Source organism: Carex rostrata, chromosome 21, assembly GCF_964058835.1.
Source record: "Carex rostrata chromosome 21, lpCarRost1.2, whole genome shotgun sequence".
NCBI classification, from domain to species: Eukaryota; Viridiplantae; Streptophyta; class Magnoliopsida; order Poales; family Cyperaceae; genus Carex; species Carex rostrata.
In genome coordinates this window covers 6,755,059-6,824,929 of record NC_135938.1, presented here as the reverse complement: position 1 = coordinate 6,824,929, position 69,871 = coordinate 6,755,059, and the positions used below count along the sequence as shown (strand labels likewise).

Here is a 69,871-nt window from a genome sequence, read left to right as displayed (position 1 = left end):
ATCTTTTTATATAGGCTAGCAAAAAATATGGTAACCGGCTAAATCATAATTTTTTTTTTTAAAAAATAAAAAATTAGTGTCGGGTCTTTTGTTATAGTCCGATACTAAAAAGTATTACAAGTTGGCCGACACTAATACATGAAGCTGTCAATTAATAAAAGTCAGTCGGTATATTGATTTAGTGTCGGTTCATTATTAATAAACCGACACTAATTAGTATTAGTGTCGGCTTTTTATTAATAGTCCAACACTAATACTAATTAGTGTCGGTTTATTAATAACGAGCCGACACAAATGCTTAATCTTTAGTGTCGGTCGTTTGTAAGTATTAGTATCAGCCCGATTAGTGTCGCCTGTAGTCCGACACTAATCCTCAAAAAACAGCTAAAACTAATTCTATATTCTCCACTAGTGCCTTGGCGAAGACCTCTTTTGTGAGTAAAGGCCTAAAGGGTCTCGTCAGCACTCCATTAACTTTAACCGCGAAAATTCATTGGAAATTCAATGCAAATTGTTTTAGTAGCCATTGATAAAATTTTGATACAAAGTTTTTGTTTTTGAAAAAAAAAATTTAATATATTAGCAATCAAACTTCAGTTATCATACAATTTGTGTTAGCTCTATTAGGATAGTTTAAAACGAGAACGTAAATGCTAATGCATGCAGTGAGATTAACATGTACATGAAGGAGATGGGCTATGGTGCATTACAATGCATAAGCATTTTTATGCATTGGACTATAAATCACCGATTCAAAGTCTAAATGACCGATCTAAACTATTCATCTTGTTCTCCATATTAATATGTGTTTGGAGACCAAATTTTATATTTTTTGAAAAAAATTTACTATTTATTAAGCCACTTTGAAAATCATTGATCCAACGGTGCCTTTTGATTTTACTGTTATCATTGGATCAGCGATTTTCAAAGTGGCTTAATAAATAGTAAAAAATTCCAAAAAATATAAAATTTGGTCTCCAAACAAATATTAATATGGAGAACAAGATGAACGGTTTGGATTGGTCATTTGAACTTTGAATCCGGTGATTTATAGTCCAATGCACAAAAATGTCTATGCATTGCAATGCAACATAGCCCATCTCGTACATGAAGCATGCAACTCTAATTCAATAGCAAATTGTAGATTCTTAAGATTTTCATCTTGTTATACACATGCAACTTATGATATGATTTTTTAATAAATTTAAGATTATACTAATATGTTATTGAAATTTGTTATTTTTAATTAAAATCATTTTTTTTTAAAAGTAAAATCTATTTAATCTGTAAGATCTTTTTTTCCAAAATATATATCAGCATTTATTTGAGTAAAACTAGGCTACTGATCTTAAACTCACGACGCCCTTTGGTGAGCTTATCTCCAAAATCAATGAGAATGACTTCAAACAACGAATTCGAACCGTTGAAATCAATATACTTCACAAGTAATTTGTTTAAATGTCAAATTTATAAATTTTCAACTTAATTAGTATAAAATTAAGTAGTCAAATAAAAAAAAAGATTTATAATTAATTTAATATATTTATTTTTCATTATTTTTTTAACAACTTGACTTTGCAGTAAAATTAATTCAAAAATTTATAAAATTAATATGTAAATGCATCATCACTTGTGAAATAGATCAATTTCAACTGTTTGAGTTTGTTATTTCAATTCAATCCAGCCCTCTCAATTTTAGATCAGTTTCAACATTTTTTATATACTATTAATTTTACATATTTTGCTTGGACTTAAAAATCAAGCGTTGACACTTGACAATGACTAGATATGTACTCCCGCCCTCTCAATTTTTGCTGGGACATAAAAATTAAGCGTTGACAATGACAAGATATGTCCTCCCGCCCTCTCAATTTTAAAACGTTAACAATTTCCTGATTGGGCAGTCTATTGATATTATACAATATTTTACTGAGACGTGGCTGTATTAATTCTCCTCTATTCGGCAAGGCTACGTGCACGTGGTATTCACCGACTGGCACGAGTTTCGCTCGTGTGTCAGAAGACTCGGAACTCTTTGCTCAGGATCAAATCCTCAATGCCGTGCAGGGGCAGCCTCACTTCCTCTCCAACGCCGTTGTGGCCTAAAACTAAGGAGGTCTAAATTGGTTATTTTAACTTAAGTCGGTTTAAATTATTTATGTTTGATTGAGGTCTAAAGTTAAATCATAACTTAAAATATTTCTTATTTGATTAGAGTGGGTGGAGAACTAAAGTTTTGAAAGCCTAAATTGATTAATTACTTATAATAAGATACTAATTATATAATATTAATATATTAATAATAACGGTAATATATTATATATTATTATAAATTTATTTAATATATTAATAATATAAAATATTAATTATATATTAATAATTATTAATAAAAAGATACTAATTATATAATCTTATTAAAATAATTATTTAATATATTAACAATATAAAATATTAATTATATAATTATATATTAATACTAATTATTAATAATAAGATACTAATTATATAATATTAATATATTAATAACAACTATAATATATTATAATATTATTATAATAATTTACTATATTAACAAAATTAATTATTAATAATAAGAAACTAATTATATAAGAGTAAGGCTTGGGTGCTATGGATATCATAAGTCCATCCCATGCTACGGCCTCAAAAACTTATCGTATAACCTTCAAACTTCGATTTAAATAGCTCAATAAATTGGTTATGTAATAAACTTGTAGAATACTAATTTTTTACTATTTTTGAAATTTTTTTACTATTTATTATGATTTATGAAAGATGGCCAAAAATGAATAGGAAAATAAAAGAAAATTTAGGTCATTTTTGGCCATCTTTCATAAATCATAATAAATAGTAAAAATTAGTATTCTACGAGTTTATTATATAACCAATTTATTGAGCTATTTAAATTGAAATTTGAAGGTTATACGATAGGTTTTTGAGGCCGTAGCACGGAATGGCCTTATACTATCCATAGCTCCCAAGCCTTACTCATTATATAATATTAATATATTAATAAAAACTATAATATTATTATAATAATTATTTAATATATTAACAATATAACATATTAATTATATAATTACATATTAATAATAATTATGAATAAGAAAATACTAATTATATAATATTAATTTATTATAATATTATTATAATAATTATTTAATATATTAACAATATAAGATATTAATTATATAATTATATACTAATAATAATTATTAATAATAATATACTAATTATATACAAATAAAATATTATTATAATCATTCAAGTTAGATCACGAGGTGGAATAAAATTAAACCACAATGTGAGGTGGTTTAATTTAGTCCGGTCTAAAGATCAGCTTATGTCATCTTAGTCCGGCTCAATTAGTGCTCGTTTTGTGGAATAACGAGGCCTAAACTTCTTATTCCACCCATTAGGCCACAACCAAACATGGTGATGACTAAAGATAGCTTCTTCTTTTTTTTATTAGCAAAATGTTATCTAGTTTTCTTTTTGTCTGAGTTGTAACTTAGCAATTTAATTTTTGTGTAAAACTGTAACAGCAGTGTTGGTTTGCTTTTGAAGTAATATAGGCCTACGGGTTTCTCATACAAAAAAAATCCTCAATGCCGCATTCACGTTTGCAGAGGAAAACAGTTCAGACTTCAGAACCACTTGGAGAAACATCTTTAGGCCTATAAATGCAAATTGGGCTCAATATACTTTTAGGTCCATAATAACAGTTGTAATCAGCTGTAACTTGTAACTAATTACCGTTGTTACAATCTACTTAGTCTTGTAACAGGATTATTTAATAGAGTTGGTTAATGATAACCACTGTTGTAATCTCCCTTTATAAGGGCCATGTAACAGATGAAAATCAATCAAGGAAATAAAGATTCATTTCTCTTGTGCTCTTCTCTCTATTTGTCTGTTACATTTATCTCTCTCAATTCAAAAATAGAATAGCCCTTTAAATTTGCTCTGTGCTCTAACTTCTCATTAATTATATAAGGGGAGGGGAGTTGTTCGGATCCGTCTTTCCTCCAGTACTGAAGGGCTGTACCGGAGGGGTGTACTGAGTAATGGACGGTCCAGATTAATTTCAGCCAGATCAAACTCAATTCAATACTTATGAAACACATATGGTGTTCATTTTGAGATAATTTGTACTAAGTTAAAAGAATGTTTCAAATTTAGTTTTTGAGCCTCAGGTACGTACTTGGGGTTACAATTTTTTTTTTTTTTGTTCAAGGGGTTTTTGAACAAAATCTTATCTAAAATCAGGTCTAAACTGTTTGATCCGTATTGAAATTTACACGGACAATTAAGATTCAAATGACCATTTAAATTTATTTAAGTTCTAAATCTATTTGTACAAATCTAAACATAAATCGAACTATTTAACCTGACTTTAGATAAAACAAAAACAAAAAAAATTCAAAGTCTTTTGACCAGAAATTAGATGACATGCAAAAAAAAAAAACAAAAACTAGTTAAGTAAATATTTTTGTAAATTTGACCAGACTTGCAATTTGTCTATGAAATCTAAAAACTGTAGCTTGTCAAATGTCGGGGACATTGATACAATCATACAGCGATGGTAAGATAGAGATATTTTTATTCATACAAAATTACAAATTATTAAAAAAAAAACAGAGAGGAAAAGAGAAAGAGTATTTCAGTATTTCAAACCATATATAAACAGATCTGAGGAATTTTTTTTTTCCAATTAATTTTTCATTATATACCGTTTGTTACTGTGTCGTGAATTGCTAACTAATATTTCCGGTCAATATGAACGGTGTACAAGATTGAGAGAACCTGTAAAATTATTCTAACTTGGGGCAGTCCATTGATATTAATCAATTCCTCTTTGGAGAAAAAAAATGCAGAACCACTTTAAAAAAGCCCATACATCTCTAGGCCCATAAATACAACTGGGCCATACATCTCCAGGCCTTTCAAATTTGCCCTCCGCTCTCACTTCTCAGTTCTCCGTGATTAAATAACGGTGGTGTTTTTGTTAAATGGGTTTGGATAAGTTTTATAGATAATAGGATCTGAACTGTTTGATTTGTGTGCAAATTTGTAAGGACGATTTAGATCTGCGTTACACTTTAATTTATTAAGTTATAAATCTGTTTGCAAGGATCTCCATGTAGATCAGATGGTGTAGGCTCGACTTTGATAAAATTTGTCCAAATTAAGTTCTTCAGACAAAAATCCAATTCCACTAAATAAAGAGGTATTGTTAAAGTCAAGTTTAGAGAGAGAACTAGCGCATGTAGATTTGAAATATTAGAAGATATAAATGAAACAACATTTAGTAAAATAAATATTTTTCTAAATTTGACCAGACCTATATAATTTTTTTATAAAACAGGCTGAAGACCAGCCCAGAGAGCACCAGATCTGTAATTTGTATTATGGAAATAATTTACTATAATTTAATCACTTTATTGCTAAAAAAAAGGGTAGCTTTCAAGAATTCTTATCCTCTTCATTAACTCAAAAAAAAAAAATTTTGAGTTAATGCATCTTGACCGTCTGATCTAATTTAAGATCCGTGCGAACTAGATCTGCACTAATACTAAAGGTTCCTCTCCATTATAAATAAGAGTCAGATTGATTTTGTTTAAAATCAGCCAATCGAAAGGTATTAACTCAAAAGATGCTCTTTTGAATTAATGCAGATGATGCAGACTCGCTTGTCAGATGCCCTGACATATTGATATGGCGATGGGAAGATAACTGGGATTTTTAAGATTAAGTCTCCCCCTGTATAATTAAATAAATTATTAGAACTTAATCATTTTTTATATGTTTAATTTATTTTTTGTGTAATGTGATGCCTGATTTGGGGTAAATACTATCAGACAACTAGACATCGTTGATTTACTAATTATATAAAATTTTATTTTAATATAGAAAACTATTTAACTTGGTATTGCAAGATGAATAAGTATTTAGTGTTTTTATTGGATTTTATTGTTCATAAAGTACTAAAATAAAATAGTTCAAAAATCATTTCCGTTGTGAACCGATAGCGTCTGCTAAATGTCTCTTGTCGGCTATTTTGCTATAGTAAATGCTCACCGTTTTTTTTTTTTTGGTATCTAAATGCTCACCTTTGTGAATGCATCATCCGCTATTGAACCCTTGGATCAGAGCAACAGCAATTCTTGTATTTTTTTTCCCTCAAAAAAAATAATAAATAATAAAAAGAAGCAATTCTCGTCTTTTTTTTTTTTGCAAATAGAGAAATAATTTATCATCTTTTATTAGCTGTCTTTTCTTTGCTAATTAATTGAAGCTTTACGAAAAATTGATGTTCTTATTAATATATGTACGGGGTTAATAATAATTTTAAAATAAACTAATCAACTAAAGAGAACACCAACTACCAGATACATTCGGATATACATAAAATATAGATTTTGAAAATAAACTCAACACATTGTCGAAGACACTTTATTCAACTCATGATTTATAAAAATAAAATTAAAGAAATATATGACTTTATCAATTATTCCTCAGTTGGAATCCGTATCATCCCAGATATCTGAGATGCAAGTGATACATTCAGAGCATTTTTTCTAATTTGGCATGAATTTCAAAGTAAATTGTTTATAGTTTCAATAGGCACTTAATTGAGTTTGACCCGATTAAAAACGGCCATTTTTTTTAATACCCCAAAAAAAAAGAAAAATAATAAAAATAACCTCTGTTTTGGATTTTTTTCATATATGCCCTGACCGCCTGGAAACGGGGCGGGCCAAAATTTTAGCAAACCGCCCATTGTATGGGCGCTTCATGCCATTACCAAACCGCCCATATAATGGGCGGTCCACTTTTTGTTTTTTTTTTCTTTTTTTTTTTTAAGTTTTGTTTTTTTTTAAACAGAAATTTTTTTATTTTTTTTATTTTTTGTATTGAAATATTATAAATATTGAATATATTTCTTTAAAAATAGATGAAATACAATATAATTTAATTTATTAGAAAGACTACAACAAATAACCCGGATCAATATTTTTCAGGCCGGATTTTTCGCGGCTGTAAGAAAAATTAATATATTTCTTTATGTGTTATTGGACAAAAATAAAAATGCTTAGATTCCGAGTAATTGATCCCGGTTCAAAAGTTACTTCTATGTAATCTAGAAAATATTATAATCCTTCTAGGACATTTAATTTATAAAAAGTTGTATCTATTTTTGAAAAAAAATAAAAACTTTAAGTTATTTAATAATTGTTATTCAAAAAGAATTCTCAAAATAGATACAACTTTTTATAAATTAAATGTACTAGAAGGATTATAATATTTTTTAGATTACATAGAAGTGACTTTTGAACCGGGATCAATAACTCGGAATCTAAGCATTTTTATTTTTGTCCAATAACACATAAAGAAATATATTAATTTTTCTTACAGCCGCGAAAAATCCGGCCTGAAAAATATTGATCCGGGTTATTTGTTGTAGTCTTTCTAATAAATTAAATTATATTGTATTTCATCTATTTTTAAAGAAATATATTCAATATTTCTAATATTTCAATACAAAAAATAAAAAAAATAAAAAAATTTCTGTTTAAAAAAAAAACAAAACTTAAAAAAAAAAAAGAAAAAAAAAAAAAGTGGACCGCCCATTATATGGGCGGTTTGGTAATGGCATGAAGCGCCCATACAATGGGCGGTTTGCTAAAATTTTGGCCCGCCCCGTTTCCAGGCGGTCAGGGCATATATGAAAAAAATCCAAAACAGAGGTTATTTTTAATATTTTTCTTTTTTTTTGGGGTATTAAAAAAAATGGCCGCATGAACTTTCAAAGTAGAGTGTTTATATATAGTTTCAATAAGTACTGAATTGAATTTGACACGATTGAAATTAATATGGACCGTCCATTTTTTTCCATTGCACCTCTGATACTAGGGAATGCATACTCTCCCAATTAGGTATTTGGTGGTATGTAAGTTTGCCGGAAGAAAATTTTGGTCATTGCCTCATTGAGTGCGTATCCTCTGAAATATTTTAACTTTTGTGTGACTGACATGTCCGGTGCCTATTCGGGATAGTGCGCGATAGTATTATTTCTACTTTGAGATTTGTGCAAAATGCATTTGAACGGTTGAGATTTCCCAAAAAAGACATTCAAAAGTTGAGATATCTCAGAGGATGCAAATTAGGTCTCATTGGTAGTGGTGTAAACGGAGCGGATTCAGAGCGGATAATACTAATACCAAATCTGTATCTATCTTTTAATGAACGAATACGGATACGGATACGAATAATAAATATATGTCAAAATTCAAAATTAAATTTGTCTTAAAAATACAGATATAGAGCAGATAATCTACAAATACGGATACCAAATAAATTATTATCAAATAATTAAATTATATGAATAATCCACTTAAATAATATAATACAATATAAGTATTATAATCAAAACAATATTATTTTTAGTAATGCAAACAAACAAAAAATAACGAAAAAATATTGCTCCGGTCAGGAGCACACTTACATAATCAAAGTGTAATCGAAACCTTTAGGGCGTGTTCGTCCAGATCACTATTCATGTGGGAAAAAAAAAATTCAGTTCAACTGAATTTTTTTTTCCCACGGAAACAGTGTTTTTCAGTTCAAATCCCGTGCCCGCGCCCATTCCCATTTGTTGGCCGAACACGCCCTTATAGAATAGGAGAATTAAAGTACCATTACACCATGTGGAGCTGGTGCTGGTACTTCAAAGTACAGTGACAAGATATTCGAATTATATCTGTTTAATTTTTTTTTAGGTGATGCCGAACTGAATGTCAAATTATTCGGTTGATCAAAATTTGACTGAATTAAATCTGAATAATTCGCAAATTTTACGAATTATTCACGAATTTTTTCAAAAACAATTTTTCTTGCTTCCTTACAGGACTGAGATTTCTGATCCGGATAATTCCGAATCTTTTCTGAATTATACCCAAATTATTCCCGAATCACGAATTTTTGATCTCGCCGAACCGAACCCGAATAATTCATTTGTCACTATGCTTCAAAGCAGTCACATTGCGGATTTGTATTTCAGTCGGTTTGGAATTCAGACTAGTAGAGGGGCAGTATATTTGGACTTTGAGATTTGTGTCAAGTTAAAAAGAACGGTACAGATCTACTAATTATAAAATATTCCCTTATCAGATATTGGAAACTGGAAAGGATGCGAATTCGTCACATGGCCGGGCTTTTGAGCTTTTTTAATTACAAAGTGGATTCTGGTAGTGATCTAATTACCGCTTCGTAAACCTGTTAGTTTCCGGATATCCGCTCCGTTTACAACTTATAAAATTATAAATACGGATTAGATTCGGAACGGATAATCGGGTCCGTTCACAGTTTACACAAGTCAGTCATTGGGGGAATTTTACAAATTATACCCAATATTTTATTGTTTTCTCAAGAGATCCGCACCTTACAAGAAGAGAGATGTCTCTGCTTACTCCACTAGGACCACTATACCCCACTTCCCCTCGCTCCACCGCTGTTACCACCACCACCACCACCACCACCACCACCGTTCCCCTCTCAATCCGCACTAACTTATCCTTCTCCGCCATTGCCAAATCCCAACCTTTGCTACAAACCCTCCGCCTCTTTCGCCTCCTCCCCTTTCACGACACGGTAACCTTCAACACTGCCATCTCCGCTTCCCTCCGCCATCGCCGCCCCGACACCGCTGTGTGTCTCTTTCTTTCCCTGCTCTCTTCATCTCCCCCTGACGCCATCACTTTTCGCCTTATCCTAACTGCATGTGATGAATTGAATGACCGCTCTTTCTTCCTCCAAATCCATGCTTGCTTGGCAAAAGTTGCAGCTTTCTTTTCTGAATCTGACTTGCTGGTATTGTACACTAAGATGATTGGTTTATGTTTCAAATTCGGGTTGGAGAGCCATGCGAGTAAGGTGTTCGATAAAATGCCTGAGAGAGATGCCATGGTATTCAGTGCCATGATGGTGGGATATAGTGATATTGGATCTTTTCATGATGGACTGGTGCTGTTTGTAAAAATGATTGAGTGCGGTGATGTAGAGATGAATGCACATACTTATTCTTGCGCTTTACTTTCTTGTGCTCGTAATTTGAACTTGCAAATGGGAAGGCAGATTCACGGCCATGTAATTAAATCTAGATTTGGATCAGATTCCTTTGTTGGAACCGGCCTGGTGGATCTTTATGCAAAATGTGATGAAATGGATTGTGCAATAGGTGCATTTTCTGAGATTGGTGCACCTACTGTTGTCTCTTGGAATGCCTTACTTGCTGGGAAATTGACCTGTGCAGAGTGCTTGAGTTTACTTAATACAATGCGACAGAATGGCATTGTACCTGATCAAGTCACATTTGGCAGTGTCTTTCAAACTTTGAAAAATTCCAACTTCCCTCCTTTCATTCTAATGCAATTACATGGCTTGGCTCTAAAGATGGTGGACATTCCCTCTGACATGTTCATTAGCAGTGCGCTTTTTGAGGCATACATTAACCAGGGTCATTTTCTTGAGGCCAAAAGATTTGCAGAGGGAATGAAGGAAAAGGATGATGGGGCTATTAATGTAATTATCCAAGGTTATGTGAAAACTGGTTATCAGAAAGAAGCTATTTTCACACTAATAGAGGCATTGAGAAATAATAAGGCAATCAGGGAGGTAACTTTATCCACACTTTTGACTAATATTAAGTTATGTGAGGGAACTCTTTTGCATGCTCTGTTTGTGAAATTTGGCTGTTTCTCTTCTGAGAGAAAGTATGAATTTGTTGTTAGCTCTTTTATTAGGATGTATATCATTCACAAAAATTTCGACCATGCAATTTTACTTTTTGATCGCCTGCATGAACCTGACATAGTTCAGTGGAGTTCTCTACTTTCGGCATTTTCTCAGATAGGGGAAAATGAGTTGGCATTGAAATTTTATCTAAGAATTCTGAATGAAGAATTTGCGGGACCTGACTTACTCAACTCTTCTCAGCTCGTGTGCTGACCTTGCAGCTGTAGAGGAAGGGAAACAGATTCATGCCCGCATTATAAAATCTGGGTCTAGAATGGAAAGTGATACCTTTGTAGTTAGCAGTTTGATGCAAATGTACGCCAAATGTGGTTACATAGAGGAAGCCTGGAAGCTGTTTGAAGAAATGCCCAAAAGAGACCTGCCCTCTTGGAACACCATGATTAATGCATTGTCTCTTCATGGTTTTTCCCTTGAAGCGATAGAATTGTTTAACCAATTGTGTACCAAAGAGGATGTACGGCCAAATGATATCACAATGGTAGCGATTCTCTCAGCATGCGCCCGAGCTGGTATGGTTGAGGAAGGATACAAGTGTTTCAAATCGATCAAGAAACCAACAATTGATCACTATGCTTGTCTGGTAGACATGCTTGGCCGTGCCGGGAGGCTGAAAGAGGCAATTGGCGTTATACAAAAAATGCCATTTAATGCAAATGAGCTCATTTGGTCGTCTCTACTGTCAGCTACTGTTACACATGGGAACGTCCGTATTGGAGACTATTCGGGCAAACAATTAATTAAATTGAATCCTGAAGACCCTGGAAATTACATTGCTCTTTCAAATTTATACGCGGCTGCCAGAAGATGGAAGGATGTTAGAGAAGTACGGAAATTAATGAAATCACGAGCTGGCAAAAAACAGCCTGGAGTTAGCTGGATGGGTAGAGTAGAAGTAGGTAATATTGTTTTCACTGCCGATCGAAATGGTGGGTCTGAAGGATGAAGGTCACTGATGTAATTGTACAATTTTCATAGTACTTGTAAGTATTATTATCTAGGAGGTAACTCAAATCTTGTTACATATTGATGCAATATATTACTATATTGTTTTAGATAATGTCATTGTTAGTATCCTTTCAACATCTATTAGCTGGCATTGCTTGGTTAGATAGATGGTCAAAAATAAATAAGTATATTAACAGTTGTTAACCTCAGCAATAACTTTTATGAAATAATCTCTCAGAAATGCTTTAATAAAAAAAAATGAAAAACAGTTCTAATTGACATCAGGCTGAGCACCAAACCAAGGCATCTCAGTTCCTCACAGAACGGAAAAGGCAAGGGAAAACAGAATTTTACAAATGTACCTACCAAGAGATAGGATCGCAGGTGATAAGGTTTCATGCTATCACAGCAAATTTTAATACAGCAGGTACCTTCCATCTTTTCAAATAATTTCAATTAGCTCTCTATCCAAAATCAAATATATATGAGAACTAAACCCCCCCCCCCCCCCCCCCCCCCCCCCCCCCCAAACCAAAAATAAAATAAATATATATATATATATATATATATATATATAGAGGAGGGATCCGATTACACTCTTTTTTGGTGACACCGAATTACACTCTCTATTTTTAAACTTTACAAAGTTCAAACTGTTCAACTTGTTGAATATGTTAAAATGTGCTTGCAGATCAAATTTTAAATTTTTTGGAATTTTTTTACTATTTATTAAGTATTTAACAAAATCGCTATATTCAGACCGTTGAATTTTTGTACCCATCTTAATAAATAGTAAAAAAAATCAGACAAATGTAAAATTTGATCTGAAAGCACATTTTAACATATCTAACAAGTTGAACAGTTTGGATCGACTGTTTGAACTTTGTAAACATAGAGTGTAATCCGGTGTCACCAAAAAAGGATTTTGTCGGATCCCTCCTCATATATATATATATATATATATATGTAATAATAATAATAATTTACCTCACAATCCTCAATATCTTTAAAAAAATGCCCTGCTTCCATAAAAAACTCTAGACCCATCCTTCTTACTCTCCCCCATGTTCTTATTCTCTAATTTATTGTTATCCCTTTCTTGGCTCTGAATCACAATTTCAGTATCATCTGCGATTGTCTGGTCTATATCCATCGGTAATTTCATCTTTGCAAGAGATTCGGTGAATTGTTGCATACTCTTCATGTACATATCCATAATTTGTTTTTGCATTTCATTTTGTTCCTCCACCATGTTCGTATTCTCTAATGGTGACTTAAAAACTCTCTGCTGAACAATTGTTGCCTCCTTATCTTTACTCAATAACTTTGCCTCTTTAGACGTAGGCGTCTCGGGAGAACTCGCTGAGCCATGGCAAACCTCAGTAGAAGAAACATTAAATGTTTCTACGGCAATTTTGTTTTCATTACTCGAACTAGTAATAGTTGAACCGGTGAAATTTGTCGGATTTTGCATGCTGTTCTCTGAAGTAGAATTAACAGTGATCATTTCGCAATCATCAACTGATGAAGCACTTGGGGATAGTTGTATGAAAGGTAAAGATTGCTGTGCTGGGACCCCCATGTCAAAATATTGCATGACCATCTTTTGGTTTTCTTGTGCAGCATTTATATCAGGAAACTCTATGTTGCTATAGTCCACTACAGGATCGAGAATCACGACTTCTGAGGTGATCGAGGGGCCCGCATTAGGGACCAGGTCAATTGAGGGGTGTGGGTTCAAAGTTAGGGTTAACCGGATGGTGCCGGCAGGGGAGTGAAAGAGGTCGGTGGATGAAAGGATGAATTCTTGAGGGGTTTTGCCAATTTTTGTACCCGAAATAGATGAAATGGGGATGAGTGTGAAGCCTAGGAGTTGATCTCCGAGCAAGGTTTTTGCGCAACTCAACATCCAGATTTCAACCTTCAGCACAGCCTTCTCTGATGGATGCGGTATCCTGGTGTCATAGTGAATGAAATTGATTAGCAAAATGGATTAAAGACAATGTAAAAACCAAAAGGTATTTGCAAAGATTGTTGTGTTATTCACATAAAGTTATTTACGTAAAAGAGATTCCCATTTGCCATCAATTAGGCAAGAAGAACAAAGCAAAACAAGTGATAATCAATCAAATGTGAAAGCAAAATCGGCCCCATACCGATTTTGTAGATTTTGAAGCAATAATTAGTGACCTAATACAATGTTCCAATTGCTATTATAATTATTAAATAAAGCCGTCCATTAATTAGTTCAATTTCAATCACACGTATGGTGGACTTGTGATAAGAACAACATCATGTCAATGAAAGATATTTTTGAATTCTGTTCATATTACCAAAAGAACTATAATATAAAAACTATTAGTCAACCATCAAAATACTAAAATAAAAAAATTATAATTAGACCCAAAATTAGCTAAATTTTTTAACCAACAATACCTAAGAGGGGGTAGTTGCTCGTTGAAGCGCGGGCTGTTCCCGCCACTGGCAACGACGCGCGTAGAAAGAGCCTCATCAGGATTGGATGTCAGAGAAAACTTGGCATAAACATCTTGATTTGCATATATGCATATGTTATGTAGATTGAGTGCCTCATGCGCATATATATCTAACAAACTCGAGAAATTGTTGCCTTCTTCTTTTTCTACCTCATGCAGGGTTGTTAGGTTATAAACGAAGCCGGTCGACCCGCCTTTGTATTCCATTTCAGTCTTCTTGCTTGTGTTGATCTCTTTAAACCTAATTTCAGAATATTTTAGACAAATTGATGAAAAAGAAGGGTGTATTTCCAATGAAACAATCAGGTACATGTAAACATACACGAAGTGAAATTAAGAAGCCAAGGCTGATCAATCAGTGCTAAAATGGAAATTTTGAAGGGTTTCAATGATGCATCGCGCTCTCTCTCTCTCTCTCTCTGTTATGAGCAATAGGTATTGCTAATTCTTTGTGGTTTGGTTGAAAGAAAAGAAAAGTACAAGTAGCTGTCCTTGACTTAAGGAAGAGCCAATTAGGCCTTTGAAAAAATTGGTTCCTTTTCTTATTGCTAGAGTAAATGATGCTTGACCTTACATACTGCAGAAAGAGTAATTTCAAAAGCAGAGACAGACAGCATAATTTTTTATTTATAGAAATTATGTAAACACAATATAGGACCTTGGATAGAGTGTAGGGAAATTTCTATCTCACTGATTTGGTTTGTTTAGGCATTTCTAAGGTAATTGAATTATTAATTCGGCTCATTTAGGTATTATATTAAAGGGTTTAGGATCCGAACTTGTTATGTGACCTTCTTTGTAGTCGTGCGGCATGGTGTCGCAACTTAAAAAATCAAATCATTAATTTGGTTCCTTCAGAATTGTTAAGAGCTAGATCTAAGAGCTAATAAGGATGCTAAGACACCCCTATAATTTTAAATTTTAACTGTATTGAAATTTAATTAATTTTTCTTTTACTCTTTATATAGTCCAGTTTATTTATAAAATAATAGATAATATTTGTAGCCTAGTGATATGAGCTTTGTTTTGTGGTTGTGGAGACTTGAATTCAAATCTCGTTCATCACATATGAATCAATATTTTGTAGTTTCCGTTATAGAATTGGCTAAAAGAACTGAATCAATAATTTATTTCCTTTTACGAGAACAAAATCTTTATACAATCTATCTCTTTACCTATATTGTTTTAGATTATTTCTAAAAATAAAAAAATTTGAAGAGAAAGAGAGGGGTCAGCAGCAACACAAGTGAGAGAGGCCCCACACGACAAGGTAGTTAATCACCTCACCACTTCCACTTCCTTTGGAATTAGTTTTGTGAGCTGAAAATGTCAACCAATTATAATTACAAAATTGAAATTTATTCCCAGATACTCTTATAAACTGTGAAAATTACAAGGATGCAATATCTGGAGTAATTGCTGACTGAACTAAAACAAAATGTTCAGCGATGCCGATATGTGTGAATTTTGTTTCTCAAAAGCGCTCTCAAAATTTCAATGCGAAGTATTTTATTTAATATTTTAGGTTTCGTTTCAATTAACATAATGAGATTTTTGAATCAAGCGAAAATTGTATTCTTGATGGGTTGAGTTTTTTTTTTTTTTTTTCTAACTCATTTTGACTTGATATTCTTTTCTTAAGTTTATTCTCATCCAAAATTTAAAATATTGAGAAAATTTAGCTTGTACATTTTTTTTCTCAGAGCCTGCGAGGTATGTAGATGATTTAAAGGTAGTTTAACTTATATTTCCTTCAATTTATGTTTAAATTTGAACTAATTTATAGTTTTAACTAATCTTTCTCAATTTAGTTTATCTATTTTTTTTTAGATAAAATACCGTTACTTTAGCAAACAGAAGATAGATGTTTTCAAACATTTATATAATATAAAAAAGAGTGAGGCTATGGTACTTTGCAATAGGCAAATAAGTTTGTAATATAAATTTATTCTTGAATTTCAAAGTTCAACAATCAATCCAAATCGCTCAACATGATCTTTATATGAAAATGTATTTGAAAACTACATTTTTTATTTTTTTTTATTTTTATAGATACGTAGAAAATTACTTGATCTAAAAATTCTAGACCATCCAAATTAGTGATTTTCACTAAAAGAATATAACAATTTGGTATCCAAGTACACTTTTATATTGAGATCACGTTGAGCGGTTCAGATTAACTGTTTAAATTTTAAAAACTAAGATATGAATCCATAGTATGACTCTAATATGCACAATTGCAAAGTATAATAACCTCACTCAAAATAAAAATATACATCATAACATTATTAGCAATATTGATTTTTTTTTGGAAAAATTACGCTGTTTAAAGTAAATAATACTTATTAAAATATTAATTTAAAATTACTAATTTGTAAAATCTAATGTATTTCAATCAAAATTTCCATGCATTGGGACAATTTATTGTCCATCATGCTCATATTTTATTATATCCACACAAATCGTTTTATCAAATTTATGTAAAATTTCATCATGCACAAGTTCATAAATTAAGCATCAAATTTAATGGCAATTTCCATGCAACTTCACATGATTGATTTGCCGAGTAAGACTTTTAAGCGTTGTAAATAAAGGATCGCAAACTATTGTATTCATGTTACAAATCATATTCATAGAGTGATACTGTGTCCTTTATTAAACATTTTTTTGACTAAAAGCTCAGAAAGTTTTCTTAAAAAGCTTTCAGCTTCTAGTAAAGATCTGCTCTCAATTTCATAAAATATGATAAATGAAGAGGAAGGAAAAGATACTATGTTAAATTTAGTCTGGAATATTACTTTCAAAATAAATGAAAGATTTAATAATTTTGTTTTAAAAAATTATCATATGTATTTCTTCAACATTTATTTGCTTCTAATTTAGAGCGTATATTTTTATTTTATTTTCTTGTTTTTCTTTTCTTTTCTAATCCGAACACAGAAAGAGACCCAAATTTCTCACTGGAAATTGTCAGTGTAAATTTTTATTTTTATTAATATCACAAACAATTGTTCATTCATTTGAAATCTTAGTAATTGTCAAATTTTATAAGTGTTCTTTGTACATGGACGTCCTTTCTCTCTCCAATTAATCTATGGAGAAATGACAAGTGTGCAATTATTTGAACTTGTCTTCGTAGAATTTATTTCTCTCCCTGTTTCCGAATAATTTCCACAATTTGTGTCCAAATGCTTATGACTTAATAGTAGCAACTTTTTATTTGTAAAAAAAAAAAAAAATCAATATATTAAGAAACAGAGTTTTTTTTTTCTTCAAAAATAGCAAGGACTGAATTATTGATTCAGTGCAAACTCGTTATTTTAGTTACATGTAATAATTTTATGCATAAAACATTTAAAAATAACAAAAAGAAATAGATAAATTTCCGTGAACTTTCGAAGGCAAAAGTATCTAAAATTTCCACAAACTTAGAAAGATAAAGACTACAACGTACTGCTGCCAATTTTGGAACTTTATAATTATTAATTAACATTCATGAGAAGTCAATTGATTTATTTTAATTTGGAGTAATGTTGTTTAGAAGACAACTATATATCTCAAATTTTAATTAATACCATAGCTTAGACTGAGAACCAATTATTTTTCTCTCAACGCCGCCAATCATTTTTCAAAGAAGTAAACTTTTGCAAAATAGCCCTCCTATATATATTAAAAAAAAAAAGCGGCATTTTTCAATTACCATTGACTCATCGCTAATTAACATAAGTGTCACACCCCGGAACAGGTGGTCGCACAGTTTTGTTTTAAAATGCGGTTTTATATATATATATTGTTATGTTTTTGTATGTGGGCCTGATTCTAGGAGTATGCGGGGGGTGGCAGGGGGGCGGCAGCCCCCTGCGAGCGTTGTCTGAGGTTACGAAGCATCGCTCAATAGAGCCCGGAAAATTTTATTTCGGAGAAGTCAAATTGCATGAAAATCCTTTAACCGACGGCCCAGATTAGTCAAATTATCATATAATTTGATTTAAAATAAGTTTGGTTCAAATCCGATTTAATTTGGCTAAGTTATACCCAAAACAGCATTTTTCAGAACCCATTGCGGCCCGCAATATGGCTGTTGCGGCCCGCAACAAATTCCAAAATTTCCAGCCTCTGCGAATCGCCTCTGCCTCCATTCATTGCGGCCCGCAATGACCTGGTTGGCCTCTGCATCCATTCATTGCGGCCCGCAATGAATTTATTGCGGCCCGCAATGACCTGGTTAGATTTTAATCTGCGAATTTCCCTCTGTCTACTCTCATTGCGGCCCGCAATAGGGTTATTGCGGCCCGCAATAGGGTTATTGCGGCCCGCAATAAGGGTACTGTTTTTCATTCCTTTGTCCATTTTCGTGAAATTTCACCCCGTTTTCAAACCCGATCAAATCCCCGTATAACTAAACAATTATTCCCCATTCACTAGAAATTTTAATGACGTTTAACATGCAATTTCAACATTTAAATCATAACAACCATTTAAAACATACCGTTAGGGTTTTATAACGTAAAACGGTTCGATAATCACCTATACATCAAAATAACCGACTACGGGTTCAACTACACATTCAAAATGGCATAAAAAGGGTTTGGCATAACCTATTAGCCCGGCCTATACTCACGTGTCGAGCCCGAGTCCCACTTCACTCGCGTTTACCTGCACATATCAATTCAAAGGGGAAAAATTCCCCGAGGGGAGGGGGTGAGAAAACCTGTCATCCGTTTTCTCAGTGCGGAATTTAGAGGGCTACTGGATTTGTGAGAAATCCATCACCAGAACTAAATACACTAGCAATAGGGCATCTATTTACTTATTCACCAATAATAATAAATGCGCATGTACCGGGAATAGATTCAAACGGGTTTCAATTCATAAAAATCAACATCAATCAACGAATTTCCAGAAAGATTTGGTTTCACAGATATAATATATATAAGTCTGGTTATGAGGTACAAATATCAACTATCGATCACCTCCGGCTTAACAGTTCTATTTTCTGGTTTCAAGTCATACAATCTCATCAATTCATCACTTAAAATATACACGGACATATTCCGCGAATATGCAACAGAATATCACTTTTCTCAAAAAGAAATCACTGACACTTTCACTGAATCACTGAACCACTGAACCACAGTTCTACCTAAAATTACACTGCACTTCCCTTACCCAACCGGTACTGGGTTCACTAGGGCCATTCTCCAGATGCGCATAAGGGTCCTGGATGAAAGTCTAGTAGCTAGCTAGACTTTCCACTATGATACACTGTTCACTTCACACAATCAATCCAAGTCATACTGTGGTTCCACTCACTTATTCAAAACGACAGATCAACAATCGATAAACCGTACCAACATGAGAATCATAACAGTTATACAATTCAATTTCACTAATATCACAATTAATGCAATGCGGCAACAAATGCTTTCAATCAGAGATTCAACATGCTATGCACAGTTTATTTAAATCAAGCAATCAACATAAATATAATAATATGCACCGTTATTTAGTTCTATGAATAAACCCCAAAACAGATCCCGTGAACCCCCGCACCTGGTTATGTAGGGCACGTAGAGGGTCCGCGATCTCGCGACTCGGTAAGCTCGTCAATCCCGCTAGCCGTGCTCGTTAGGATCTATCCATAGGTCAACTTATTAAATTCCAACACTTTTACAATTTAAACCCTAATCAATTTTTGGGAAAATCCGTAAATTGGAAATTTGGTTGCACTTTGGAACATGGAATCAGTCAATTTACACTATAGAAACAACAAAGGCACGGAATAATCAGTTTGGTACGATTCTACGGGTTTTCACCGAAACCCTAAAAACACGGAATCAAGAAATGAGAGAGAAATAGAAAGGAGAATTACCAAAGGAACGGATGGATGTGCGAGGTTTGAGCTCCTCTTCCTAAATCTCCGGTTTCGGGTCACACGGTCACCGGGGATCGTCTCTCTCTCACTCTCTCGTTGTCTTTCTCTCTTGGCGGAAACAAAGAAAAGAGAAAAAGGGGATGGGGGCGCAGGAAAGGAAAGAAAGGAGGGGAAGAGAGAAGAATGACAAGGGGCCCCCACTTGTAAGTGGTTTTTTTGCAAAATAAACCCTCCACTTGTTCGATATTGTTTAAATGATTTATATAACACCTATTGTTCCTCTTTCTTAACACAATTAATCGTATAATTATTGTTCACCATCCACGTCACTAATTTCGTATATACGTATATATATATATAATTCGATTTAACCACTTATTATTTTAATTAAATCTGAATTTTAAAAGTTCACAGTGTTACAATAAGAGGCTCATTTTTTTCTTAAAAAGCAAGCAGTGAATGCAGAAATACAGATATCTATATTGGATTGTATTGGTACATGATAGTTGTGATGCTATATTATATTGTTAGAACTCAACTGACGTGTAACTTCATAATTTCAATTGTAAATTTCTGGATATATTTTTTTTCTCTTTGAATCGGTTGTTAAACTCTATGACAAAAACATACTTCATTATAAAATATAGGATAAAAAATCATTCAATAACTTGAACTGAAAATTGTATTTACATATGGAATGGCAGCAATTTTCTATAGAAGGAACAATTACTAATTGACATAAGAGGCTCAATACTTTAAGAGCAAGGAACACTGAGATATGTAACTTCATAATTTCAATATCAATTAGTTAATACGATGTTCTAATGACATTATTTCTTTTGAAAAATTCTGGATATTTTTTCCTCTTTAGAATTGTTGTGAACTATATGATGAAAACGGACTTCATATGAAAATGTAGGAAAAAATTCAATAACTTGAATTGAAAAATGTATTGCAGGTGTGAATTCCGATATAGATTATTACAAACAAACAAACAAAAACTATAAATCAGCAAGTATTATAAAAGTTCTATTATTTTTTTATTTTTTTTAAATAATCTTCTCATACTGCAAAACTGAGTACTAAGGTTTGAGAGGTTATTGTGAAAATATGAATTCAAGGGGGGATTAATTTGACAGATTCTCATTACTAGGGGAAGCAAATCTGCTCTTTTTCTTGAGAAAAGGAGGACCCTCATATTCTGCAATTCGAACCATTCAAAATTGATCAAACGGTTTCAATTACATCTGATTCGTTTTAATATAATATATTGATATAAAAGAAAAAAAAAAGTAATTGAAATTGTTTGATCAATTTTGAACGGTTCGAATTAGAGAATAGAAAGTTCCTTCTTTTCTCAAGAAAAGGAGATTTCATTCCTTTCTAGGTAAGCTACATAATATAATTGTTTTTTGGCGAATATTTCAAATATATATATATTTTTGGGAAGTAATACAGATTATAAGTTGCTGGGCTTGGAAGCAATAATTAGTTCCTTAGTGCCCTCCCATTCTATTGCTAGCAGCTATATAGTGTGGCTATACTTCAAAGTCAAACTGCTAGTAGGCCAGCTAAGCTTAATAATATGGCATCATGTCACCGTGGGGTTATGAAAGCTATGCGCACAATACAATTTCTTTATTACATCTTGTTTATTTTTTTTATTTCCAAATAAATGTCAAGATAGTGATGAGTCTAGTATGAATTAGGAACTATGGCACAACTGAAGTTTACATATATATCCTTGTAAATATTTATAAAAGTTGGAGCATTTCGGAATTGTACAGTTGGGATTAGATATTTCATTAATAATTCAAAATTCAAATTCCAAACAAAAAAAATATTAAATGTTGGCTTTATTTCTTTTTCTATAATATATTGTATTAACTTTGTACAACAAGAGCTACAAAGTCAACACTTTATTGTGATTAAATGTATTGTTGATTTTTTTTTTCCACCTTTTAATATTGTACACATCAACCTCAAAATTTTATAAATTGTTAATTCAAATGCATAACATTACAAATAGAACAAGACGAAAGGTTCATAGTTGTTATTTGAATTTTATTTTTTTTAATTAATAATAAAAAATCGTGATCATAATTGAATATAGAAAATTGAACATTCAAGTACTTCTCTTTATAATAACACCTAGTACATAAAAAAAAATTAGCTTTGAAGTTGACAATCTATAAAATAATTAACTCATTAGTTTATGTTTTTAAAAATATTTAAAATCTTATCATTTTTCATTATTTAACTATCTAAGACTTGTTCCCTAGAATTGCAGCGCCATGTCTTGAGAATATCTTATTCCTCTAGCGGCCAGTTCTACACAGTTATTCCAGAAAATAAATGAAAATGAATATACAAGGGAAACAATTTCATCGACAATTAATATACATACACATGGATATTTTTAATCTTGTCTAAAGGTAAATTTCTTGGTATACCCCTCAAGCCCATTTATTTTTAATTCGCCACAAGCTTTGGTTCCTCAAAGAAACTATACAAATACTAATAAAAAAAAATGCAAATTGAACAATTTTGAAAAATATTGATTTAATAGACAACTAATTCTGCCGTGGATATTATAATGTTGATGATGCAAAGGCTGATATTGATACATGGTTATGTATTATGTATAAAGATGTAACCAAGGTTCTAAATAGTGATTATAGCGCTATAATTTTTAAGGTCTGAAAAAGCTATAGCGTAACTATAATTAGCTATTTAGAATCATTATAAAAGAAAATTAGTTAATAGCCTTATAGCTTTTGAGTTCCGAAAAAGCTATAGCACAGTTATTACGTAGCTATAACATGTACATGACATCTTTAAAATCTTGGACATCTGTTTATTTACGAAAAAATATCCTTAGACATCTGTTTATTTACGAAATCATCATTAAACCAGGATTTTGAAAATAAATGAAAGCACATGCAGCAGAAATGTGAAAAAAAAATAAGAAGATGATGACCATCGCAATCATCAAGCGAAGCCATCTGTCCATTATTTTAGAATCTGGAAATAATTTTACAAATAATCTGCAATAAAACCAGAGAAACCCAGACCAGATGATTTTTCATTCCTTCTCAATCAGAAATTTTGGAATATTTTGCAACATGTACATGTCATCTTTAAAATCTTTAATGTTTTTTTATTTATCAATTAGATATTTCTAAACTCAATATAGCTTCTAATTAAACAGATGTCTAAGGATATATTTCAAGCACGTTCTATTAATCAGAGCGGACAGCTTTTTCTTTTTTTTCCCTGGCCGTTCCAATCGGTCACGGACAGCTTTTTTTTTTTTTTTTTCCGTGCCTCTGGCCATTCCAATCTGTAGCGGACAGGGTTTTTTCTAATTTTTTTTTCCATGCACGGTTCAAGATGGTTAATTAATAAGAGGGCGATTAATTAAGTGTTAACTCTGGCCGTAATAATCTATAACGGCCAGAGAAATAAAAATCAAAAGCGTTCTCTAATCTCAATATTTATTTAATATATTTTCTATTAATAAAAATTTCGGCTTCCTAAACCGATAGAGACGCTAGGTTAGGTTACTCAAGAGATTACGTACGCACTGCACCTTTTCTTTATTATTTCATGCTTTCACACTATTTATGAGAATATCCATGAAAAGGATCTATGCTTGACAATGAAATGCGAAAATTATATAAAGACAAGGTTGTCATGGATTAGGTTAGGTGAGAGTGTGATCCTTTTTGTTCATATTTACTTTTGAATTAGCATCTGTTTGTAGAGATTTAAAGTGGTCTGTGGGTTGGTTGGTTGAGTTTAAAAGGGTTTAATATTGACAGCGCATATTTGGTTTCATGCAGCACACATGCAATATAATCAAAACAGCAATGTATATGATTTGTGTGCTGCATGAAGCCAAAACTATTTTGTCAATATATTTATCCTTTTTGTTGCTCAGAAAAAAAAAATTATATTGAAAGAAACTTGGCAGGTGCTGTGCCAAAAAAATTGCTTAGAATTTCACCAACATAACCTGTACCTGCCAATTATTTAAGGGGGGCCCGCCACCTATGATCATACCGTGCACGGCTAGATATTGCTTCATTGGGAAAGCTTTCAAATTACTTAACAATTAATGTCAATGGTTTCTAGTTTTATCATGAAATTGTGCTTGATTTTATGTTCATAAAGTCAAGTTGAAATTCAGACAGTTCCAATTTGAACTCATATATCTGGTGTGTGTTTTGAGGTGAATCGGGAGGTCAGATCGGATCGGGTCAGTTTGATTTGTAAGAAATGCACAGTAACAAGGGGGTTCATATCCCCTAAAGTAAACTTTTGAGTTTTGAATCAGGATTGTCTGATTTGAATCCGTCGCTCGAGATTACTTCGAGATTTGGATTCGTTACTTGGGATGTGTGCCCTCCACTTTAGATGGATTATCATGAATTTGAATTGGATGGTCCAAATCCAAAACCCAAAATTTGGGTTACTTCACTAGATCTCAACTTGTAACAAGTTGGGGTGATCATTAGTTCGGTTCGAGTCAAATTGAATTAAAATAAGTAAATTAAAGCTTTATTCATTTTTCAAAAATCAAACAGAATTGAACTGAAATAGAATAAAAATCAAATAAGAATCGAACCAAACAAATTGAAGTAATTTCGGTTTGTTCGGTTGAACCGAAAATTTCGATATTAATCATACAAATAATTTTTTTTGAGTGAGTCTATGGTACTATGCATATTACGATTTGGCACCGTGTTATGGCTCTATATTCGAGTTTTCAAATCCTAACAGTTGATCCGAACCGTTCATCTTGTTCTCCATATTAATATGTATTTGGAGACCAAATTTTACATTTTTTGAAATTTTTTTACTATTTTTTTAGATTTATTGAAAATCACTGTTTTTGGATGGTCCAGAATTTTCAGATCAAGTGATTTTCTAAATATCTAAAATAATAGTAAAAAATTTTCAAAAAATATAAAATTTGGTTTCCAAACACATATTAATATGGGGAACAAGATGAACGGTTCGGATCAACCGTTAGAATTTGAAAATTCGAATATAGAGCCGTAGCACGGTAACAACCCATGATATGCATAGTACCATAGACTCACCCATTTTTTTTTTTTTTTTTAAACATGAATTAAAAATTTTTGTTTAGTTTGATTTAACCAGTTTTAATTTATACCGAACCAATCAATTTCAATTATGTATTTTCCCAAATTAATGCACTAATTATTTTCCCAAAAATAAAACAAAATAATGCACTAAGTATAGCATTCGACATGACTAATAATAAACTATACTGTTTTTAGAGGAATATTACAAATCTATTTTAGAAGTTAGCCTGCATTGATCTAATCTTAATCAACAAGAACAGTATACTTATTTGAAAAATGGAAATGAAGAGTGACGTTATGTTACTTTTGTAAAGCGCATATGGTCCCTATTATGCATCAATATCTCTATTTTCATAATATAAATAGTCCCGAATTTTTTATTAATATCCAAATTTAATATTAAATTTCAAAAAATAACCGGGTCAGTAACGTTTTTCGAAATCTATCCTTTCCGGAAAAAAATTTTCCGGAAACGGTAGCTATTTCCGGAAAAAAAATTTCCGGAAATAGGATTTTTTTTTTTTTTTTTTTTTTTTTAGGAAATTTTTTTTCCGAAAATTTTTTTTATAGGAATTTTTTTTTTTTTCAGTTTTTATTTATAATTTATTTATTTTTTGTATTTAAGTATTACAAATATTTAATATAGTTTTTTAAAAAATAGATGGAATACTATATAATTTGATTTATTCGAAGGATTGCTACAAATAATCCGGATCAACATTTTTCATGCCGGATTTTTTACGGCCTTAAAAAAAAATAATATAATATAATATATGCATATGTATATGTATATATAATATAATATATGTATATGTATATATAATATAATATATGTATATGTATATATAATATAATATATGTATATATAATATAATATATGTATATATAATATAATATATATGAAAATGAAGATATAAAATATGAGGTATGATGAGGTATAAAAAATATGAGGTATTGGAACCCTCGTTTAGTGCCTCAAAAATTCAGTTGAAGTTTTCGTTCAACGGTAGGCATTCAACGATCGGTATTTTCAAAGTTTTCAAAGTCCAAACAGTCGATCCAAACTGTTCAACATGATGGATATTTTAAAATGTGCTTGCAGATCAAATTTTACATTTTTCTAATATTTTTTACTATTTATTAAGATGGGTACAAAAATTCAATGGTCTGAATATAGATAGCGATTTTGTTAAATACCTATACATATACATATACATATGCATATATTATATTATATTATTTTTTTTTACTGTCATAAAAAATTCGGCATGAAAAATGTTGATCCGGATTATTTGTAGCAGTCCTTCGAATAAATCAAATTATATAGTATTCCATCTATTTTTTAAAAAACTATATTAAATATTTGTAATACTTAAATACAAAAAATAAATAAATTATAAATAAAAACTGAAAAAAAAAAATTCCTATAAAAAAAATTTCCTAAAAAAAAAAAATCCTATTTCCGGATAAAATTTTTCCGGAAAAAAAAAAAATCCTATTTCCGGAAAAAAAATTTTCCGGATTTAGCCTATTTCCGGAAAAAAATTTTCCGGAAATAGCTACCGTTTCCGGAAAAAAATTTTCCGGAAAGGGTAGATTTCGAAAAACGTTACTGACCCGGTTATTTTTTGAAATTTAATATTAAATTTGGATATTAATAAAAAATTCGGTAAATAGTCGATCCGGAATAGCTCAATATAATCTTTATATGAATAAATACTCAAAGACCAAATTTTACATTATTTTTTAAATTTGTTTCTATTTTTTTTTAAATAGGTAAAAAATTACTATTTTAAAATAGTTCTAAATCTTTAGATCGCATGATTATCTACCTATATAAATAAATAGCTAAAAATTCTAAAAGATGTAATATTTTGTCTCCAAATATATTTTTATATGGAGATCATTCTGAATTAATCGGAACGATTGTTTGCACTTTATAAATGGAGACATCGAACCATCAGACATATCATTTTTGTGCTTTACGAAGTACCATAGCCTTACTCAAAAATGAATTATATAGGAACGAAAGTGCTACTTGATTAAAGAGCAAAAAAACAAAAAGCACCCATGAGCAATTTCAAACCCTAGCATAGCACCTCTTCTCTCTCAACACACCTCTTCTGAGAAAAATTTCCCATAACCTCATCTACTTTGAGCCTACCCTCTCTTATCCCTTCTAGCTAGACTTCTCTCTCGACAAAGCGCCTCCTCTCTCTCGTTTATACCTCGAAAAGAGAGGAGAATGAGAGAGAGGGAGGAACCAGGCCGAGCGGTTGAAGTAAATTTAACATTTTATTAGACTGAAGTTACTGAATCAATTTTCCTTTCAGAAAATACCAGGTCACTTTTCATTTCAGTTAAGAAAGAAAATAAATACTCTTTTTTTTTTCTAAGAACATTACCCAACTAATAGAGAACTAAATTCTTACGTTTCCTCAGACAGCATCATAACCCTTACATAAATTACCATATAGTACTGCATCATATTATTTAAAATACATTTCCACAGTACTGCATCATATTATTTATGGTAAATTATAATAATAAGACAATGCATAAAGTCAGCTCTAAACAAGACAACCACACAATTACTCTTCTGCCAATGTAATATATTGCATACTAAATTAGATCATTTCTTCACCTTAAACCCCAACGTCTCCACTGCAATATCACATTTGCACAATAGTCACATAAAAACCAAAATTTATTACCCTTCCAATAGTCACAGAACCGATTAATTGCCCCCTTAATTGATTAAACATGCATATATTTAATTAGGAGCAAAATTACTAGGAAACTTACAATGAAAAAACTAAAACAAAATATAAAATGAACTAGCTAGGAAAACTAATAGATTACAGATCAAACAAATAAACCCAATGTCCTAGGTTCATCATGATATTAAAACAATAAACTTTGTGAAGGTGCTCAGTAGACTCAGTACTCTTATCCTTAGGTGATAGATAAAAGGAAATAAATCTGCTACAATCCCTTAGGATTGTAGTAGGGTCCCTACAATTCCAAATCCATCTTTCATTTTTCGGATTGTACGAATCTCTATAGAAGTTGTTTTTTTATGCACGAATCTCAAAACAAATGAAAGTTTAGATCTAAAATTGTAGGGACCCTACCATCCTAAGGGATCGTAGCAGATTTATTTCCTAGATAAAACTAGGTACACAGCAAAAGTAGATCGAGTTGCGCTTAATGGAAATTTTCGTGGGAGTTACCAAAAGAGCTTGCTGCCTGTCTCCAACAAAAATTGTGCAATTTCCGATATCATTCGCCGGAATGACTGTATTAGCATTCAAGTCAACCTTGAAGACATTGAATTTTCCACAAGCATTATTGCACATTCCTTCCAATATCGGAATGATTGTATTAGCATTCAAGTCAACCGTGAAGACATTGAATTTTCCAAAAGCATTATTGCACATTCCTTCCAATATCGGACATAAATCAACAAGGAGCATTCCTGTTCTGGATTCCACAAGGTCCCAGCATCTGCTGCCAATATCCTGATAAAACACACAGTTCACCGACTTTTGATCTGGGTCAATTTTCCATATAGAGCCATGTACGTCTGTGCAATAAAATTGATCTTTGAAGAACAGTGCGCTTGTAATACAATACTGTAATTGTATCTTCACTGAAGCCTCTTCACCGGGTTTCGCAAAGTATACAATATTATCAATGTCCAAGGCAACCATGAGAGTTGGCTGTTCAACTGTCGACCTCGAAGGGGCAACAGCGGTAACTGCATAGAATGGTATCTTTGTGATTTCTAAGGTTAGTGGGAGATCGGCAGACATACAACGGGTTAATGGATTGAATATGCGCATGACGCCTGTTTTCTTATGAACCAAAATAAGGAGGCCATCTGTTACAGAGAAGATGGAGTATGTTTCGAGCTGGGGGAGAACAAGCTCAGCATATCTACCCGTCGGGAGGTATAAAAGGGGCGCGAGTATTGGAGTCAATCATATGAGAATGCATTATGAACCTACCCTTGACGTTGTCCATCCTGATACTCATCTCATTGCTGTTATCATGTTTTCAGTTCACCCAGAATTCACATGATGAAATTCTCTGGTGAAAGGTTTCTTTGATTTTTTTTTCATAATCCTTATTATTGATATTGCACCAGCCTCTACCAGCGAGAAAGGATCAAACTGTTGTACGTATATCAGTAAAAAACTGTATAAACTCGGATGTGTGTATGTCGCAAGTGATTGTAATGAGCTTTTGTTTGTATAGCACCAGAATTTACCATTTTTTTCATCTAAAATAGTAAAAGAGCCCTTCAAGGGGATTAGATTGATTGAATTCAAATGGTACAAGACCCAAGATTGGTAATAAAAACTTCTGCTTACAAATTTTCTGTTTATCCACAACAGCAGCTGAGGTACATAAAATTATTTTAACTGTCAAACATTTTTTAAGGCAATGGCAAGCCACTTGTTTTCATTTCCACTGACAAGAGACCGATTTTTTTCAAGAAAATTACCGTACATAACTAAATTCTTATCTTTATTCAGCCCTTGATAAACCTTCTTGAGGGTCTGTGGTTCTGCATAATTTCCACCCTCTGATCTGTGCTAAGATCAGCGCCAATCAAGTCGCTGATCAGCAAAAAGAGTTATTATTTTTTAAGAACTAAATTCTTACCTTCCCTCAGAATGCATCATAACCTTTTCATAGATTACAATAAATTATTAATATATTAACGAATTTAAAACTCCAAGTTCTCAGTACTGCATTCATATTCCTTATTATAACTTATAATAATACATAAACGAGTTTATGCTCTAAACAAGACAACCCCATAACCAGTTTTTAAGCTACTTCTGGCAATGCCATATACTACATACTGAATTAGAACATTCCATCACCTAAACTTAACTTCACTGCAGCATCACAGTTTGCACAATAGTCACATAAAAAGCAAAATGTTTTACCCTTCCATAATAATTTTAACTTCCTCTCTTTGAAGATGGAAGGGGAAAAAAATTACATTCATCCAGTACGAATTTTTTTAACTTGAAGAAGCCTGCTTCCACCCATCTCTTTCCCATTTGCTCAAGACATTTCCCAGCACCTTTAGATACTTGGAACTGAAATTCGTTGAGAGAATAATGCTTAGAAAAGATATTAAAACAGACATCAGAAAGAGCTAAACAATAGCAATTTAATTAAAATTTACCATAATCTGTATTTATGGTAGTCAAAGATATGAAGGTCAATGTTGATAGGCCCATAATATAGAAGAGAGGAAATCTCACGACGGATATTTGCAATCTCTAGCCCACTACATTCAATCGTCTTTCTTTCAAGATCATACACAATAGACTGAAATCGATTTGACCAGAAGTAGATTGAATCACCCTTGATCAAAGGGTTCTTTGAAGGGACCAAAAAAGTCTGCTTGTTTTGGTCAACAAAAATTGCATTTTCTCCTATACTGCTCAATGGAATGAGAACTTTATAATCAAGGTCGATTATAAAGATCTTCAATCGAGGTAGAGGTCCCGAAACACGAGATCTTTGTTTATCCACTAGACCCCACTCAAGGAGCAATATATTAATTCTACCAAACTTTACAATGTCCCAGGATCTGGTGCACACATCTTGACGAATTACACACGTCAACAGCTTATGCTCCGGCTCAACTGCCCATATTGACCCACATGAATCCACAAAATAAAACTGGCCTTTCAACAACAAGGCCCCACTGATATAAAAAGGTAGTTTAAGAAACGACCAAGAGTTATCGCCGGGTTTTGCAAAGGCTGCCCCATCGGCCATGCCAAAGGAAAGCATGACAGTGGGCCGTCCCGGGCTCGAAGTAGAAGGGGAGATTAGGGTTATAAAATTAACTGAGCTTGAGGAGGCGGTTACATCCTTCACATTTTTTAAAATCAGGGGGAGATCCTCGGAGAGATAACGATTAAAGGGGTTATACAAACGAATAGCTTTTGTTTTCTTGTCTATTAGGAGAAGAAAGCCATCGCTGTCAGTAAGGATGGAGTGTGTTGTGAGCTCAGGGAGAGAGAGTACTGCTCCTCGGCCAGTTGGCAGGTGAGAAAAATGGCGAATGATGGTGGAGTTAGAACGGGTTGCATTTTGAGGCACCATGACCCAGTTGAGCGGGCGAAAGCAAAAGGCTAGGTCTTGTGGACCAGGTGTACAAGACCGCCAATCGCGGCAAACAGCACGAAAGTGGAAGTAGTTTTTTATATGGTCAGGTAGGAGTCGAAATGCAATGTTCTTCAGAAGATCAAGAGAGAGAGTAGAGATATGTGTCATGTTACCAACCTGCATGTAGAATATGAAATGAATCAGAAAGATTATATGTTGGGCAGCAAAGATTAAGAAGGAAAAGATGAGTTTGTAATACAAATTTAGCAACAGATTAAGATTCAAATGACAAGTGTTCGAAAAAGTACAATAATTTGACAATTCATGGGTAAATAACAAGACAATTTCAAATGAGCAAACTGTTGTTCAATATATTCAAAGGAATTCGAAGGTTTGGGCTAATAGTGTGTATCATAAACGGGTGTAGAAAGGTCTAACTTTGTGGAAGCTCACCCAAACAATCTCAACCCGTTTTCTAGAATAATCCAACAAGCAACCATACCCGTTACCCACAATAAAAGCGAGTAAATAACAAACATGATCGATCACAACAACTTACCATGTGATACAATAGTTTAAACATGCAAACGGAGAGCAAGTGCAGCGGGAATAATTTAGTCACAATAATAAAAAAATGAAAATTGTAGTTCAAATTTTCAAAATATTCTTATCAAATCCAACAGCGCGATATGCATGACTGATCTTTTCTTCTATTTCATTTTGTTTTTGTTTTCCATATTCTATTATTCATTCGAATTCACCTAAACATGTAGGATTCTGAATACCATGAATCTAGGCTAGCAATAGTCCAATGATTTTAAAGTGGCGAATCCATATTTTACATTTTGGTAACTATTATAAAGTGTAAATTCCATATACTTTGTTTCACTAGACTTCTCCAAATATCCCTCGTACCAATTCCCATTTAAAGGATAGTCATATCTATATACACGTAGGAAAGCCCTTATGCTCTTTAAACCTATAATAATGGTTCATTAGCTGCATAGTGAAGATAATTCAAAATTCTAAGCTTTGATTCATTTTCTACACGAGTGAAAATTAAACATGATTATAAAACAATAAAAAAAAAACATGAGCCCTAAGCCCTAACGCATTTAATTCTACATGCAGGACAATTCAAATATGAGGCATGCAATTCAATTCTATACAAACAATCAAATAATTAATAACGCAGCATATACGAAATAATAAATCCACCATATACTACATTAATGTATGACAATAAACTCTTAAGAAATAAACTTTACCTGTTTGGAGATATTTTCAGTGAGCCTCCTAGAAGACCTCATCAACACGGCAGCTTCCACCTTACCAGTAACCTCTTGCTCCTAGCAATGCGTTTAAATCTGAATTCAAAGTTTAGTAAAGTCAGTGTTAAACTCAAATACTATTAGAAATTAACCCTCATGTATTAATTTACCAGTAACTCCTAATGATCAAATGATGACTTAACCTATTTGAGAAACAAATAAGTTCAATTATAACACTTTGAAAGATACACGAATCAATCCACTTTGAGATTTACCCATCTAATCATTTTGACAATTAAAAATAATCATTAATTTTCCAATTAAATTGACAAAATTTTCCTTCAAATGCAAACTTCCACCAATTAACTAAATAATTTTTCATACTAAGAACTTTCATATAGTCCATTTATAAAAAAAGATCCAATACCAAGTAAATTAACAGTGAAACAATAGATGATAATAAGAATTCATTCAGATTAGAAATAAGTGAAACTTGAAAGAATTAGAAAGGAAAACGTGTCCTACTGATGTATAAATCTAAGGTGGGGCATAAATTTATAATTATTTTGTAAATTAAGTATTTTTTTTATGTATAAAAGCATAGTTTTAGAGGCATAATTTACAAAATATTTTGTGCAAAGAAGCATAACTCCCTAATTACTTTGAAATTCAAGTGTATTTACAAATTTTATATTCATAAATAAAGATTTAGAGTTGCACTTTGAAAAATATTTGGGCAGGTGCGGAAAGTTTCCCTCTATGTCTAAATGTGGTTCCGCCACTAGATCTATAAGAGCAATTACTCAATTTTAGTACACGAAGCAAAGGGAACAAATACCCAATTTGGTCTAATTTTTTAGAGAGAAAATTAATAGATTCAAACCCAAGAGCATCCCAAAAATAAGGAAAGAAAGATTTAACCGGAATTCACAAATAATAATCAACAAGAAAAAGAAAGTGAAAATTGCTTATTTACCTAATTGAACTTTCAAGCAATTGTATAATCAAGATCTCTCATCTTCTTTTTCTTTAGTTTAGAGTTTTAGAGAGGAAAAATAAATGCCTAGGGTTTAGTTGAAAGATTTTTATAAGTGGATTGTAGCGTATGTGAATTAAAATAGACCAAGTTTATGTTGTAGCATATTGAGTAGGTAAATAAGATTGTTTGTAGGACAAAATATGTAATAATTGTGTGCTTGCGTTTAAAAAAATAAAGTAGTACTTTATTTAAATTAAAACTAAAGTTTGCAAAATGATATTTTGGTTTGAGTGAGGCTATGGTACTACTATGCATAGCGCACATTGGTCCCTAATTTGGATCAATATCTTCGTTACAAAGTCTAAATAGTCGATCTGAACTGTTCAACATGATTACATATGAAAAATACTTGTAGATCAAATATTTCATTTTTTATTTTTTTTACTAATATTTTAGATAGGTAGAAAATCACTATTTTTAATTATCTAGAATCTTTAGATCAAGTGATTTTCTACAAGTGCATTTTCATGTTGAACTGTTCAGATCAACTATTTAGACTTTATAAACGAAGATACTGATCCAAAGTACGGACCAATGTGCGCTATGCATAGTACCCACCTACTCTTTTGGCTTTACATAATCTATTTTGTTAGCCATTAAAAATGAAAATTTAATGAAACAAGAACGATCGTACTTAAATTGAAAATCTCAAAGAACCCTCGAAAAATACAAAATGATGAGCAAGAGACACATTAGTTTTAAGGCTCCATGCCTTTTATGAACCCAAATATTAACAATCACTATTTATCACTTTGGGCACCAATCTAGACCAAGGTTCTAAATAGCGTTTATAGCGCGATAGCTTTTAAGGTCCAAAAAAGCTACAGCTAGCTATTTAGAACCCTGATCTAGACCAATCAACTGTGATAAAAAGGTTCCATTGGGACAGCAAACATATACATTACGTTCATTTCAGTATTCCAAGTTTTTTTTGGAAAAAAAAATGATCAAGAAACATCAATTAAACAGTAAAGAATTCAATGAAGTTCATGATCGAACCTGAATTGATGCCGTAATACTTCGATCAGATCTTAACCTCTTACAGCAATGGTTTATATTGGAATAAGTTTAGGTCCCATCGCCTAGGGCCTTTGCCAGTGGAAGCATATTTGCTGAATGCTTTGCTTTTCTCATACGGTGAAAAGTTTTCCTTTATTGCTCCAGTCAGGGTTTTTTCTCATTCTATTATAAGTTGCAACTAATTCGTTCTCTTTTTGAGTCATTAATAGTTTTCTTTTCCTAATACAGAGAGGATGTTCCATACATAAGCCAATACAAAATTCTCCTCAAGTCACATGAAATTGAAGTTCCAAATATCGTCCATCTCTAACCCCATAATTGTCAGTATTTCAAGGGCTGAGCTGCGAAGGAAAAGTTGATTGCCTTGAACTTTACTTGAGCAAATATCTAGAAGCTCTATATTCATCATAAAAGAGAATGGGAATAACCGAAATCCAATCACATATATATCTCAAACAGACCTGAAAGCCAGCATTTATACCACAACTGACTGACTTCACCATGGGTGAAGATGAAAGACCTGCCAGAGGGAGTTAGAGAAATGATAGCACATGCTGTATAATGAAAATATTAAAATACTAAATCTAACTTATAAGTTCTAGTCTGCAAATTATATCATAAATATCAACATTAGGAATATTGCAATATGCAATATCTTTTTCAGCCAGACAAAAAAAAACAATGTAGCAGGACCAAAAACTTAACAATTTCTCAGCCTTAACTTATTTAGGCAAAGGACCAGTGCAAAAGCATTTTCGGCCTAAACATGGTCTTGGTATTGCGATAGCAGAGTTGCAGTATTGTACCATTATTTGAATTTGTAAGAACTAAATATATTCAAGATTACTACATTTGGGTACTTCTAGCATGCATCCATCCTTCAATAGGACGTATATTAGATTTTAGTCCATTTGAATTTGATTTGCCATCCATCAAAAAGCCCTTAAAATTGAACCACTAATAATATTAAATTTTTTTATGGAAGGCTAAACAGCATTCAAATTTAACATGATAGACGTCTAAATGATGAAGAACACTTCTATGATCTTAATTACAATATTTATCTAGACATCAAATAAACGTACCATAAAAGTTGGATGTATAATAGAACTGCCCACTACCTTTTAAATCACAGAAGTAACAAGACCATCTGTTAGTGCAAATAGGTTGCATGAAAATAAATTAAAGTCAGCAATTATATATGCAATCTTTCTTAACTTCATATTACTTAATTCTTATTAAAAAAAACAATGTTAGTATCAGTCTCACAAGTGTCCTAATTCAGCATCAGTGATCTGAAAATGAGCTTTTCAATAGAAAAGGTGAACCAAATTAGTAATGGCCGATTGCATCATATTCCATTACTGCAGCAATAGAAAACTAAAACAAATATAACAATTTCACAGCCTTAGATTGATAATTGATACCAAGAGCAGAATTTCCCTTTTATTTGGCTTAATTTATGCTGAATTGTATAACAGAGGAAAAAATTTGGAGGAATTGGATTATTAGAGATCAACTTGACCATTAAGAAACACAATCTGAGTGTTGCGAAACAATTGGAACTAATTAAGCTTTAATTGCATTATGAAGCTTACCTGGGGAGTAAATAAGGCTTTGTTAGGGATTAAGGAATTCCAAATTTGGCAAACCAGTTTCTTACTAAAGGCTTTACCAGATTACCACAAGTTTACACAAATTAAACAAAGTTGGAAATATACTATATTATAACATAGTGGTCCCTCAACTAAAGAGAACAAAGCTGTCCAAAAAGTTACAAATCTTTCTAAACCATGAGCCATAGAAAGAATAAATATAGAATTGAAGATCTCTAGAAAAATACCACAACATTAACCCTTCATCAAGAGAAATCTGTATTCAAATACTTAACATCTCATCTCATCCAGCAAACCGAATATCGTGAGTAATTCACAGAAATGAGATTAGCCTACTGATGCGTAAATCGGATTCAGATAAGTTACTGGTAACGACCGGTATAAGAAGAAATAGGTATTAAAATACTATTTTTGTTTTGCTTAAAATCCAGCCAAGGCAAGAAAAACAAAGGATGAAGTCAAATAGAAGCAATGCCAATCAATTGACAGAGTGAGGCAAAGGTACTATGCATAGCGCATATTTGTCCGTACTACGGATTAATATTCATTTTCAGAGTCCAAATAGTACTATTCAATATGATTTTCACATGAAAATGTACTTGCTGACTAAATTTTACATTTTTTTATTTTTTTTACTATTTTTTAGATAGGTAGAAAATCACTAGAATGTAAAATCGAGAATGTAAAAAAAAATAGTAAAAATTCTAGAAGCCAAAAAAATAGTAAAAAATCATGTATGTAAAAAAAAATTAGATAGGCAATCACTAGAACCAATGCCAATCAATAATTGGCATATATCTAGAATCTTTGATCAAGTGATTTTCTACCTATCTAAAGAAATAGTAAAAAAAAAAAAAATTTTAATGTAAAATTTGATCTTACAAGTACATTTTCGTATAGAGATCATGTTGAACGGTTTAGATCGATTGTTTGGACTTTGAAAATAGATATATTGATACATAGTATGGACCAATATGCACTATGCACAGTACCGTAGCCTCACTCCAATTGGCATCTAAAACATTTGTTTAAACAAAAACTTACAGGAGCAAAACACACAGACAGAGGGAAGAGTAAAACCATAATTCACGTAAGAAGATATTAAGACAAAAGCTTACAAGATCCAAATTCAAATAAGGTTTGCCGCATTCAAACAACAATCAAGTTTGTCCCTCTGCATTAATGGTTATTTCAATTCAAACTGAGAAAACCAAGAGAATGAAGGAGAAAAATGTACCAAATTCCATAGAACCAGCAAAAGAGGTCATACTGCCTTCCTCCAACGAGGGCATCATCTAGTTGACATGTTTCTCTTCTATTTACCAAACCAATAGAAATACATCAACCCGATTAATAGCCATCCCAGTGATGCATCACGCTTCCTTTTAATAGGTTGAAGTATTTTACACTAAGGTACTTTCACATCTTGCTTCCTTTAGATATGTTGAAGAGATTTTGTGCTAAGTTGCTTTCACAGATTCATGTCATGAATTTGCTTCTATTAAATTCTTACGAAATTTGCTTCTATTAAATATTATATAGAGGATATACATAACAACTGCAAAAAAGGATAAAAACAATAGGCATCAGTACATGAATTTGCTTCTATTAAATTCTTACGAAACTTTAATCTAACAAATTTGAGGTACATATCACTAAAGCTCCAATCATCCTTACATTCAAATGTCTTAAATTTCCATTGAGGTGCTTGTACTGCTTATGGAAGTAAAAGTATTCCCTTTTCAAACCAAATGGACTGGTACGGACCGTGAAATCTGACAAGGGAGGCAGCATAGATTCATTTTGCATATCTGCTAATATGGCAAGGTAAACAAATCCTTTAAAATGGAAGTACCTTCATTGTCACATACTATACACGCAAGCAGATCAAGGCACTTCATCCATGGTTCTACACCTACAGCAATAATTGCAATGGGAGAATGATGCCATTACTCGATCCCAACTGTCCGATCAAAATCGAAAGCTTGATCTTTTACTGGTGGATTATTGATCCAAAGCTGAAATGGCAGCTGAAATGAAGACCTTCGCTTCAGTACCAAATCTTCAACCAATCTTTCAGTCGAGCTCTTTAATCTTCCAGTACCCCATACAAACCATGGGGTTTTCTCTTGAGATGGTGGCGCCGCTTTTAGGAGATAAATGACAACCTAGTTCTCTCACGAGAGCATCGGCGGAGAGGCGCCGCGTTGTGCTTCGTTGATACTTGAAATCAGAGAGGGAGAGTCGCGAGATAGACGGATACCATGGGCTTCACGAACTCTTTAGGAAAATTAAATGGGCCTTTTAGGCGTGGGCTTCACGGACTCTTTAGGAAAATGTAAATGGGCCTGTTATGTAGTTTACGGGCTTGAAATAAATAAAACAAAGTAGAAGGGAAGAGTTCTTTTGACCAACTCATATGTAATTAATTGGAAGTTGGAACCATAGCTTAGATGTGAACGCTGGCCGTAGTTGAAGTTACAAAAGAGCAGCGATTAGGAGGCGCCGGCGTATATATGATAATATGACAATCAAATTAGAGGTTTTAAAGAAAAAGAAAATATAAACTTAGGACATTTTTATGTGGCAAGTATGTATCTAGAATCAAAACAAGATTGATTGTTTGATTAAAAAGTTGATATTCAATCTGAAATTTCATTTTTAAATTTAAATTGTTAGTGAATCAGGACATCTACGTACTTAATATAACAATAGCAATATTAATGTTGAGGTAATTTCTTTTTATACCAGTTTGTTCCTAATTAAGTTTCTTAATATATTAATTTGCTAAGATCTGTGAAAATATTAGTACTCTGCTGATTACGAAAAGTTAAAAAATAGTAATATCTTAATTGTTTCTATTAAATGAGATTTTTTTTTTTCATTTTGAGTTCATTCCTTATTTTTACAAAAAAAAAAATCTAAAAAATATTAGCTGCCTTTGTCCCAAAAGTTTACATTTTATATAGAAATTTTATTCTAATTTATACATTTTAAATGGTAAGTTGTTCACGCCAAAACTAGATGCATCAAACTTTTGAAAAAAAATTAGCTGCCTTTCTAGTGACAACATATAGAGCAGATAGTGTATGTTAGTTTGTAATAATCTAGAAGTCAATAATACGATAAATTATCATAAAGCTTTGTTCATGAATTGAATGTTTATATCATTTTGTTGCCTTGAGTATTATTGCATTTATGGATCATTTCGAGTTCATGACTGAAATTGTGAAACTCCATAATATAGATGATATATACTCTTAAAAGGTCACTGACCAAGGTAATTAGCAGGAACACTAATTACCGCTATAAGGTTAGTATGTGGATTAAAAGATGGTTAAGTTTTACAAACCACTTGACACGAGATGTCATTTTAATCACATAGATACATGTTCTAGGAACATGGTATTTGACAGACCCCGAATGAGACATTAAATAGAATTGTGTTCGTGTCATTTATGTTTTAATTCAGTGTCACGTTCTACAGTATGAGGTATTTATCGTTCCCACTGAGAAATGTGTATGTGTGATTGTTATCCACCGCTGTCCGTAAAAAGCAGTCATAACAGTAGCATTTCCATATGTATAGCTTAGCTGAGGAAGTGATAGTCTGCCAAGAATACTATTTGTCCCTCGTATCTCTATACGAGCTATAGCATCACTGGGCCCCTTGGTAGAGTTAGATTATCTACATGCGGTATAATTACAAGAGTAATTATATTTGATAATCTACTCAAGATCAAGAAAAGATTCAGTTAGCAAGGATGACACACATCTACCTTGAAACTGATCTGATAGCTATGAGACAAAAGAACAGACACAAGTAAATAGTTTACTGGATCGTGATATTGTACAGTACAGCATCATCTGTGTAATTGGATGGTCATGATGTGTTGCCAGATACCACTCATGATTATAGAAGTTAAAACTGTTTTAACTCTGTTTACCAACATAACACAGATCCTATTGGGTTACACCATATAGGAGCTACTCGGAGAATCTTACTGATTAATTATAAATTGATTATAATTAATATTAAGATGGTTATAATTAATTATACGTGATATAATTAAATTATAAATGTCATTTAGAATGACAAGCAGAAACAACGGTTAATTTATAAACGTACACGTTACGTTGTATAAAAGTTACCGAACAACAACCGAAAAGAAATATAATTGTATATGACAATTATATATATTTGATTTGGATTTTAATTTGTTAATTATGGATTTGAATTATGGGTTTAAAAGCCCAAAAATAATCAAAGCCTTAATTAAAATTAAAAGCTCAAAGTCAAAGCCCAAAATCAAAGCCTTTTACTATTCATGCCTTAATGGGCCAAGGGCAAAATGGTCATTTCACACCTATGCCACCTTGCATGACACCTTAGGGTGTAGAAGCATGGAGAAGAGTGTGGAAGGGGTATTTTGGTCATTTCACATATTAAAGCATGAGGTGTCAAGGTATTTTGGTAAATAGATTTGTTTTGAGGGGTATTTCGGTCTTTTGTGAACCTCCTCAAAACACTATAAATAGAGGGGTGAGGGTAGAGAGAAAACTTACTAATTCACGTGTTAATCTGATTACTTCATTAATCGGTTTTTTCTCTCTTCCCCGGTTTCGTTTATTACGAGATTCGGAAAAATATATTTTTGCAAACTCTGCGGTATTTCTTGTTTTGCTTTTAAGTGAAACGGAATAACTTGGAGTCTTAAATATATTTAATCTGTCCCTATTTCGGTGAATAGTGTTTTTGCATAATTCCGCGGTTTATAGTATTTCTGGCAGAAGAAATAAACCGCTCTCCGGTTAGTCCTGGTGGATAACCGATAGAGGTATCACACGTGTGATACTCTGAGTCGATTCCTTCCCTGGTGTAGCTCTTCTCGCTCGGTCTGCATTCCAACTGTGATTTGGAAACAAGGTATAAACATGTTATATTAATCTATTTAATTGATAAATAGATTTAAAGCTTTAGAAAATCAATTATGGAGTAGATCTGTAAATAGGATTAAATGAATCTTCCTGATTCATTTAATCCGTAGCTTAAGGTAGATGTAAAAAATTTTGTTTTACTCTTTCCGCACCTTAAGCTAAATCAATGGGTTTGAATGGTCAAAAACCCCAACAATGTATACTAAATTCGAGGTTCTAATTATTTACAAAGCATCATCAGTTCAATATGTTAAAGAGTTGTTATTACTTTGTATTACCTACTGATCATGTACACAACGGATGGTAAAAGTAACTCCCTCGCTGTCAACGTCTGTTTAGCCAAACCGATGTTGAAGAGTCGCTCAATACTAACTGTTCGTAAAATTTAATCGATGGAAAAGGAGGGGGTCCATTAACGCCATCCGTTGTTTTTGCCGAACAGATGGTAAAAAGTTCAAAGTAATTACAATATTACCACTCGTTACGTATACCATCTGTGTGGAAGCACATCCAATGATAAAGGGGCGATGATAAATATGTTTTTATAGTAGTGTATAGATACAATGAATTTATTGACTAATACAAGGATGATGTATTTTGAACGTGCGTACGGTTTAGTTGTCTGCGTATAATTTCAAGTGATTATTAGTATCCTTGTTTGAAGCTCTGGAACTCGGGAATTATTGCTAGTTTTACTACATGTAAACTTACTAATTGTTCGATTATAATGTATTGTATCTGTAACTTGAATTACATGTTTATATATATTTTGTCATTTTAAGTGTCTTAGAGCATCTCCATTCCAACAACTCAAATTGATTTCTAAATAACTGTTAACTACTAAATAGAAATTAAGTCCATCTTAATTTATAAACCTCCACATTTCTGAAATTGAAATTAGAGTTTCTATTAAGATCACGTCAGCGGTTAAAGAAACTTTGGCCAATAATTTGGTCAACATGAAATTTATAAACGATTTCTTAATAAGAAACTCTTGTACATTCGTGAAATTGAAATAAAAACTATCTCAGATTAGAAATTATAATAATATGAGGAATGAATATGCTTTTATTGGCATCACAAAATAATTCCTACACTAACTAAGTTCTCATGGCAAGTGATTTGCAAGGAGTACTATATTGCTTAAATAATTGTTACTTGCAATGCTCTCTTTTTTCCCCTTATATTGTGATACAGCAGCTTCTTTGGCACCTGTCATGTTACCTCTAAAATCTTCTCTGTTACTGTGATTAAATACGATAACAATTGATGGAATCCATAAACTATTAATTAATATGACATGCAGGTGCCAAATAAGATGTTCAATCACAATAATTCCTTTTACATGCGCTCCCCTTCCCCAGAAGCACTTAATTAATATAATATTAATATTGGTTCGGGAGATGTTCAACCTATCTAAAGCTTTGAAAGTATATTTTCTCGGTGAAGGCATCTGCGGGAAAGTTTGCACCAGTATTAATTAGCTCTTGTTTCCAAAGATAAAAATATAAAATCACATTAAGATCATAGTTTGACCAAAAAACCAAATATCAAAGATGCTATGAATCCGTTCAATATATAAAAAAACTTTACACAGGAAATTTACCCAGGAGGCCAGGACAAAAGCAGCAAAGCAAATAACTATGGCGTCTTTTTATATATATGGATATTTAGTTAATGGTTCAATTTAAAAAATATATATTTCCTATTAATAAAAAATTCGGCAATAAGGTCTATCATGTCTTAACATGCATCTTTATGTTGTCAAGACTCTTAGAGACTCACTATTTTTGGCACAAAACCTTAATTTTACCAGCAATCATAACAGTTCATGTTGGGTACAGATCAATTTCTTCTGGACTATATTGTAGTGAACAACACCTGCTTGGCTGCTTTGGTTAAGTCTCTCCACAAACTTACTTTATATCCAGTATCTTCTCTTTTAGCTGAGATCCGAAAAAATTCTTTCTGCTATGCAGGTTTACTTGAATGCACATGCATGTGGATGAACTAGCAGCTAAGATGATCTTTAGGTGGGTCAGGTCATTTTTACAGTATTAATTACTAGTATAACAGAGTTGTGTTTTTCAAATATCCATGGATAAAATTATCTGCATGCTACTTTGTAAATTCTTTAAAAGCTACAATCATTTATTTGTTCACAAAATAACTCATATTGTAAAATTGTGAATTCTGTTGGTGCTGTAGCGATTTACCAGGGGAAATTTTCTCTGGTTTATGTGCTATGCATTTGGTACCATTTTTTTTTTCTGAATATGTTACCAACTTGAATAGTGGGTTCATTTGCATCATACCTTTGTAAGGATTTGTCATATATACAATGAATTATTAATAAATTATCCTTTCAACGTAATCAAAACTTGAACTCTGACATATAATCAAAACTGAGACCCAAAGAAAAAAACTGAGACAGTTAAAATTGTTCACAGTTACCAAACTTTTGGACTTTATGTAGTGTCAATGACCAAATTTGCCGCATGCATATCACTACCTACTATAAAACAAAAAAATGTTGATGCATAGCTTGAATGAATAGACTAGCTAAATCACCTTTGCCAGTTACTGGGCTCTAGAAATTGTTGGATAGCTTGAGTGAAATGCACAGGGTCCTTTTAATATTTGTGCTAAAACAGATCGGACGGTTCAGATCTAAACTCAAATTTTGAGTTAACTCGGTGATATGAATTTGACGGCTAGGCCATTCTTCAGTTTAGGTGTTTCCTTTAGAATGTTAGGAGAAAATGTACAATTTGTCTTTTTCTTTTTTTTCAAACCAACAAACAAAATATCATTCCTCATAAATTATTAACAAAATGTCCTTAGCTCCATTTTCCCTCCCTTTTTCCTCCCTCTCAGTTCTCGTAATTTACTCCAACTTTTTATCTGAGATGGAGGGTTAATACTATATGGAAATTTGTGAACTTAGGAGTGCTATATTTTATTGTATAATTTTATTTTTAATGTAGATCTTATAAGCTAAAATTGACAATATAATATTAGGTAATACACAATATTTTTAACAAATTATTTCCTTTAACCGTCATTATAGAATATATATAAGTCTAAATATTTTTGTTAGTCAAACACAATGCCTTTAAAAGGTGGAGAAATAAAATAATTGTATTGGACTGGTACAAATAGGAATACATGAAGAGTAGCTAACAAAGTTCAAGTCACCAAATTAAGTAATGAAGAAAAGTCATTATGATTCTCATTTTTGGGGTTGTTTTTCCATCCTTTTTATTTGTAACTGCTATTTATCAAGTTTTTTTTTTATTCTCAACTGTCTTAAGCTTATTTTTATTTTGTAACTACAATCATTAATGAAATATGGGTATGACTCTTGTTTTTCTTCAAAAAAAAAGTTAAGTTGTATACTGGTAGTCTGCATAGACGGAGTTACAAGTCTTCTACAGACGAAGAAAGCGTACTAGTTTAACATATACTGAGAATCAAGAGTTGAATTCCTCATTCTTTATCCTTCAGGCTCCAACCATGACAGCATTTAATTTTACATAATATAAGCACTTCAATATTGTGTTTGTGTTTGAAGGTTAGAAGCTTGGGATTGTAAAATTAGAAAATTATTTGAAAATTTGTAGTCATTTTATTGTAAAATATAAAGGCGTATAGCTTATATATTTGTTTGAAATTTTGAAAATTTCAAAATTATTTGGAAATTTTACTTCAATTAAATTAATTTAAAAATATGTTTGACTGACACAAATATTTAGACTTATATATATTCTATAATGACGGTTAAAGGAAATCATTTGTTAAAAATATTTTGTATATTAGCTAATATTATGTTATCAATTTTAATTTATAAGATCTACATTAAAAATAAAATTATACAACAAAATATATTCACTCCTTAGTTCACAAAGTTTCCTATAGTATTAAACCTTCATTTCAAATAAAAAGTTTCAGGAGTAAACAAAGAGAGATGAGGAGGAAAAAATGAGGAGAAAATGGGATCGGACATTTTGTCCATTTCTCGAATTTTAAATCTATAGTGGACCATACTGAAATAAAAAGTAGGAAGTCGTAGAAAAAGAGAAGTCGCTGTATAAAGTCTCTGGTGCATACTCACGTTGTCCCCTTTCCCTTTTAACTCTCGACTCTGAGTACGGACTGCACTGCGAGTTGGCGCGCGCGCGACAGAGAGAGATGGGGTTATGGGACTACGTCAGATCGGCTACTGAGACGATCTCCGGTGCGGTGACGCGGTCGCGAGCGATTGTCGGAGGAGCCTTCGGGAAGGCGCGCGCCGCTGCGCCTGACCTGACCGGCGCTTTGAAGAACACTCGCGATCTCGCCAAAGTCGCCTCGGAGGCCACTGTTGAGACGAGCCAAGCGGTGGTGGAAAGGATGCCTGATCGGGAAGGATTGCAGAGGATCGGACGGTTTGGATTGAGAATTGCTGATCACGCTATTGAACAAGGCACCAACCCCTTTATTGGTGATTCCTTTTCTATTTCCTTCTTTCTTTCAAACAATCCTTTTCTATGATTTAGAGCAATTATATCTAAGTTATGATATTGCAGAGCTTTCTATATTGAGTAAAAAACACTATTTTTGCTTTTCTATTTGAATCAAGTTAAAGAGAAGTGTTTTTAATTTGGTACAGGTAATATGTATAGGTTTGTGAAAAAAGAATTAAGCAAGAATAAGTCGCAGGAGCAACCCGTGAAAGAAAACCTCGAAAAGGAGGAAAGTCTCGAGAAGAAATTAGTGGAGATTAAGCAGAACGATATAAATCAGAAGGGTAAAAGGAGGTCTAAATTGTAGATTTTCTGGAATTAAAGATTTATTTATTGATTATATTTCTCATATTTGATCATTGAATTACCAGCTGTGTATATAAGATCTTCTGTACGTGGCTAATGAGCCGTTGAATAAATTCCTAATCTGGTCCCTAATTATCAGCAATTAACAAATACCATACTTATATAAACACACTATACATAGTAAGGCTAAATCAGTAAAAATTACAAGCTGTCTCCATAAGATTTACAGTGGCTAATGAGCCGTTGAATAAGTTTTTAATTATCAGCAATTAAAAGATGCCATACTGATATATCCACAGACCACAGATTATACATATAGTAAGTTTTTTTTTTTTTGGATTTCAATACATAGTAAGGTTAGAACAGCAGAAATGCAGAATTTATTCTATGGGTCCCTCATCCTTCTAGTCTTCAAAACTCTCTCTCTCTAAGTTGTGATCAAATAAATCTATTAAATCCTACTTGTGTATTATATTCAGGAATTGCGATTTGTCTATTGCTTTCGTGAGTATGTCTGCCAATTGTTTCTAAATTGACACATATAGAGTGTCAATTTTTCTAGCTTGATTTTTTTTCACGAATAAAAAGACAATCCACTTTAATGAATTGGGTTCTTTATTGAAACACCAAATTGGATACAATATGCCGGGCTGCTTGACTATCAAATTTAACACAAATTACTTCTAAAGTTCATGGATTTTACCTGGCATTCAACCACCAAATCACCAACTGTAACATGTCCAGAGCTGCCTCCATGTATGAAGATTCTTCACAAAGGGATTAACAACAAACTTGTCATTCTTGTCCAATCTACATAAGAAATGAATGGCTGAAGGTATTTGTCAGTTGGGATTTATTACCAGTTTACCATTGATGTATTTTTGCAGTACCTACACAGATTAGAACAACATGGTAAAGGATTGAACAAATCTCTGCGGAAACTGGAAATAACAACCATCTATTATGATCAGTAAATAGCAAACTGTTGTTCAATATATTCAAAGGAATTCGAGTAAATAACAAACATGATCGATCACAACAACTTACCATGTGATACAATAGTTTAAACATGCAAATGGAGAGCAAGTGCAGCGGGAATAATTTAGTCACAATAATAAAAAAATGAATATTGTAGTTCAAATTTTCAAAATATTCTTATCAAATCCAACAGCGCGATATGCATGACTGATCTTTTCTTCTATTTCATTTTTGTTTTGTTTTCCATATTCTATTATTCATTCGAATTCACCTAAACATGTAGGATTCTGAATACCATGAATCTAGGCTAGCAATAGTCCAATGATTTTAAAGTGGCGAATCCATATTTTTCATTTTGGTGACTATTATAAAGTGTAAATTCCATATACTTTGTTTCACTAGACTTCTCCAAATATCCCTCGTACCAATTCCCATTTGAAAGATAGTCATATCTATCTAGCTATATACACGTAGGAAAACCCTTATGCTCTTTAAACCTATAAGAATGGTTCATTATATTAGCTGCATAGTGAAGATAATTCAAAATTCTAAGCTTTGATTCATTTTCTACATGAGTGAAAATTAAACATGATTATAAAACAATAAAAAAAAAAAACATGAGCCCTAAGCCCTAACGCATTTAATTCTACATGCAGGACAATTCAAATATGAGGCATGCAATTCAATTCTATACAAACAATCAAATAATTAATAACGCAGCATATACGAAATAATAAATCCACCATATACTACATTAATGCATGTCAATAAACTTTACCTGTTTGGAGATATTTTCAGTGAGCCTCCTAGAAGACCTCATCAACACGGCAGCTTCCACCTTACCACCAGTAACCTCTTGCTCCTAGCAATGCGTTTAAATCTGAATTCAAAGTTTAGTAAAGTCAGTGTTAAACTCAAATACTATTAGAAATTAACCCTCATGTATTAATTTACCAGTAACTCCTAATGATCTAATGATGACTTAACCTATTTGAGAAACAAACAAGTTCAATTATAACACTTTGAAAGATACACGAATCAATCCACTTTGAGATTTACCCATCTAATCATTTTAACCTTGCATGGTCGCATATCGTTATATATGGCAGTTTGTGGAAATTCAAACATAAATTTGTAATATATGACCGTTTGGGGAAATTCAAACAATCCTCTTAACACAGAATTATTTTGCTCGTTGATCTTTTTCCCAATTAATATTGTATCAAATTAACTTCAAATTTTTTAAATTTTGTTGCCCAAGCATTCCTCTTTAACACATAACAAGATCGACCGTTTGAATAAAATTCTTTACAAGTTAAAATGTAAACTATTAATTTAACAAAAATATTATGTCGAAGTGGTTTCCTTTCTCATATTAATATACTAATTTCACATGAGTATCGTACATATTTACGTTTGCAGATGATGTAATATTCATCTGTCATACATTAACATACAAATTTTGTTAATTTTCGAACTCATTACTCATATAATATAAAATGAAACAATAAAAAAAAATTATAAGTTAATATTAGTACATTCAGTTTTTATCGACTTTCAATTGTAACAGTCTACTCGTAAAGTGCATTGGTTTCGATAATTTTAAATTTCTAATTTAAAATCAATTCAATAGATTTTGAACCAAACCCGTTAAGTTTGTTATGTAATACCTTCAGCTTTTTATGAACCAGACTGGAATAAGTAGGAAGTCGTAGAAAAAGAGATGTCTCTGTATAAGCCCTCTAGTGCATCTATGAGTCTATGACTATGAAATATGAATGCTCACCTACTCACCTTTCCCTTTCCCTTGCTTAGTTACCTAGACAACGAGTACCGACCACACTGCTAGACCGCGCGAGAGAGAGAAGGCGATGGGGATATGGGACTACGTCAGCTCGGCTACTGACACGATCTCCGGCGGGGTGACGCGGTCGCGAGAGATTGTTGGAGGAGCCGCCGGGAAGGTGTGTGCGGCTGCGCCGGACCTGAGCGGCGCTTTGAAAAACACTCCCGATCTCACCAAAGTCGCCTCGGAGACCGCCGTTTGGACGAGCCAAGCGGTGGTTGAGAGGATGCCTGATCGGGAAGGATGGCAGAGGATCGGACGGTTGGGATTGAGAATTGCTGATTACGCTATTGATCAAGGCAGCAAGCCCTTTACTGGTGAGTCCTTTACTATTTCTATCTTCTTTCTTTCAAACAATCCTCTTCTATGATTTTAGAGCAATTATATCTAAGTTATGATGTTGCAGAGCTTTCTATATTGAGTAAAAAACACTATTTTTGCTTTTCTTTTTGAATTGAGATAAAGAAAAGTGTTTTTAATTTGGTACAGGTAATATACCAGTCTATAGGTTTGTGAAAGAAGAATTAAGCAAGAATAAGTCACATGAGCAACCCTTGAAAGAGAAAATGGACAATACGGAGTTGGCCAAACTGAAAGCAACAATTCAAAACCTTGAAAAGAAGAACATGGAGTTGGAAGAACTGAGACAAAGAATGGAAAATCTTGAAAAGAAATTAGTGGTGATTAACCAGAACGGCATAAATCAGAAGGGTGATAAGAGGCCTAAATTGATGGAGTGGTGTCCACCTGAACCAATTGATTTGATTTAAATCAAAGAATTTACTGAGAATTTGGATTTTAATTAATACTGTGTTGTTGTCGATTGTGTATACTCAAAAGACAACATCACCAATTCCAAATATAATGATAATTCTGATTACCATTAAGTTCTTCAATTTGAATCAAATAATCTTAAATATCTAAAGGTCAGGTTCCTACTTTTGGTACCAAGGTTAGATTGTATCTAAACAAATATTACTAGACTTGAACTAGTGGTAGTACTCAGCTGTTGGTTGATTTGGTTGTTACTAGGAGAACAGGTCATACCAATCAGGAAAATAGCCTGAACGAGAACATTAGGTAACTTGTAACTTAATGTTTCAGGTAATGAAACGGGCCTAGTAGCCTTATTTTAAAAAAAAAAAAATGATTGTCTAGACTTATTTTGTAACTTGTGGTTTCTATGGTAACTGAAATTGGTGGCCTTTGCCACTTCTTTCACAAAATTAAAAAGTTGGGTTTAAGAGTATATGAGCTATTAAGCATCAAGTTAGCAGTCACATTTACAGCTTTGAATTACAGAAGAGATGTGAGATGTAATATGATAATTGAATATATTGTTGTATAGTTAAAGATATAATGAATCTGTTGGCTAATATATAAGGATTGGTGTATTTTGCACATGCCTACGATTTTGTTGTGTGTGTATATTTTTACGTGTTTAGTATCCCTGTTTGAAGCTCTTGAAGTAATGCTAGGTACTACACGTAAACTTACTAACTGTTTGATTATAGTGTACTATATCTGCAGGGGCGGACGCAGCACAGACCAGGGGGGCAGCGCCCCCGCCCACTCCCCTCCCCTTCCCGGATTTTGAGTTTTAATGATGATCTATCGATATCGATCGACTTTGCTCTCCTCTGAAAAAAAATTTGTCCTACTCTAAATGTTTGATTTGTAATTCGAGTTAAATTTAGTGTTAAAATCAAAATAAATTTCTTGAATTATGATTGGTAATCAGAATTATAAATTAAAACGTTAAAAATTATAAGTCAAAGCATTGTTTTTTTATCGAGTACCCAATTAATTAATGGGTTTAAGTCTAATAAGCTATTTAAACCCGATTCGATATTTTTTTGCTCCCCTGACAAAAATTTTAGCTCCGCCCGAGTATACCTGCAACAATGAATCGCATATCTGTACATTTATTTTGTCATATAAGTGCCACACTAACAGTTCAAAATAATTCCTACACTAACAAGTTCTCATGCCAAGTGGACAAGTGGTATGCTAGTATTGCTTAAATATTTGCTCTTGCAGTGCCCTTTCTTCTTTTTTTTCGTTTTATTGTGGCACAGCTTCTTTGGCTCCTGTCATGTTACCTCTGAAATATTTATTGTTATTGTAATTATATACGATAATAATTGATGGCCTTAGTTGGCATATCTCATGTACAGACTTTATCGTTTGGATGAAATAAGGAATAAAATAAGAATAAAGCTAATATCAAGTTTTGAAAATAGTAGTTAATCTAACTTTTAGTTGAGTTAAAAAATAGTGTTAATCCAGGTTAGCTACTATTCTGAACTATTATTTTACATTTGGATGTGTTTGGATTAGCAAAAAGGGACTATTCTTTGTTTGTCTTTTGTGAATTAGTATGATATTCTACTAACTCAACTAAAAGTTGAGTTAGCTCACTATCTCAAATTTTGGTTAATTCACTATTCTTACTAATCCAAGTCTTCATCCAAACACACTCCAAAGAATAGTGGATTAGTGCTATTCTTGCTCCATCCAAACACACCAATTGTTGAATGGAATTGGATCAAGAAGAGGTTGCCAGAAAGGTGAAATTGGCAATGTGATGTTTAGAGTTGACATTAACAAAAACCTCCTGTGTCTGTGGTGTAGTTTTTGAAATTGACCTTGAAGATCACATTTTCGATGCAACTCCACTGGTTGTGCCTATGAAAATGCTACTACAGGATATTCAGACCAATAAGAGGGAATTGACCTCCATTCATTTTTTAAATTCCGTACTTAGAAATGATTTTGCTATACAGTTTAGTGTAAAGTGTTAAAGGTATTGTAAAATTGATTCCCATTTATTTGTGAAATTTTTTATATGATTGATTTTCGATGGGTGTTCTGACTCTTGTCAGGTCTAAGGTGAACTAGCAGCAAAGATGGTGTTTTCAGGTATGTATATATATATGATATATAAATATAATGGTTATCGTTTTAAATTGACTGAAATAATGAGTTAGTTCCTCGAAAGAATAAATAATAAGATAGTTGTAGTGTTCAGAAATCCATTGTTCTGTTTGATTGCTGAATTATTTTATTATTAAGCAATGGTTGTAGTTGTTACTGTATTACAGTATAACAGAGTTCTGTTTTTCTTTATGCATGGGTAATTTTAAGAGAAAAAGATGGAGGTGTAGTTTTTTAAATTTCAATGTCCATAAATAATTTTTCATCTGAGTTTCAAATCCGTGATCTTTTATACATAGTGCATTGTTTTTTTCCACTAGATCAAAAACTTATTCTTTTGCATGCTACTTTTTTATTTTTTAAAAACATGCTACTTTTTTAAATACTGTAAAAGCTACTATCATTTATTTGTTCAAAAAATAATGTGTACGGTAAAATTATGAATTCTGGGTGCTGTAGCGATTAACCAGGGGCAAGTTTCTCTTATTTACGTGATGTGGTGTACTGGTGTTAGAGATATGGTACCAATTTTATAATGGCGTCATTTTCATAGAGGTCGGTAGTGTCATATATATAGTGAATTACGAGTTAATTATCCTTTCCACATAATCAAAACTTGGAACTTTAAAATGTATCGGTGCAGAATTGCGGATTTTTAGTAAAATAAAAGTCAGTAAGTAAGACCTGTTTTAGTTAGCTGGGGATAGGGGTGATTAATGAGTGAGTTCGAGCAAGTTGGGGTATACTCGTGCTCGGTTCATTAGTTTAATGATCAAGTCGACTTGAGTTGAGAAGACAATATCGAGTTAATAGCTGTGCTCGTGCTTGGTTCGTTAAATGCTCGAGTTGATTCGTGCTTATAAAGCAATTTGTTAAAAAATCAGGCTTATAAGCAATTTGAATTTTGTTTCGATTTTTGTTTTAGATGCACTACTTGAAAACTAATTAACATTAATATAATTTAACAAATTATCATAATCCAACCTACTTAAATAATACATAATTTAACAAAAAAAAAATTGACTTTGGGTTAGGTGCATCGGGTGCCTGGGTCGGAGTGTAATTAAGCTAGATTTGGTTTTGATCCAGTTGAGATTGGATGTGACATAATTTCACGTAACTCGGTTTTTAATGAGCGAGTTGGAGTATGTTCATATTCGGTTCATTAAATTAAAGAGCAAGTTGTTAGCGAGCTTTTAACAAGTGAGTTATGAGCAATTTAGAGATAGTCGAGCAAAATGACACGTTATAAATAAAGAGGGTTCAAATGCCTCCATGTTTTTATGCCTCCATCATGCCTCCATCTCTCTCCATCATTTTCAAAGTTCAAACAGTCGATCCGAACCGCTCAACCTAACCTCCATACTAAAATATGTTTGGAGACCAAATTTTATATTTTTAGAAAAAAATTTACTATTTTTTTAGATAGATACAAAATCAGTAAATCTAAACCATCTAAAAACAGTATTTTTGTACCTATCTAAAAAAATAGTAAAAAAATTTCCTAAAAATATAAAATTTGGTCTCCAAACATATTTTAGTATGGAGGTTAGACTGAGCGGTTCGGATCGACTGTTTGAACTTTAAAAATAATGGAGAGAGATGGAGGCATGATGGAGACACAAAAACATGGAGGCATTTGAACCCTCCTCATAAATAAATAAGAAAGTAAACTGAAATCCAAAGAAAATAACAGGGACAGTAAAAATTGTTCGCAATTATGAAACTTTTGTACTTGTTGCAGGTTGCTAAATTTGACGCATGAAAATTACAACCTGATTAGATCAGCTAGTTTACCCGCGTCCCAAGTTACTGGGCTCCAGAAATTGTTGGATAGCGTGTTTGGATCCAGTCCCGTGTTGTAATAACATGCAATAAAAATATAGGCCCAAACATATGAGCGTGCGCCATTACAGAAACATCGGCCATTTGGGCTTCCGTATATTACCCTCCCCAAATTAGAAGTCCAATGTCCGTTTACAAAGATATATACAACTCCATGTACCCCAGGAACCAGAAGCAAATCTGCTGCGATCAGTGGCGTAGTCAGGATTTGAGCTTAGGTGGACAGAACAATTCAATCAGTTAGCTAGTTTTATATATATCTTACAATCTATTAACACATTATACATAATATGTATAATAGTCTAAATTAGTGTTACCTATTTGTAAATTCAGGGATTCTAATTGCTAATTTGCAAGCACATTAGGTTTATTAATATAAAAGTTACTAAATCATATATTCAAAGATTCAAAAATTCTAAATTAGAGTTACCATTAAACAAAAAAATTACTCATCACCAATTCAAAGATAAAAACCTATTGTTTATTCTAAATTAGAAATCTCCTTTCTTATTGCTGGAAGAGACGCTCTAACAATGGAGCTAAGAGACATGGGCTGTGGCAAGACTTTTTAATATGGGATGTTATTAATTATTATGTAATTGGGCTAAGAGTTGGGCAGTTTTCAAATCAAAGTGGGGCAGGATTAAATAGCAATACCGATCATAAAAAAAAAAAAAAAAAAATGAAATCTAGGGGTGGGTAGCTGCCCACTCCTGCAGACTATTGGTTCCGCCTCTGACTGCGATCCTGTAGAATTGCAGGGTCGTGCGATTTCAATTCTAATCATTCATTTATTAGGATGTATGAATCTTAAAAAGAGATAGTTTTTGTGCACGAATCTCAAAATATATAAACGGTTGAGATTAAAATTGCAGGACTCTGCAATCCTGTCGGATCATAGCATATTTATTTCCCCCAGGAACCACTGTGCTTGCATGTTGTTACTGGTACTGTAGCTCTCTTATAGTGTACTTTTTTTTTGTTTATACTAGTTTGTGGGTCTTTTCATAAAATAAAATAAAAATTGACCGTTTTTTTTACAAAATCGTCTGTGTAAATTGAATGATTCAATTGAGGGTATCCGATTCAAATCCAAGATAAAGATTTTGTATCCTTGAATGATTCAATTGAGGGTATCCGATTCAAATCCAAGATAAAGATTTTGTATCCCTTAAATCTCCGCTTGTAAAGGAATTTCTTCTTTTTATTTTGATTTTTCAAATGTGTGATACAAATAAATTTTTTGATATAAAAATGTGAAGATCTAGCCTACCAACTTCTATTTATTTATTAATAAAAAAATGAATAAAAATTTATTTTCCCCATTCATCCTCCAATCATTAATTATATGAGGGAACCACAACTTCCAGCACAAAAAGACAAAAGAAAACGCGTATCAATCATTAATAATGCGGGGGACCACTTATATTTTAAAAACTTTACAACTGATGCGTGTAAATATGTATATTTATACACGTAAGTATTAACATCTAATATATTTAGTATTCATATGTAAGATATCAAGTATTTCTTTAAATAATTTTTTCTTATCACATACTCATATTTTACATGTTTTTAAGGTGGATTTTTTTTCTGTGTTGAATGTCGCCCATATTTTTGACAACCTGTGAATTTTTTTGCGAATCTAAAGTCACAGATGTCTTCTACGTAATTTTCTCTTTCAAATGAGATCCATGATGAAGTACTTTTGAGTTATATGTCGCGCAAGTATTCATACCTCGTCGTGATCCCGATCCAGACCGCATCACCTCCGACTACCTATCCACCGGTAACAAGGCTTTTCAGGTTATCACAGGCAATTTATGAATACTTGTCCAATGAGGTATGAATACTTGGATAACGGTAGATGAATACTTGCTTGATGTGGTATTAATACTTGCTCGATGAGGTACGAATACTTGCTCGACGTGGTTGAATACTTGCCCGACGAGGTATGAAACTACATGACGAGACATGAATACTTGTGCGACATACAACCGGAAAGTATGTCATCGTGGATCTCATTTGAAAGAGAAAATTACATAAAAAACATTCATGGTTTTAGATTCACAAATTTCCTCATAGATAGTCAAAGTTATTAGCAAGATTGAATGAAAAAAATCCACCTCTAAAAACGTATAAAAGATGGGTGTGTGATTTGTCCATTTTTTTTTTTTAAATACTTGATATCTTAGGTATGAATACCTGATATATTATATATTAACACTTGCGTGCATATGAATCCATATTTGCGCGTGCTAGTTGTAAAATCTATCAAATATTAGGTGGTTCCTCAAGTAGTCAGTGATCCACCCATTAAATGAGCGGTCTCTCCACTTAATAATCGATAATGACGCATTTTGTTTTGTCTTTTAGTATTAGAAGTTGTGTCCCCTCTTAGTTAGTAATCAACAAATACAGTTATTGACTAGGGAATAAATGAGAAAAATGATGTGGGAGATAGTTAGTTGATCCCTAAAAAATTCTCATTCTGATTTTAAATCCATGACATCCCACATAAGAGGTGATATGCCTTTCCTACTATACAAAAGACTAGTTTTTGTGTGATATTAATATTTTAATGTATGTGTTCAAAAATCCTAATGTAATTACGCATTCAAATATTAAAAATTGCTGGAAAAAACTTGCAAGAACTTAACTGAATCCACCTAGACATGCGTTAAGTATAATTATGAACATGTATATTCAGTCAAAACTATTAAACACGGGAGTTCAGTCCAAATTACTGACATCTACCTTAATAAACTAAAGTTAATCTACATTATTTATTTTTTTAAGCCGAAATAATATTATTAAAATTTTAAAAAATAAGATATGATTAAAAAAATCCTGTAAAATAAAGATCTGGCACACCGCCTAGCTGGCGACTAGCATTCTTAACAAATAGACGGTTCTGATCTCCTGAAAACCATCAAACATATTTTTTTTTTTTTGATAAAAACCCATAGGTATGATTTATTGAAGTGGTTGCTTGTCTTGCATCACAAATTTCAACATTTTACTTTATCTTCTCATTTGGATGATAGATTGATATGGAGGTGGTCACAAGATGATCATTTCACTGTTCGTTCTTTTTATAAATGGTTAGAATATGGTGGTATCCCAAATTCTGAATATGATACCATTTGAAAATCTCACATCCCTTTAAAAATCAAAATCTTTCTTTGGCTCGTCCGACGAGATAAAATTCTCACTAAGATTAACTTGGCAAAAAAAAAGGTTGGTTAGGCGACCTTACTTGTGCATTTTGTGACCAACATGAAAGCGCTGGTCATTTATTTATACATTGTTCGTATGTTCGCTTGATTTGGAATTGGATTGCCACACACAATTCATTTACCTTTATGTGTAATTCTTTAGATGATTTATGGTTACTTGATGCTTCTATTCCCTTAAAGGATAGATTCCTTGTAGAATTGTTAAGGGGAGTTATCTTATGGAATGTATGGTTAGAAAAAAATAGAGTTATTTTTAATAATAATACTACTCTCATTTCTGCTGAATCATTAAGATTTAAGATAATCTCTTTGGCTATTTTTTTGTGTAAGTCTAGCTCTGACAATTCTTTCTTAAAATTAAGTCTAATGCTTCCATGTGATATTAAGGACATTCCAGATCAGATACTGGAGGAAGAGGAGTCAATCCAAGCTCTTGGAGTTGGCAACCCCCCAGGTCATATGTCTGGAGACAAGCCATCGGATGAGGATTTATTGGATTACTAGTCTCCTATAATGTAATTGATTTCTAAGATTTTCATTTGCTTAGTATTTCATTTTGTTTGCAAATTAGCTTTTGATGTGATACTATTGCTACTTGTATACTTGTATGTCTCTGGATGTTGACTTGCTGTATGACTTTTCATATTTGATATTGGTATCTATTTTGGATACCAAATCAAGTATGCTTGATTTCTATGAAATCGGTGGTTATACCACTATTTTTCAAAAAAAAAAAAAAAATTATTGAATTGAAATTGTTGAAGTATTACCTTGCAGTCATTGAAAGTCATGCACAAAAGTTCCTGCATTACATATTCTCTGCTAAGTGAAGAGGAGACGAACAGCTGGAATTTACTCTTATAAAAAAAACAGCTGGATTGTGGGAAAAAGAGCCAAGACAGAGAGACAGACGGCCCAAAATACAAACGGCCTTTGCTAATTTTGAAGAATTATAAAACATTTTATTTCTTTTGGAATGCGTGCTGAATAGATATTATTATTATTATATTAATAAAGGGTGATGCCTTAATTCGGTCCCCTTTTTCCTGCCTTTTTCTCGGGGCTCAATGCTCTCTCTGTTCCCTTTCTCCCTTCAATTCAGATTTCCCAAGACCCAGTCTTCTCTTTACCATCTAATGCTTCTGCACCCATGAATTTTCAGTTTTTTTTTTTCCTAATTCTTATTTTCTAAAACAATATTTACAATAAATATACCAGTTTGTAAAATAATTACAAATTTAAATCTAGGTTTTTATTGTAAGTGTTATCTGAACACAAGTATTCATAGCGTAGATATTAATGTTACGATTTTTGTTTATTTTTTTTGTAAAAATATAAAGTACGAATTTTATAAAATTAATGTATGACGCACACTACATTTTTTTTGTTCCTTTATTTGGGAAAAAAAAATGTATTGATTAATAGAAAAAACATAGTTGGTTCAAAATAATTGTATAATTATGCTTGATTATTACGTCAACGCGTAGACTTTAATACGGCACATTGAAAAATATTATGTCAGTACTTTTAATTTGAAAATTAGAAATTGAACTTGCATTTCCATACTTATTTTATCCCAAAATGTCTCTAACAAACAAAATTTAAAAATAACCCTTCAAAAAAAAAAGTTATCCCCAGTAATGTGAGGTACTTGCACAGATAAAAGAAATATAAAATATGTACTTCAAAATAAACATATAAACGTATGTATCTCATTTATCTGCCTGACAAAATTTCAACAATTTCTAAAGGCATCATCACATAACCAATTATTGCTCAATTCCACATGGCACATAAAAAGTGGTGACCTTCTTTAATCCTCCTCTCTATTCTCGGGCAGAAGCGCCTCAGTTTAATTTTTCGATCCGTACTATTCTCGCTTTAAAACGGTTTATAGATGCATTTATTACCGAGTTACTGCAGCCTCGGTAAAGAAGTAAAATACCCGTCTATGGCAGCCGTGTCTAACAGCGTTCTTTTAAGTCTTATCTCCTCTATTCTATCACCACACCAACTGGCTAATTTAATATGATATAAATTAGGAAGAATCTAATTGTCCACAGTTTTTTGTCCACCATTTGTTCACAGCTTTGACTTGTGCGAATACTGTAAAATTACTTCTACATGCTGTATAATTATACAATATATCACATAAAATATATTAGTTAATCACAAAATATCCAGTAACTATTTGAAGTGGTCCCATGATAGTTAGAAAAAAATTGCAACTTGCACAACAATACAAAATAAATGTACTTTCAAACTATACTTTCGGAAATTACAGTTATAGTAAGTTATTGGCAGTTAGAGTTAGTTATTAGCGGTTATTGGCAGTTAGAGTTAATTATTAGCGTCCGCACTGGGTTGAATCTTGTATACTGTAAAATTGAATCTTCTACACAGTAAAATTTACAATTGAATCTTGTATACTGTAAAATTGAATCAGCAGAACTGTAAAATTGAATCTTGTATACAATAGAATTTTCAATTGAATCTTGTATACTGTAAAAATTAAATCTTGTATACAGTAGAATTTTCAATTGAATCTTGCATACTGTAAAATATATATTGTAAAATTGAATCTCGTATACTGTAAAATTTTTAAATAATACTGTAAATTTTCAATTGAATCTTGTATACTGTAAAAACACAGTTAGATGGGAGTGGATAAGGTTGTGGACAAATAGTGGACAAAACTCAGTGGACAGAAACCTTTTCTCTATAAATTAATTAAAAGCTGGGTTTTTTTTCCACTTGTCTTGTCTCTCTCGAGCCGGTAAGATCAAACAAGTTTTTTTAATCACTGTTTCACCTGTCTAATACGGGTAACAAATAATTGAAGCTTGCTTAGTTCATACTAGCTTTTAATTGGTCAATTTCTTTTGTTCTCTTTAGTTAGCATTGGGGACTTGCAAAACACTCTCCAAATAGTCAATCCAAACTATTAGATGTTCAATTTATATTAAAATGCGCTTGGATACCAAAAAATGTAAGATTTGATCTCCAAGCTCATTTTAATATAGATTGAACATCTAACGGTTTGGATCGACTGTTTGAACTTTGAAAATCAGAAAATTGAGTCGTTTGTTTTGGAGATTAGGAAAAAATATTTTAAGCTCAGTCAACCTCCCTGTGTATATATATAGGTAATTAATTTGTCTCGTAAAAGGATTACTGAATACATCTCACCAAAACGAACTGCATGCGTTGCTAGCGGTTCATTATGTTAAATATTGTGAATCAAGTATCATTTATTCATATACAACAAATAATATAAAAACAACTAGCAATGACAGTCTAACCGAGAGATTCGTACTGAATGAAGACGTGTCGTCATATTATTTACACACAAAATCAGAACGAAAATGCACTGCACAATTATTAGCAGGCTTCAAATTGAAATATTTGAATCGGAATTTCCAGTTTACTTCACTAACTCAGCTGAAGTTGAATAGATTTTGGTTTTATAAAGAATTAGCAAGCACAGACAGATTTCATTAAAACAACAGATGCAGTACTGGAGGATATGTATTTTCTTCCTTTCACGTTTATGTATTAAAATCATGTTTACCAGTTTTTTTTTTTTTTTTTTTCTGATTTACTGCACACAGAAAACGAAACAAAACGGAATTTAAAAGTACATGACTTGTAAACTATTATAAACTATAAACTAATATATCCAAGACCTAATCTTTGATAGCTCCAGCTAATGGATAGATACATGCCTAACTTTTCAACACATTAAACAAAATTAAAATTTTGGAGTCAATGATGAAGAAAATCTCAGAAACCAATTAAAACCTTATCATGTAGCATAGTTGCACTCGCTGTCATGACGTCAAGCCCCAAAACATCCCTATCAACCCCCCCTAATTATCTCTTATCTCCTTAACCACACTTTTGTTACGGATGCAACCTATCATATTGGATTTTTATTTTGACGAAGAAACAACGAGATGGGAATGGGACCTTAAAATTAAATATGAAAAAGATATATATGTCGTTATGCAAAGCGAAACGATTTTAATTGCCATTACAATAAATAGAAATTGCACAGATAAATAGGAAAAGTATACAGGAAAACCTCTTGCTACTACAGAGGTTGCAGGATTTATATATATATATATATATATATATTTTTCTTATCACTTCTCTTGCTAATTGCTTAATAATTTCCCTTTTAAAATTCACACTTCTAATTAACTTTATTTTAGCTACCCGTTCACTACAAGAATCTGTATTAACATGGCAAAAAAAACATTACCAATGCCATGCACAAAAGCTCGGAAATAGTTGTCTCAAAAGAAATATGCACGCTCTTACTTTCGCCGAAACTAATTATTATTTCCGTGTAGTTCTTGGAAATAAGTTTTAGCACGATTACACGAATGTTATTTCCGAAATCTATTTTACCAGCGAAAGTGGATGCACATACGTCAAAAGCATTTGCTGCATTTGTTACAAAAAAAAAAAGACATTATGCAGAGAATAATGAAAGAGAGAAATTTGTTATGTTCGCATTTGTTACAAAGTATGGTCGACGAATGACAAGGAGAAAAATGAAATTAACTATTTAACATAAATAATCGAGTACCCAGTGAAAATTTGTAGTTGGGATATATTTGAGGACCTTGGTTAAAACTTGAAAATTTTACATGAAATGTTCAACTGTGCACGTGTCACCAATTTCTTCCAAATTAATTATAGTTACCAGAAAAGCATTTGCTGCATTTTTCACATTTAAATCCTAAGATTTATGTATTTCCCACATCAAATTCAATATTTATATATTTTATTTATTACTCTCAAATATTGATACATATGCTGCAGCACGATAAACAAAAACACGCTAACCAAACAATTCTAAAAAGAAATAAAAATTGTGTCTGAGGTTTGTTTTCCAATTTAACTTGTTACGATTTCAAAGCTCCATCCAATATTAAATTAGTGTAATGAACTAATTCATTAGTATCTTTTGTTATTTAAAATGAGGATATAAGCACCTGTTTTCCGATGTATTATTTTATTGGAATCAACCAAGTCTAATAGAAGCATGATGTTGGTCTAATAGATTTGATTATTTGGAATGAGAGAATTAAAATATCCATTCAGTGAATTTTTGTTAATACAAAATCGTCAACAGAGCTAAAAAGTAAAACACATAAGGTTCCATTATTTTTATATGCAACGTGTCAAGTTAATAGTCAATGAACCTTACCAAGATAAAAATTTGTTCACCAATCAATTCATAACTCAACATACAATAACTGAGTAAAATTTCAAATAAATAAAAGGTTGCAAAGGCCAATAAGATACTTATAAAAAACAGGTTAATTATTCTTGCATGCTATAAACTGGAATTAGACATAGAATTCAAGTCACCTAATTTTTTTTAATATTCAATATTTAAATAGTACTATTTTGAGATGTTTTACTATTGAGAAAATTTCAGGATTAAAGAGAAGGGAAAGCAAACATCAAATCTTGTCTGATGCAATTGGAACCCTACAAACACAGGATTATAGAGAAGGGAAAGCAAACATCAAATCTATCTGATGCAATTGGAACCCTACAAACAGTTTGACATCCAGATCTAGAAGAGATGTTCAGCAGGACAAGAAAGAAAACAACAAAAACAGAAAAGGTAGAAATGACAATGCCTATTGCCCGTGACCAAAAACAGAAACATGGAGAGTGCAATTTGATTAGCATACATGATAGTCCCTGTTCAGTAAAGGAAAGATATTTGAGGCCAAACACATAAGGGGAAAAAAAATGATTGCATTATCTTCAGTCGACAGATGATTGTATATGAAGATTTTGTATATCCGCCATTAAAATATTAGCAAATGGACTTAGATCCTCATTTTTCTTCAGAAAAAAATAAATAATAATAGCAAGCTTCCACTGGTATTTGGTCATGGAATAAGATTCCTAAAAGATCAGATTTGGTGGTCACTCTATCAAATACACCATAACTTTTGGAGTATTTTTTATTTGGATCATATGACCAATGTCAATCAAAATTGATGGCAACCTATGTAAAGTCAAGTCCAAATACTCCTTGTTACCTTACCATTATTGTTATATCGGCATGAATTTTAAAACAGAGTTGATTGCCGGACTGTCTAGTCTAAATTGGAAATGAAATATGGAGAAGAGCATAACTCTTCGAAACATGTATGTATGATTTTGTATTACATATAACAAGACTGAGGATTAGGCTTATAGAAGAAATTTACAGATGATAGGAAGTAAAATGAAAAAAATAAATCAACTTAGAGTAAGGGCAACTAAAATCAAGGTATATATAGTGACACGCTATAAACCAAGTATTTTTGGGGATAGATACCTGTGGTTTGGTATTAACTTTTGTAAAAAACTCTTTGATTTTGAATGAAATAATTTAAAAAAAAATAAACAAGTATTTTAATGTATCTTATAGCTTTAACAATTATCCAAATTATCAAAAGATTGAAGCAAAGAAACTTTGATGAGACACCAGCACCATTTTGTTTAAGAAATTATGATTAAATTTAATCAACATATTGAATAAATTTAAATGTTTTAGATTAAGTTATACATTACAAAATTAAGATACCAAAGCAATATAGCAAATAGACAGAAGAAGAAATAAACGCCTTGGGACCTATACCTACTGCAAAGAATTAGTGATAAACGCCTTGGGACCTATACCTACTGCAAAGAATTAGTGATAAACGCCTTGGGACCTATACCTACTGCAAATAGAATTACTAAAGAGCTTTAACTGCCCATAATCTCCACATAATAGGAAATATCTACTTTAGATATAAGCCCTCTAGAATATCAATATTAATAGTTATTATATTATATTTTATCCGAATGAGTAATACGTATATATCTTGATCAAAAGGAAAACATTGATGGGAATGCAAATAAGCTCACAGTATCAAACAAAGCAATTAGGATTTACTTTGGTACTAGCATACCTTAGAATTCTAGTTCTGAATGAGGTACATTAGAGCATTTACCCAACTCTTAAGATTTGCATAAATTCATAAAATAATGTATTGTAGGAAATTTAACTAAAGAAGAGGCCAAAAATAAGGAATGACAAACTTATAACTTTTATACGACTATTAAATCTATCAATTCAGCTCAAACAGATAATTGAAATAAGATTTTCATCACAAAAAGACTTAAAATAATATTTTAATTTTTATCACAAAAAGACTTAAAAAATATTTGCAATTAAAAAAATTCTTTAAAATGTCATATCTAAAATATTCCAAACTTTCATTTATGAACACTATAACATGTTCATTTATTGCAGCTTACTCGGGCACAACAATGCTTTGTTAGTCTATAGATGTGTATCAGTTCTCCTAGAAAATCAAAATGATGCATAATGAATAGAACTTAATAACAGAAAAAACCTTCATAGCCATTTCAACTAACGAGATGAGCAAATACACATTCGTAATTTAAGACAGTATTCGCCATTCCCAACATGACTAGAAATTTAATAATAAGATATATAACACTTCATATTTACTTACAAATTTAGAAAACAGCACAGGCTATTTTACTTTTATTTTCAACAAATATGCACTAGCAGTCTAGCACAATAAATAAAAATGATACAAAAATATAGAACTATTTGTTATGGTAATTACATATGCACAAGCAGTTCTTTATGATTATATAAATTATGACAGTAATTAAACATGCAACTCTAAATGTATATCAAGTTTTTTACAACTACTTCATTTCATTTATAAGAAAACGTGCATCCTTTTCTTTTCCTGATTTTTACAGTATTAATGCCATTGCAACACAATAGTATGTATTTGTTCTGCATCTTTGCATGTTACCATTCCAGAAGAAGTGAATAATAATTATAGTATAAAGAGTTAATTGTACACGAGGTTATGTATTAAAATTAATAAAAAAAATTTAGTACTACTTTTATTTTGAAATAAGCATTACAATTTAAGAGAAAAAAGTTAATATATTTAATTATATATAAGTACTAAATGACAGAGATTTGTGAACAATTTATATCTTTATTTTTAATTAAACTTCAAACAGTCGATCTAAACTGCTCAACATGATCTCCAAGTATATTTTAATAAAATTTACTCTTCAAATATATTTTAATATAAATATCATGTTGAATGGTTCAAATCGATTGTTTAAACTTTGTACACGGAGATATATATCTATAGCACAGACCATTTTGCGCTTTGCTAAGTAACATAGCCTCACTTTTTAAAATATATATAATTTCTAAATGACAGAATTGTACAGAACAATTTACATATGAAAGTTCCTTTTTTCATATGTTAAAGAGGATTCATCTTAAAAAAAATGAAAAGCAAGACGAAAATATAATGGCTTGGGTCATGAAGATGAGATGCAAGATTTTTCTTATGATATAAAGTCCAGAAAAGAAAATTTTGATTTCGTGCATTCCAAGACTTGCTATACAGTACCATGCCAAAACAGATTACTCGTACTTTTGAAATGGAATATATAAATATAATCAATAAAGGATGTGCTAAGTGGAGAAATACCAACATTCTGCACCAGCAAATCCAGGGAAATATCCACCATATATATTTTTATGCCTTCACCTTTTGGCTTTGTACCTGAACTACGACAAACTACATTTAAAGTTGTAAACCAATCAAAGTTGGTTTGGAAGAAAGAACATTCAAGGAGGCAGATGGAGACATTAAAACAAAGAATGGAATAAAGCAAGAACACATCTTTTCAATACTCTTTCATGGGGGGAGTGAAGGAGAATAATAAGTAGGCAGAATTTGCACAAAAAATTAGAAAGGTGCCACCCCCCATGATCTCGATGCCTGATGGTACATTTTTCTCTCTTCAGTAAAAGAAAGCAGTAAAAAAAACAAGGAAACAAGGTAAAACTTGGTGTGCAGTGGAGAATTGAGAGTAGTTAGAAAAAAAGGAAGCGTATTATTCAAAGGCACATGGATTGCACCAGCTTTGGTAGGGAAAGTGTCAATCAAAGATGCAAGTTCCAACAAGACAATGTCTCTATACCAAACCTTGTGGAAACTAAGCCGCATAGAGCAAAGCACGCAATAGGAGAGAGAGAGAGAGAGACTGAGATGTGACCCCTACAAGAGAAGTCTATGTATAGAGGTCAAACTTTCCAACTGTGATAAACAATAAGACTACATGACCAAAATAGTCCCTAATAGGTGCCATGAAATGATGGCCACACCCCTAAAACCAGGCCTATTCGTGGAAGAAAATGAAGAATCCAGAGGAGAAAGGAAAAAACCAAGAGAAACAGTATCATACAGTCTTTCAAATCACTCACACTAACATCTCTACACACTCTCTTCCTCATTCGTTAATGTATTATCATTGGAGAAATATCATACAGAAATGCAACCACTAATCAGTAAAAAGTATGAGACGAAGCAGCATCTTAAATTTTCTTTCAGGATATAAAAGATGTTATACAATAACAGCAAAAGGATTTGCTCATAATGCATGAATGATAACATACAAAGGAGGTAAAAGAAAAATAGAAAGATAGAAAGACTCGAGGAAAATGAGCTAAAGAAAGAAAAAGAATAGAACCTTAGTGCAGGTGTAAAACAAAGTAAACTCCTTGAAGACAAGGTAGCTAGCTACATCTCAATTCATTTGATTGGCATAGCTAACTCCTCCAAGAAAACCACCACCACCTGTCGGACCACCGCCACCATAAACATCATGTGAAGAGAGCAGCGGTGATGATGAAGCAACATCCCTTCCAGTAGCCCCAACGCCTCCTAGATGCAGCTCAGAAATATTCGGTATCGGAGCATTGTTGTTGTTTTCATCGTTGCTAGTACTCGTACCAGCCATTTCGTGACTTGTACCATCGTCGGTTCCTTGGTCATAGAGAAATCCCTTAAACACGTGTCCTCCAATTGTGACCTTGGCTTGGTACGCATACTGATCTTCCCCGTCATCGATGGATGTCACTCGGACACACTTGAACACTGCCGGTGCGCGCACATGTCTTGGTAAACTGTCTCGGAACCCGGCATCTTCAAATTGAACAACAAGTTCAACTTCAACTTTGTTGCAATATATGTAAATGTTGAAATAAAAAAAAAACGATAAAATAATTGATTCTTTCCTTGTCTCCGATTATTGGTTGAGAGAGGAATTAAGAAATTCAAGAGAATGACTAGTTCCGCTGTAACACTTGATCCAAAGCAATTAATAAAACAGTTGTTTCATTTATTTTTTTACTGAAATAAACGCTTATTTTAAGGAGAAGCCAGCCATCCATTTTCAATTCCAGGTATCCCAGAATTTTGTTACTGCGTTGCCAAATTCTTTCTCGAATCCAAAGTGTTGGGGTAGCAAAGGAAATGGAACCAAATTACCTTGGTGGCTAGAGCTTGTGTCGAAACTACGCGGTGGAGTGTTCGAAGTGGAGGTGTGTGAAGTGGTTGTAGTTTGAGATGAAAGAAGTCTGGGCTTTTTTGTGCCCGAGGTAGAGGCCGATGAGCCCGCAGCCGCCGGCCCAATATGTTGCCTTTCACGGCGGCGAGCAGCCGGCACCCAAGTACTCTTTACATGTGTAGAACAATCAAAACCCCGGCTCTTGCAACAAGTGCGGCATCGCCTATGGGTACAGTCTTTCTTTGCCTGATTGCCACAATCCTGACAGGTTGCCGTCCCACCTAAACTTCCCGACCCAAACATCCCTCCGTGTTCTAAGCTTGACACCGGCTTTTTAAGGTAGGAGATTGTTGCCTGGCCACCCATTGAAGGATTAAGATTAGGGTTAGGGTTTTGTTGCTGCATATGTTGTGCGTGCGAGTGCGAGTGAGGCTGGGCTTGCCAGAATTGGATGCCCGTGCCGGTTCCTGATGGGGAAGGTTTTGCCCCGTGAGACTCGGGGTCAGCTACACATGGCCCGGCCGTGAGAAGAGGTATCATCGGATGCTCCGCCGAGCCAAGGAGTGTTGCACCTTGAGAAGCACCTCCACCGTCATGGTGGTGATGGTGGAGATGGTGGTGGTGTTGTGTGTGGTGGAATGAACCGGCCGGCGCCACCACAAAAACATCCCTAAGACCCACCATCCCCATATCAGCAATTCCATAATTGATTGCCTGTTGCCTCGCACCTACAGACGCCGCCGAACTCGGGCCCCACAAGCCAGTGATACCGGCCGTCCCAGATCCAGAAGCACTTGTGGAGCCCCCGGCATTGAATCCAAGGGATAAATCATCGCCACGGCCGGTGGCAGATGAAGACACCCAATCGGCAAAGGCACCCGTATCGGACGGGAACCGCCGACCTGAAGCCGCCACTTTAGGGTTACTGGTAGATTGAAAGGAAGAAAATTTGTAGACAAGGGTCTATATATCCTCTAATAACGTCTATGCCACACCAAAGGCAACACAACCCTAAGGCAGGTTAATCATGTCTCCTACTCTCCCCTCCTTTCTCCCTCCCTCCGCACACCTCGGTATGATAATCTACTGCTGGCTCTATCTAGCGTGGCTGGGGCAGCTGAGCAGCATGTATTAATGTTTATTTTTATTCTGCTAATTATGGAGAGAGAAGAGGGAGAGGAGAGATAGTAGAGTAGTGAGAGGAAGAAAACAAACAAATAAATAAACAAAAGTAGAGACAGAGACAGAGAAAGAGAGAGAGAGAGAAAGGGAAAGTGGAGGAAAGGAAAGGGGAAAGGAAGTATCTAATTGAAATAAGAAGAGGTTGGGGTTTGTGTGGGGACTCTGAAATTCCCTCTGATCAAGATCTTCTCGATCACTCTCCTCTCTTTCTTTTTCTTTCTCAGCTCACCTCCTCTCTGATATGATCCTATGCTATCTTTTCTCTCTCTTACTCTCTCTCTTTATTTCTTTCCCGCTTTGTTTCTTTTCTAAGAAGCCTTCTGTGTCACTGACACCCCCGCTGCTCTCTCTGCTCTACGTTAAAAGCTAAGCTTCTTTCTCTCTCTTAAATTCTGTTTTTCCTCTCTGCTGGGGCTTTATTTCTCACCCGATAGCTACTAGTCCACTAGATCATAGCATAGCCCAGCCTATCATAGCATATAGCATTAGCTATAGCTACCTCTCCTGATTATCTCTCTCTCTCCCACGCACCTAGAAAACCCCTAGCTCTCTCTCAGAATGTCACGTGACAGCAGCTAATTACAGCCCGCGGTAAATGCCTTGAATTAACCGCGCAAAAAGAGACGACTCTGTCTCTGTACGTGTGTGAGTGTGTGTGTGTGAAAATGAGGCATGAAGAAGAAGAGAATCACAATGTGCGCGACGCGTGTGCTTAGCCTAACCTTTACTGTGAATACGCTTTGTGTCTTTTGTGGGCACAGCACACTCTTTATTAAATAGTACTTAAAATAAAATCAAATGCAATTTACACAAACTAATGAACGTGAGCTCGGACTAGAAGAGCGTATAATTAAGTGCTGTACTGTATGTGTCATCTTGTCTCCATTTGTTGGGCTACTGGATATATCCATTGAGTTTGAAATAGGGCCTGTCAGGCTCCGTATAAAGAAAGATAGCATCTAGCTAAAGACCTTGCCTAGATATTTCTGTGGGATAAATTATTACATATATCTTAGGAGCAAGGTAACATGCGACCCCCCACGTCTTTACTTTTTGTGATTTTTTTAATAATCTTCTGAGGCTCAATTATAGGATGGACCGATGGAGTGTAATAAATTAATAATTAAACAAACCAGCACCTATTCTCCGTTATCTTTTGATCTTTTTAGCGGATTAAGGGGTTTTTAATTGAAGTCCCCGTGACAGCATGACAGCATCCCACTCATGAGCAAAGCCATGGTGCTTGATTTGATTAAATATATCCACCAAGAATCAAGAAAAAATTAATAACCGTCCAAAAAGTGATGCTTGTAGATATTTT

The 69,871-nt window shown here is 32.8% G+C and overlaps 5 protein-coding genes, 1 long non-coding RNA gene and 1 pseudogene across 17 annotated transcripts; 3 read left to right on the top strand and 4 right to left on the bottom strand.

The window, feature by feature from the left end:
• Positions 1 to 9,418: 9,418 nt before the first annotated feature.
• Positions 9,419 to 11,904, top strand: LOC144573541 (putative pentatricopeptide repeat-containing protein At3g25970; annotated as a pseudogene). Its single transcript, XR_013518020.1, has one exon. The product of XR_013518020.1 is annotated as a putative pentatricopeptide repeat-containing protein At3g25970 (transcript).
• Positions 11,905 to 12,441: 537 nt separating this feature from the next.
• Positions 12,442 to 14,898, bottom strand: LOC144573532 (Calcium-dependent lipid-binding (CaLB domain) family protein). Of its 2 annotated transcripts, none has more exons than XM_078323319.1 (3): positions 14,599 to 14,898; positions 14,218 to 14,509; positions 12,442 to 13,736 (listed from the first exon to the last, which is right to left on the bottom strand). In XM_078323319.1, the coding sequence occupies exons 2-3, from the start codon at positions 14,481 to 14,483 to the stop codon at positions 12,788 to 12,790; spliced, it is 1,215 nt and encodes a 404-aa protein (XP_078179445.1). In that variant the 5' UTR covers positions 14,484 to 14,509; positions 14,599 to 14,898; the 3' UTR covers positions 12,442 to 12,787. The 2 variants fall into 2 exon arrangements, with proteins under 2 accessions (XP_078179445.1, XP_078179444.1); XM_078323318.1 differs by having other exon boundaries at positions 14,218 to 14,517; positions 14,599 to 14,897.
• A 15,161-nt stretch (positions 14,899 to 30,059) lies between these two features.
• LOC144573009 (uncharacterized) lies at positions 30,060 to 47,991 on the bottom strand. Of its 9 annotated transcripts, none has more exons than XM_078322665.1 (8): positions 37,590 to 37,850; positions 36,065 to 36,116; positions 35,822 to 35,886; positions 35,198 to 35,256; positions 34,716 to 35,077; positions 32,675 to 32,773; positions 30,472 to 31,583; positions 30,060 to 30,382 (listed from the first exon to the last, which is right to left on the bottom strand). In XM_078322665.1, exons 6-8 carry the CDS (start codon positions 32,714 to 32,716, stop codon positions 30,304 to 30,306), a joined length of 1,233 nt encoding a protein of 410 aa, XP_078178791.1. In that variant the 5' UTR covers positions 32,717 to 32,773; positions 34,716 to 35,077; positions 35,198 to 35,256; positions 35,822 to 35,886; positions 36,065 to 36,116; positions 37,590 to 37,850; the 3' UTR covers positions 30,060 to 30,303. The 9 variants fall into 9 exon arrangements, with proteins under 9 accessions (XP_078178791.1, XP_078178792.1, XP_078178798.1 ...); XM_078322666.1 differs by having other exon boundaries at positions 34,716 to 35,072; XM_078322672.1 differs by having other exon boundaries at positions 34,812 to 35,256.
• LOC144573012 (uncharacterized) lies at positions 45,432 to 46,132 on the top strand. Its single transcript, XM_078322676.1, has 2 exons — positions 45,432 to 45,773; positions 45,942 to 46,132. Exons 1-2 carry the CDS (start codon positions 45,482 to 45,484, stop codon positions 46,100 to 46,102), a joined length of 453 nt encoding a protein of 150 aa, XP_078178802.1. The 5' UTR covers positions 45,432 to 45,481; the 3' UTR covers positions 46,103 to 46,132.
• Positions 47,992 to 48,885: 894 nt separating the features above from the next.
• Positions 48,886 to 50,369, top strand: LOC144573011 (uncharacterized). Of its 2 annotated transcripts, XR_013517858.1 has the most exons (3): positions 48,886 to 49,242; positions 49,415 to 50,046; positions 50,084 to 50,369. XR_013517858.1 is itself a non-coding variant. In XM_078322674.1 (2 exons), exons 1-2 carry the CDS (start codon positions 48,951 to 48,953, stop codon positions 49,693 to 49,695), a joined length of 573 nt encoding a protein of 190 aa, XP_078178800.1. In that variant the 5' UTR covers positions 48,886 to 48,950; the 3' UTR covers positions 49,696 to 50,369. The 2 variants fall into 2 exon arrangements, 1 of the variants encoding a protein (XP_078178800.1); XM_078322674.1 differs by having other exon boundaries at positions 49,415 to 50,369.
• Positions 50,061 to 51,124, bottom strand: LOC144573013 (uncharacterized). Its single transcript, XR_013517859.1, has 2 exons — positions 50,822 to 51,124; positions 50,061 to 50,449 (listed from the first exon to the last, which is right to left on the bottom strand). It is a non-coding gene; the product is annotated as an uncharacterized LOC144573013 (long non-coding RNA).
• Positions 51,125 to 66,388: 15,264 nt separating this feature from the next.
• LRP1 (Lateral root primordium (LRP) protein-like protein) lies at positions 66,389 to 68,994 on the bottom strand. The gene is made up of 2 exons (XM_078323000.1): positions 67,350 to 68,994; positions 66,389 to 67,004 (listed from the first exon to the last, which is right to left on the bottom strand). The coding sequence occupies exons 1-2, from the start codon at positions 68,056 to 68,058 to the stop codon at positions 66,607 to 66,609; spliced, it is 1,107 nt and encodes a 368-aa protein (XP_078179126.1). The 5' UTR covers positions 68,059 to 68,994; the 3' UTR covers positions 66,389 to 66,606.
• Positions 68,995 to 69,871: the final 877 nt, after the last annotated feature.

Bases quoted from the DNA above. Each gene is read 5' to 3' on its own strand.
- LOC144573009 (XM_078322673.1), bottom strand. From the start codon at position 32,716: ATGAGGTCTTCTAGGAGGCTCACTGAAAATATCTCCAAACAG. The intron at 31,584-32,674 runs GTAAAGTTTATT...TTCTACATGCAG, and splicing joins CTGAAAATATCTCCAAACAG to GTTGGTAACATGACACATAT. The intron at 30,383-30,471 runs GTAAATTTTAAT...AACGAATTTCAG, and splicing joins TACCATAAATACAGATTATG to TTCCAAGTATCTAAAGGTGC.
- LOC144573532 (XM_078323319.1), bottom strand. From the start codon at position 14,483: ATGGAATACAAAGGCGGGTCGACCGGCTTCGTTTATAACCTAACAACC. The intron at 13,737-14,217 runs GTATTGTTGGTT...CTATGACACCAG, and splicing joins GAGCAACTACCCCCTCTTAG to GATACCGCATCCATCAGAGA.
- LRP1 (XM_078323000.1), bottom strand. From the start codon at position 68,058: ATGGGGATGGTGGGTCTTAGGGATGTTTTTGTGGTGGCGCCGGCCGGT. The intron at 67,005-67,349 runs GTAATTTGGTTC...TTCAATTTGAAG, and splicing joins CACAAGCTCTAGCCACCAAG to ATGCCGGGTTCCGAGACAGT.
- LOC144573012 (XM_078322676.1), top strand. From the start codon at position 45,482: ATGGGGTTATGGGACTACGTCAGATCGGCTACTGAGACGATCTCCGGT. The intron at 45,774-45,941 runs GTGATTCCTTTT...AATTTGGTACAG, and splicing joins AGGCACCAACCCCTTTATTG to GTAATATGTATAGGTTTGTG.
- LOC144573011 (XM_078322674.1), top strand. From the start codon at position 48,951: ATGGGGATATGGGACTACGTCAGCTCGGCTACTGACACGATCTCCGGC. The intron at 49,243-49,414 runs GTGAGTCCTTTA...AATTTGGTACAG, and splicing joins AGGCAGCAAGCCCTTTACTG to GTAATATACCAGTCTATAGG.